Here is a 71,133-nt window from a genome sequence, read left to right as displayed (position 1 = left end):
TTGAACGCGACGTTAAACCCCATTTCACCTCCACTCACCTTCCTACAATGGCGTTATTTTTCGCTGAACAGATTGCGTACGCTATTTACATTCTAAATGAGACAGGACCATGAGTTATATCAGCCATGAGCCGACACCGGGACCCGCGGCACTGTTTGGTGCAACACGTGTAGATGTCATCTTCCCGAGGCAAGTGAGTTAACCCGACTATTAAAGTACAGTTTCCACCCTTGTCGAACTAGGCTGGTATTATGGAGTTACATTTTGGCTGGACTAACGAGTCTATGCATAGTCCAATCAAAATCGCGCACCGAAATCGAAATCCGGTTCGTAAAGTGTCATGCAGATTTCGGTCGACTGCAGGATTTGCAAAGCATGTGCACCGCTTACTCGTTGTCAACAGATATTTCTAAATCTTTTCATGTTTTTAATCAAGGTGCTCACGTGATTGGATGCACTTCGCGATGTAAGACTCGTATTATCACAATATAGATCTTGATTATCGATCAGATTGTATTGACTGAGCGCCACCGTTTTGTTGGAAGCAAATGCAAGTGATACGAGAGGTTAAATCTGATTGGTCAATAGGAGAGGCATAGAAAGGACGCAACTCGTAAAAGCCAGTGGAGGCGCTACGACCGAGCCCAGGAATTCCAGCCTAGTTCGGCAAGGGTGGAAACTGGACTTTTAAAGTCAGTTAACTCTCTTGCCTCGGGAAGATGGTAGATGTATACATGCCTACTTTTTAATCTTATTGTAATAATTCTACATTGTTGTAACATGTACTGATGATTTACGTTTGGTTCCTGCAATGATGACGTCAGGAAGACATACCTTTGATTACACTATACTTAATTTCTTCGAACCTTTTCCTTGAAAGAAACATTTTGTCAACATATCGTGATGTAGAATGTGAATAAAAGCGACAAAACCCTTTCCATGTTTATAGGATTGTACGATCGACTATATCACGAGTAGGTGTTTATGAATCACTATCAAATAGTGATGACACCAGGTGTTTGCGAAAAGGTGAGCTTATCCTGGTCGATCGATGCCACTCGTCACAAACACAAGCAAAGGCATGCCAAATGGTCACGTGAAAGAAAACATTTGAACATACGGAACGCCATGCAATAAAGCATCATACATTTACCACATAAACTGCTGGAGAGAAAAACGTATACATCCATGCTTGATGGTGGCTTCAATGAAGCAAACAAGATATGGTTATTCGATTGTGATGTATTTGAAAGGGTATCATATTATAGTTATGTTTTTGGACCTTAAGTTTGCAGTGTTTCGGCGACATGTTTTTGGACCTTAAGTTTGCAGTGTTTCGGCGACATATTTTTGGACCTTAAGTTTGCAGTGTTTCAGCGACATGTTTTTAGACCTTAAGTTTGCAGTGTTTCGGCGACATGTTTTTGGACCTTAAGTTTGGAGTGTTTCAGCGACATGTTTTTGGACCTTAAGTTTGCAGTGTTTCAGCGACATGTTTTTGGACCTTAAGTTTGCAGTGAGGTGAGGTGAAATTGGGTTTAACGTCGCGTCCAAGATTATTGCACTTATATAGCGACGTGCATGCACGTGTGTGTGTGTGGCTGCTTGTACTAGTCCGGACTGATGCCGATTTATAGTGCTAGCCCACTGAGATACCATGCCGCAGTTTAACATGAATATCCCACTCAGACACAGTATACTGACTCCGAGCCGACTAGTCCTTGCTTTAGCCCCGTAATGCCGAGTGCAAGACAGGGTAACAACAAATACCATCTTTAAACGTCTTTGGGTATGACGCGGCAGGGGATCGAACCCCGGACCTTCCGCTGTTTGGGCGGACTAGACCACGGAGGCGGTCTAAGTTTGCAGTGTTTCGGCGACATGTTTTTGGACCTTAAGTTTGCAGTGTTTCGGCGACTGTTCTCAGCCTAGTAACAATTTGATACCGTTTGTAATGTTTGGGTTTAATCCAATTTTCATGTGTATATTTTCTTTTGCCCGGAAGTTGAAACAGTCATGTATGCCATATACCACAACTATGTAATGAGACATTTTACAAACCATGTTTACTTCACTGAAAGAGGGTTCAATGGACATGATATTATATAGAAAGGCGATACTCGATCTTGTAAACATACAACATGCAAAAGGTGGGTGGGTGAGTATGGTTTTACGCCGCTTTTAGCAATATTCCAGCAATATCACGGCGGGGGACACCAGAATTGGGCTTCACACATTGTACCCATGTCGGGAATCGAACCTGGGCCTTCGGCGTGACGAGCGAACGCTTTAACCACTAGGCTACCCGACCGGCACTCATGCAAAAGGACACTGATCGGATACTGGTATTGACATACTCAGTTCACGAGACATCAACATTTTGTAATGCCATAAATAAACAACGAAAGGTGCAAAGTAGCTGTCTTCCAACCATCACATACAATGTTTATTGGTGACTTTGTTGATTAAAGGTATCGTAAACATATATATTATATAAACATCTACAGACATATTAATAGGGACTCGCCAGTTGAGCAGTCTTCAAGTACAATCTAACCTACTGGAAGCTACAGTTTCGCTACAGGTAAGTTACATTTCATTGAAATCACTTTTACCTCTGAGACTATTATAACTTTTGTTTTATAGTGACACTCTGTTCTATCATAGTCGACATACGTGGTTCTATTTGATTTTATGTTGAGGGGAATGTCCGCGTAACTCTCAATTCCTTAAAAGTAATGGAACTGTTTTCCGCACTAGCGAGGTCAGGCCCAACCAAGTTTCGCTGAAGTTCTACATGACAATACGAGAGCGGTAGGTCGGGCATTGAGGGGCTTAAACAAGGACTGGTGGGCTCGGAGTCAGTATATTGAGTCTGAGTGGGGTATTCATGTTAAACTGTGGTATGGTATCTCAGTGAACTAGCTCTATAAAATCGGCGTTACTCTGGACTAGTACAAGCAGACACACACACACACACACACACACACACACACACACACACTTGCATGTACGTCGCTATGTTAGTACAACAATGTTGCTTTACACTTGCTTGTGTGACCATTTCATCAAATAAAGTCCATTCTCTTTTATATCTTTGCACTGACAATAATAAACAGATACGTTCCTAAACTACAAACTTAAGAGCACATACTAACCCCGAAAGGAACTGTGGTTGCCAAATATGTTATAACTTACCTATTTTCTATCTATTTGAGTGATAATGTCGGCGGGGAATTTGAAATTTGTGACAGTACAGATTACCAGCCTCTGTTTGACTAAAATGTTTCCGAATTATTTTTGGACATGTGTGAACTGTAGGCAGCAATTTTCTGTGTGTCTGAAGTAAGTAACGTGGAAATGTTGCATGTGTGTTTGTTACCTGACTGTGGAGAAGTTAGGTGTCGATTATTTCTAGGTTCTCTGGTAACGTATCTGTAAACAATAATCAATTACACCTAAATACACAGCATGTGTAATAAGCATCATTTGCTGTCATTGCTAGAAATTCTTTGGAAGAAATTATTTTGGGTTTTAATCCTTTTCCTAATGGCAGTCGACAGCATATACGACAATAAACTAATTCCTGGTGATTAAATATAAGACTTTAGACAGTCCAAATTAACCAAGGGTACTCTGGCGACAGCATAAATTGTTACATTTGGCCTACTTTAGACAACCGTAAAAATATAAATTGTGAAAACATTTCAATATTTTATACATTCACAATTACATCTCACACTGCTCCATAACAACAAGTATTACTGGTAGTTTAAATGGCTATTATAGTATTGAAACGACAGGGCGACACAAGATTATGGTATTTGCGCGTGTGACAATACATAACCTGTGTGCATGGAAACTTCTGTCCTATAGACGTTGCACAATTCTAAATGCCTCGTGTCATGGTGATTTCATGTCATTATACATATACCTGTTATGCTAACAAAGGAAATGTTTCTGTGACATTGTGGTGCAAGACTCGGGGTGGGCGGTACCTATTTTTTTAACAGTGAATGACGTACAACATTTTTCAGACGTTTATAATTTTCTGGTAACATTTGTATGCTATGTGTATGTCAATGTATTATGTCTACCTTATCCAGTTTGTAGGTATGGAGAAAACACTGTCAAAGAAGTATCACACATTCTGTGACCATTAACAATAATACCAAAACGATTATATGAATTCGAGAATTATCGTATCCCAACTGCGTGGTCCGATGCTCATGATATCAATGACTGTATTGTCTGGTCGACATCGATTATTTAGAGTCCGCCGCCATTTTTCCTGGAATATTTCTGAGAGTGTCGTTAAACCAAAAAAAAAAAAAAAAAGCAATGATCAATCCCTGTCAGAAAACATGCAAGCTAAGTTGTACGTAGAAGAATAGGGAAACATTATCTATTGTTACACCACCACCCCCCACCCCCACCCCACCACGGCGATTTGCCAGTTCATTCAAGTCCGTTAAAACACGTTGTTTATCTTCATACTATCAATTTCATAGTTATGATAACTAAGAGAAACTGTCTCAGTTTCATATATAGTATTAATTTCGATGTATTCTACAAGTCATGCGACCACGGAGCATGGAGACCCTCTAAGGCTCTTCCGGGCAATCAGTCAATTCACTTTGACCTCACGGCGTCTTTTGTGGGTGAAGGTCCTCGGGATAACGACATCCCCTCAGTTTCAAGTGTGCACTGTGTCGGTGTGATATATAGTTCAGTGGATACATGTGTGTGTCTATAGCTGGATTGTTCGAATGGCATAGCTAGGATAGCTCCGTGTTTGAGGTGAGTTAATGTTTCTATACACCTAAACTCCCATATACCATGGCAGAATGAGTGGATGAGTTAACGAAATTGTCCTCGATATACGTAGTCATAGTTCGCTGTGCAGAGTTTCGTCCCTTATCCGTGTCTGGATCCGTTGATACTAGGTTTGCAAATCTGGAATAAAGTTTGTTATTGAATGGGGTAGAGACTTTGGTTTAACGTCACGGCGTGTCAGCTTCGTATGGGAGGGAAACCGGAAGTGATGCAGGTCTTAAAGGATTCACCTCTTTGGTGACGTACGGGTGGTGCTGACAAAACTAAAAAACATATTCAGGGGCAATTCTTGCGCGCAAGTATTGATATGGAAAGTTGACACTGTTTTACAATCTAGAGTACCTGATTGACCATAGTGTGAGTGAGTGGGTTGTGTTTAACAACGCTTTTAACAGTATTCCAGTTATACAACGGCGTGTCAGATTTATGTGGGAGGAAAGTCCAAAGTCAGATAGGTCTTAGACGTTGACCACTTCAGCGAAACCCACGAGCACAGGTATGGTGCTGAAAAACCTAGAAACCATAGGTTTCTGGCGTGCCAAAGGGAGGCAACTCTGCACAGCGAATTACGGCGCCATGGGCGACTTGGCCACCCGCGCCCCTGATTAAAAATATATATACGTAATGTGAATATGTTTTGATATGGAAAGTACCGGATTACCGAGATCAGTTATGTAAATTATTGTGTACACCAATCGAACCGGACCCTTATATGCAAATATGAATTTTACCATGTGACGCCGTGCTGTATCCGGAACAATTAACCCGAGTGAGGACAATGTGAATCAATATTCAGGTAGATTTTAATGATCGCATAAAAGTAATACACATTGCAATACACAATTTGCTGAACTTCTCTCGCACGATCACACGATGAACTGTTTCAGGTGAAGATGTGTATCTATACATTCAACCGGTGTTCCGAGTGGTTGTCCGTGGGACTATGTACATGCGATGTACAGCAGTCTGACTGCAATGAACTATATTCTGTCTGAGATCATATATCGGTATCGTTAGACTAACACATATTCTGTGAAATCATTTATATATTTCCCTGTTCCAATTTCGTTTTTAAGTTTTATGTAGAACACAGCAAGCTAAACCTGACTATTTTTATAACCTAGATTGGTCTTGATCAAATTGAATGCAGACATTCCGCAGTCGTGACCAGGACATTCATATGGCATCTGGTTCTGTTAAAGTGGACCGGGTTAGAACATGTTTTCAGTTGCCAATGCTTGTCCTAAGTGGCGACTGACGGGATCGGGTGGTCAGGCTCGCTGACTTGGTTGATGCATGTCATTGCGTAGGTAGATGCTCGTGATGCAAATCACTGGATTGTCTGATCCAGACTCGATTATTGACACACCGCCGTCATACAGCTGGAATATTGCTGAGTGTGACATTAAACAACAAACAAATAACATTGAGAGAAAAAATGATGCATGTCTCTAATGTCACTAACAAATGTCCCAGGCGTGTATCGAGAACTTGGTTGGCCGGCTGTCCATGCGTCATCACGATGTATAACGATGTACTGGGTGACATGCGCACTGTCTGTCACCACTACTCATTGCGAGGGGACTGAAACAAAGGCATTAATGGCGTTATATGTGTACATCATCCCCGTTATAAGAACACGGATCATGTACGGTTGTGAACTCCGATGCACGCAGACACGTGACTCTTTTATTGTAAATCAAACATACAAGTGAAGTATAGTCTTTCTCTGAAATTAAAGTCAGTACGTTGAAGTTAATCAACTATGTTACGACACGGAGCACGCTATAAAACACTCATAAATGAAAACTAGTGTAACGTTATTGAATAGTAATTACAACTTTGATGCCACCAGATGTGACCATGAATCATATACCTACTTTACATTATTCCATACTATAATGTAATGGAAATGCTAGAACAATGCATGTCTGGCTTCATTTACTACGAATCATAGGGCTATGAAAACAGCATATACCAACATAACTCAAATCTACTTAATCTGGCCTATCCTAACTGACATTGCGATAAGCCTTAAAAAGGTACTTTTACAGGTAAAATGATGATAGCCTTTACCTTAAGACTTAAAAATGATGAAACGGCCTGTAGCCTGAGGTTATTACCTAACATCTGTCCCGAGGTGATGACCTCACACCGTCCCGTGCATTCTTTCAGCTGCAAATGTCACCCGAGTTAGGTGTTGTCTCTGATCATTGCTGTTATTGTACTTAATTGGGATATTCGTAGAAGTGCTTGGGGCAGCAAGGACTGATATGGATATGGACTGCATCATATTTGCTTGGTAAAACGAAGAAATAATTAAAAGCTGAGAAACGGGATGAATATTGGATGGTTGGTATTTTTTTATCAAGAGTAATTGTTGTTCAACAGATGATTCTTATCTCACTCAGCTGAAGACGTATCTGAATCTGTCCTATCATCCAAAGGTACGGTAACTGGTCGACAAGACTGATATCTACGCCGTTACGTTGGCAGTACTGACGTTCTAAGCCCCAGATCACGGCTTCCGGTGTGCAAAAAAGTGACACGATTACCTTCACCTGAACCTGTTAAGATCCGGGTAAGAATAGGTCTTCAGTAACCAATGCAGCGACTAACGGGATCGGGTGGTCAGACTCGCTGACTTCGTTGATGCGTTATCGTATCCCAAGTGCTTGGATCGATGCTCAATCACTGGAATTTCTGGTCCCGACTCGATTATTTACAGACCGGCATAATATAGCTGGAATATTGCTGAGTGCGCCGTTAAACAACAAACAAGCTAACTATCACTTGAGACTGCCCTCCCATGTTAAACTGATACGCTGCATATAGCTGAAGTATTGTGATGTTGTGATTCAACGTCCTGTAATTAATCTAACTGCCTAAAGCCATTCCGGTTATATATGTCATGATAACCTTATCAGAAGTAATGTAAAGATATCGATATATATATTTTGCGGTAACTTGAGCGTGGTATGAAGCCGTACAGAGGCGCTGATGCTGGTTTCTGTAGGTGTTTCCGAACAGGGAGATAACATCAAGCATCCAGTCATACATGGCGAGTGTCCGGTGTCACCAAAGTCTTTAATTCCGCTATAGAACACACTCTTTCCGCTGCCTTGAGCACGGTGTGAGGTATTGTGCGTTATATCTGGAACCCTTTCACTATCATTGATATCATGTACTGTGTCCCTGCGCATGAAAAGATTCTCCACGTCGTTCATACAATTGCGATTCCGAATGTCAACAACGTATAAGCCATGTCATTCAGTGATTTCTATTGAGTACCATTATTTCTGCATCAATAACCGATGTTCTCATGCATATATCATGCATATATCTCAATATATTGGTAAGGATCAGTGAGCAACCACAGAATTCGGATTGGCACAAATCTTTTTAATATATTAGAATAAGTTCTTCTGTATCTCCTTAAGTCTGTAGTGATTTCATGGCCCTGTACCCTTCACTGGTGAGTCTAGGCTTCCAACTTCCGGGCCAATACACAAACATGGTATGGACGTTAATATTAGTAACTTGTGTCAAATGGTGAGTGAGTGAGTGAGTGAGTATGTTTTACGCCGTTTTAGCAATATTCCAGCAATATCACGGCGGGAGACACCAGAAATGGGCTTCACACATTGTACCCATGTCGGGAATCGAACCCGTGTCTTCGGCGTGATGAGCGAACGCTTTAACCACTAGGCTACCCGACCGCCCCTGTGTCAAATGGAAACATTGTCTGTGTGTCATTAGGGTAATCGTTAACTGATATAGATTGACCTACATCCTTTTATTTTTATTGGTAAGCAAGGTGGTGTTTGAATGCTATGAATGCTGTGACTTTAAGTTCACGATACCCATAGTATTCACAGCATTCAAACACTATCTTGATTACCTGTAAAATATATATAGTTATGTTTATATGTAGTCAGTGACTTTCGATAATTCACAATTTTTCATGTTAAATTGTAAAGGTGCCAAAGCAGAGATTGATATTATTTACTCTTTGTTCGATGTTTTCTTCTCATATTCTGATGATACCCTTGAAGAGCCGGGGTAGAATAGGTCTTCAGCAACCCATGCTAGCCGTAAAAGGCGAATATGCTTGTCGTAAAAGGCGACCAACAGAATCGAGTCAGGCTCGCTGACTTGGTTTAATGCATGTCATCGTATCCCAATTGCGTGGATCGATGCTCATGATGTCAATCACTTGATTATTTGGTCTAGACTTGGTTATTTACATACCGCCGTCACATAGCTGGAATATTGCTAAGTGCGGCGTTTAACAACAAATATCATATTCTGATGAAGAAAATTTTTGATCTACGCGTCCTTTGTCTCAGGCGCTGCAACGGAGATTTCCCAATAAAGAATGGGTAAGGGTTTTGATTCCGCTCCGACAATTTTTGTAGAGACGGGTTTTGCCGTGGTATTCGATGGTGATATATTTGATACAGGTATCAAAGGCGATATTACATGCAACATATCAATGAGTATCTCACAACAGGTGACGTGCACATGACGTCACAGGGACATGTGACGGTCGCAATTTCACACAACACAGTAATGAGCAGAGTGGAGTGTGAATTTCCAAATATATACTTTCTTTTGTCCAGCAGTTTATTACAACTCAAGTGTCAGAAAAGTTCAAGACTGAACAGCATGCTTGCGTCCAACTATTGTCCAATATCACTGATTTGTAGTATTGGTCTGATATTTGAAACAGTAGTTTCAGCGTATATGGCTAAAATTATTTCCTTGATAATACCCTGTTGATTCACTATCTGTCTTGGTTTCAACCTGGGAATTCTTTTATACATCAACTTATTGAACTCGACCATAAAGTTTGTTAAACTTCAGATAACCGAGATAATTATTGTATAAATGAAATGGTACATAAGGTAACTTGTTAAACTAGCTGGATAATCATTTGGCCTTTTTCATCCATTGTATATGTAAATGATATTACAGATCGCAATAGACAGTGCAGCAACATGGTTTGGCGAGGACCCGTGTCTGGATATGTGTTCCACTGTGTGTTGTGTTTTGTTTTAGCCAAGATGGCGGACGTTTCCGACCGAAATCGTATATACCGAACAACGTATATAACGAACTGATTTCTCCGGTCCCTTGTAGTTCGTTATATGCATGTACTACTGTGCAAGACTGCAAAATCGTTTAGGCTCTTGTTTCAGTGTAAGTGAATCTGTGTGTCCATAGATAGATAGATAGATAGATAGATAGATAGATAGATAGATAGATAGATAGATAGATAGATAGATAGATAGATAGATAGATAGACAGACAGACAGATAGATAGATAGATAGATACATACATACATACATAGATAGATACATAGATAGATAGATACATACATAGATAGATACATAGATAGATAGATATAAACGCCAAGAATGTATAGCACTATCTATCATCATTGATATGTGGCTGTTATGTATAGCTTCGTGTTCTGACTCAAAACATTTGCAGACGTTCATTAGTCTCTGTGACCTATGTCGTGACATTACCTGTGCATGTTGCCTATGTAGACTCCCAACCTGGCGTAGACAGCTTTCATTCGCCTGTTAACTAATTATTAATTAAGACCCCTCGTTTCAGTAGCAATTAAGATCCATGTATTTGTATGAAAACGTTAAGAGTATTTGCAGTACAAAATCTTAATCCTTCCACTTATTTGAGTTTTTTTCTCGACCTGTTAGTTAAGCTCCAGATTAAATCCCCGCTACGAATCATCTGTTCCCTATAATGAGCTCCGATTGAAAACATGCCCCTCCCAGCTGATATTTGAGTTGTCCTTTCACAGCAAACAAACCAGCTTCACAAACACAGCGACCGGCCAGGCTATAACGAAGTAGATCTGGACAGTGAATACCACTCCCTTCGTGGTCAGAATAATAAGGTCCAATGTGCGGCTAAATATAGCGCTTCCTATATATGGATAAAGTTAGCAGCAAAAGGTGGAATCCTTGCAGAGTGCAACCTCCCGAACCCCATCACAACAAGCGCTAATTAGGTCGACTTGACACCGTAACTATGCTTGGTAATGATCCCCTGTAGGGTCGACAATCACGCTGCACGGACTGGGCTGTGAAGGTAGGTACAATGTAGGTAGTTTTGTTCTGATAGAATACGTCTGGACTTTAGCTACATGGCATAGTTATAACTTAGACAGCTGCTGTAAAAATATACACGGTCCTTGTGTGTCATAACACATAGCGTTTGGTGAGCATAAGGGAAGTGTGTTGCATTCTGGGTGTACAAAGTATGTGTGCAGGGGTTGTTTCAGGAATTCCAGTTTCTCGAACGCGTCTGGATTAACAGTGAGTGAGTTGGGTTTTACGCCGCTTTTAACAGTATTCGAGTTATTTCGTGGCGTGTCAGCTTAATGTGGGAGGAAAGCCCGAAGTGATGCAGGTCTCAGACGTTTACCACTTCGGTGAAACCCATGAGCACGGGTATGGTGCTGACAAACCTAGAAACATAATCGGGGCGAACCGAGGTTCGAAACCTCAATCATAGGTTTCTGGCGTGCCCAAGGGACGCAACTCTGCACAGCGAATCGCGGCGCCTTAGACGACCCGTGCCCCCTCCGGATTAACAAGTGTCCGAATAAACGCAATATGGTTGGTGTGACTAAATATTTAACTCCAAGCTGACCTTTTTCACATACGAAGTTCAAATTTAACATGATATATAAGTTTATAACACATTTATCTGGGAATAAGTTGCACAACAATAGTGTTCATACAAATTTTGCTTTAATAGAGTTTGGGATTGCCCGCTTCAGAAAGGTTTCCTTACAACACAGAGTCAAACATGCTTTCTATAACATAGAACGTGATACAATATATATGTGAAACTAACTTGTTAAATTTAAGTTATACACTTCCGTTTCAGAGGAATCTGTTTGTATAAAAACTGCCGGGAAAAAGAAAGTACACATCCATATTTGATGGTGGCTAACAAACAAAGATATGGTTATTCGATACGGGTATCGTAGTTGTGTTTGGGACCTTAGATTTGCAGTGTTTCAGCGACTGTTAAGTAGTAGCGTATTTCTAGGGTCAAATTCAATTTTCAAATTGATACTTTCTTGGGGCCGGCAGTTTATCTAGCACGACACTATGAGAAATTGTTCTCATTTTAGCATATTAATGGATGTTATATTTTGCCTGTGTTCTGGTATTTTTCTTATTAGCACAATAACATATACGTGTTTCTTGATTAATGTTACCCATATACGCTATATGACGCAAATGAAACCTCGTGAATGCGCGATATATCACTCTGACATTAAGGTTAGAGTTGAGGTGTAGTACCATGTCAGCCAATGTGTGCATAAAGTTGAACGCGTGTTTAACCTGCACCCATGTTGTACATGTATATAACACCTGTCGTGCCTAACCCGGAAGTCAATCTACATACTTCATACCAAGATGTATGTGCAATCGCAGGTCAACTAGGGGCGAATCAAAACGCGAAGCCGAGCGTCAATGATATTTGAAATCTGAACATGCTGTATTGAAACAACGTGATATGTGATTCACATTTGATAGTCCATGGATTTACCTGCTATCATTGTTCATGCATTAATTTATTTACACATGTCATGGACATCCAGTGGTTATCCAGTGTATTAATCCATTCTATTTTCATAAATGTAATATGACATCTTATTAAGTGAGTGAGTATGGTTTTACGCCGCTTTTAGCAATATCCCAGCAATATCACGGTGGGGTACACATGGAATTGGCTTCACACATTGTACCCATGTGGGGAATGGAACACAGACCTTCGACGTGACACATTAAGCTGACACGCCTTGATATCACTGGAATACTGGTCAAAGCGACGTTAAACGACCTCAATCGCTGAGTGTTCGCGGACAATGCACAATGAGCTATGCTGTGCAAATTTACGGCTATACAATCATGAATGCTACTGATGCACTGATATGTATTATTAAGTGAACTGAAATGCCACAGCAGAACATGAATAATTGTTTTCACGGATGACATTATCATATAATAATATGCACACACCATTCAGTGCATTATATATGCGTGTGCAAGTCTCGACTACAAGGCCCTAGTGTATATATAACTACTGTAAATGCCATGGATTATTGCCCTTGATATCGACCACTGTTTTGCCCGTGGTCAAGTCTCTATTGTTTGCAGTCCACTGTGACATAATATGTTGCTCAGTGTGACGTAAAGCTAAATTCGATTTTCACATTTTTACAAAGACTAACGGTGGTTTAGGATTCACTGGTATAGTTCTTTATCTAACCACAATCATTCTTGTGACGTCATCCCAGTGTTCTAATTAAGTGTGTGTTTTTTCTTGTAATAATACACTCTGAACAACCAAGCACCCCCACATACAAAACTGTCAAAAGTATCCACGAGGCAACCTTACGGCATGTATACGCGGTTGACCTCATTGAAACAAAGGGGTCATAGATTACGTTCTTGCGCATGCTTCCCGTAACAGTTGGAGTATTTATGTCGGAGAAAGCCATCGAATGCATGTGTTTGTTAAAATAATATTTTCGCGAAGACACTCTTTCTCTTGCATACTGTCTGCCAAATAAAACATGCTATTAGATAAAACAAGTTATTACTGTACATACCCCGACCACGCACCGTTTGTTATTTTAATACACAATCGACCACTGGTTTTGTGTGACACACACACACACACACACACACACACACACACACACACATATATATATAAATATAATATATATATATATATATATATATATATATATATATATATATATATATGGTTTATATATATATATATATATATATATATGGTTTTATATATGGGCCTACAGCCTTGCTGGGTCAGACAACAGTCTGTAGTCGGTTTACGGATCCTGAAACAGAAACTAGCAAACAGCCTGTAATAGTTTGTCAAATGTCCAGGATTCCTTTCAGCTTCGGGAAATTATTATATTCACTGGGCTCCTTTCTGTGATTGGGGTTAGACACAGTAAGCTAAAACATTTTTCTTACAAATACTTTCTTTCCTTTCTGAGATTGATACTTACCTGAAAGCAATTGTAGTGATACGACTCTTTCAACTCCAATATTTCGCACAGACTTTCAATGACAGAAACACAACGACAGCTTTGTGCATACAGACTCAGATTAATAGCAGAAGTCCAACATCTGTTTGGTGGTCCCCCATCGGCTCAACATCCCCGCAGTACCCGGGTGAGACAGACTGCCCTGAGATATCCTATTTTGGGGTAAATGTTAGTCAACTAGAGATCATAGTTAGCTTCATAAACCAAATCTCAAAAGATAACTCGGTTATCGCTCTTCTGTAAGCCTGAATGAATGTAGTTTTTTTTCAAACGTGGGGATCTTTGAGACTCGCACAGGTCTCTGGACCACCCGACTCAAACATTGCTCGAACGTTCGTTCTCAATCTTTCCAAACTTCTGCATACAACTTCAGAGAGCAATGCTTCAGTTCAAATAGAAATCAACGGTCTATAACAACACCTGATTCAACAATCATGGGGACCAGCGCAATACTGATTACTACGTTTACCCTTGATTAGGCCTGTAGTGGGTTCGGCTTGATCAACCATGCATCCCATTTATATTACTGCTGTACGCGCCGAAGAGGGACATAACTCTAGCCTGCCCATAGGCGGCGTTGTTAGTTATGGCGACCAACAGACTACAACATTATTTCAACGGGCTTGATTTTTGCTGTTTTACCTGCTGGTAGGATATGTCCTCTACTTATGCACATGCACTCTAACTACATAATCAGCGTGCACTTCGTGAGAAGCGGTAGAACCCATATCGCTGAATGTTGCGTCAATGTTGTGTAATGTTACAGATGTGTTTTTCATTTTTGGTCTGCAGATGCATTGTTCGGTAGATGTGCGTGTACGTAGCATGTACAATAGCACACTGGAGTCTCAGACAACCGTTGACTGCGCTGAGATATTTTATTACATCTGTCAATAGATCGGATCTAGTTACACATCTGATGCAACGTTTGTGCAGGAAAGTGAAGCGTGTAGAATCTAGATCTTTTTATTCGAGAGCTTCAAAAAGTTTAAACTCATCAGGTGATGTAACAAGTTTACACTTTATTTATTTCGAGTTAAAACTATTTCTATTAGATGTAAATCATGTTCAGAATGCGTTTCCTTGACAAGCATCCATGATGGATGTGCGACTTCAGCATGTTCAGGCCAAGGGTCATTTGAAGGTCTATTTATAGGCTTACATACCTCATATTGAAGAAACAATGCACAGTGGGGCATTGATATTATGCATTCAAACCCCCAGAAATAGATACACAGTTTTATATTTACCAAAAATTATATGGACCATATAAACAGAGCAAATCTGGGTCAGTATTCCCCAAGCCAGTGGGTTACTGATCTAGAATATAGCCTACTAGCTAGGTCAATAATGGACTGCTTATCTTAACTCGAAGCAGATCAATGTTTGTTATATATTTCAGTCTAAATGATATGATTGACTGTTATTAACACCAGAAGTTAGGACCTAGTTAGAAATTCTCACCATCATAGAATGATATTCATTCTATAAGCAAGGGACATAGAGCCACATACCATGCATGTAATAAGTTTCATTAAACAAACTACATGTAGTAACATCTTTTATGCTCGTGATTTATGCAGACACTTGCAGTTTGGTTCTTGCCTCAGTGATTCTACTTGTTCTTGGAGGCTTTTTTCACAAGTGAATTTATCACTGATAAGAGAAAGATGTAAACAAAATATACATACAACCTGTCCAACTTAGTCTCAGAAGAGTCTTGTCTTAATTAGTTATTATTAGCGCTCCAACATATACACTATGAGGCGAATACGATATGTGTCACTAATATTGGGTAACAAATACAAATATTTATTCATGAATACAATAACAACATGTAAAAGACAGCAGTTGATGTATTATTTATTATGTTCAGTGAAACAATAACAAAATTAATTATTTGACATGGTTTGACCATGTTGACGACTTGACAGTGTTAATAATTATTATGTCATACATTTATCTATCACACTTGGCTGCTCAAATGTGACAATGACCAGTGACTACATTACTGTTAAAATTAAATATGTATATGATGTAAGAGTTTTGTCATTAAAAGATTCTAGGCATATAATAGGTTCTTATGAATGTTTTTATGAACAGTGTATGTAAATGCACATGACTGCATATTCATGTTTGCAAAAAAAAATACAGTGATCGCTCGCTACCTGCTACCTTTAGTGTCCAAATAATTGATGAGCGTTATTGACGATTAGCCGTATAACTGAGGTGGAGTTGTTTATGACCAACACAACAGTACATGCTCGGCCTACCTGATGTGACCTACGCCGCCTTCACCTTGCTTCGCCTCACAGAGTTTGAAAAATGATTAGAATATACTGGTTGTTAATGTTTCATAGTGTAAGAAATAAATTATCGAGTATTATACGCAGCATAAAACTTCATCGTAGTCCTCCAACAAATTCAGGTCAACAAACAGGTGATAACAAACTTGGTCAATAAAAAGGTGAAATTTGAGACAAAACATTACTAGACAGATGATTTACCATTTAAAATGTATTTTCTGTTAGGCATTGCTAGGCATCATTTTATATGCAGAGATTAAGATTATCTTGTGTATTTTCTCATAAACTAAGCCGGAAATAGTAATCAGCTGTATACACATTTTCACCCCAAATCTACCGGTGATTCAGTTAAAAAAATACCCAATAATATAAGTTCACAGAGTTTTGATGCAATGATCGGAAGAAGAATATCTGAAACTATTATTTTGTCAGGAATAATATAATCCAGTATCATGTTATTTTGGTTGCAGCATTTTTGGCTGGTGTTACCTACTCACAGTAATGTCAATCAGCTGGTAGTGTCTGCAGTTGGGGGGAAAACATTGTGTCAGTGTAAAACATGAGTTTATTTGAAATGTACATAAATGTACGTCATGTGATTGCTTAGGTTGAAACATTTTAGTGGTATTTTTTGTGAAGCAAATGAGCAGTACATCACGACAATGCGGCCTACAGCCTAATGCTTTGGTTGACAGTACTATAAGCAGGATCAGGAGCCTTGGTAAACTGACACAAGTTACGCTACTGCATGGCTTATATATATTCCATTTTGCATATCTCGCTCTGTTAAATAACAGACAAGGTCAAGTAATATGTACTCATTTTAATTTTTTTCATGTATATTCAATTCTAGTGATCGCGAATAACAAATTCAATTCATGAAGGGATACAGCTTGATTCACTGAATATGCGAGTGAATCGTAACAGCCCTAGTTAATATGTGACCTGAACTAAGAATTTCTTGACTTGGGAGTTTCAGACTCAGGTCTCGATTTAAGGAACTTGATTAACTTGCACCAATTGCATCTAGCATGTCTAGTTGCATCAGAAAAAAAACAGGTTGCACCCTGGTTCCATTAATTCCTCCAAGGGCGGTCGGGTAGCCTAGTGGTTAAAGCATTCGCTCGTTATGCCGAAAACCCGGGTTCGATTCCCGACATGGGTACAATGCGTGAAGCCCATTTCTGATGTCCCCGCCGTGATATTGCTGGAATATTGCTAAATTACCTATAATCATTGGTAGTTTATGTATTCATTGTCAACTATAAAAAATGGGGTGCCGGCAGTGTGCAGCTGAGCAGCTCAATTTGAATTTATCATCTGATGTGGATACAAATCTCATTTATCATGTTTGTTGATACAGACCTTTTCATCCACACTTCTATGATTTATAACTTGTGATCTTGGTGGAAATTGACCTTAATTCACTGATGAGAAGATAATAATGATTTCAACATTCTTCAATATTGATTGGAATTGGGCCCAAAATGATATTTGTGATGTCCTGGATGACATTGGTTTCTAACACTTCCAATTGAGTGTGGTTGAATGTTAAAAATATATATTTATTAATGGGACTGTTTGCTTGGATCGTGCATAGCAGTGTACATTATTGAGGGGGTTGTTGAGGTTTTCTCCTTTGATATTTAGATCTATCATGTCCATGGACCCCCTATATCTCAAACATTTAACAATTATGACCATGCTCATGATGACAAGTTTTGTTATGTTATTTCAATTCATGTATGACAAGTGATGACAGGTCAAAGTGACCTACTTTTAGTGAGTAACGTACCGGTATGCAATGTTTGTTGTGACATTGAATTCCACCGAGTGTCATCATGTTTAGTTAATATGCTGGATTCCCTTTTGAATGTTTTGGAAATACGTACAACTGATCATGCTGATTTTGAAAAAAAAATTCGCTCAAAAGGTCAAATGCTAAAAATACCAGTATATTATGTTCCCAATAACTGGTGACATTTGCATTGTATTAGGATGAAATTTGGCCTATATCATCTGATCATCCTTCGGATGAGGCATTGAAGTGGTCTGGTTTAAGTTAAAGGTCTCTGGAATGTTTTTTTAAAGGTAGTTTAACTTCTTTCTGAACTAGGGGTACGGATGGCCCAGTCGTCTAAGGCGCCGCAATTCGCTGTGCAGAGTTGCGTCCCTTGGGCACGCCAGAAACCTATGATTGTGGGTTCGAATCCCTGTTCGCCCCAATTATGTTTCTAGGTTTGTCAGCACCATACCCGTGCTCGTGTGTTTCACCGAAGTGGTAAATGTCTGAGACCTGCATCACTTCGGGCTTTCCTCCCACATTAAGCTGACACGCCGCGATATAACTGGAATACTGTTAAAAGCGGCATTAAACCCAACTCACTCACTCACTCACTCACTCACTCACTCTTTCTGAACTGAACCAACCCCTGTGTTTATGTGAAATGTTTATAAGAACTTACACATATTTTCAACTAGAAATAAAAAATCATGTGTTTGGCTAACGTTAAGGGTCAAGGTCATTAAACCAAATTTCTTATTAAGGTAGATCGAGGCATGGTACTTTCTATGTTAAATTTGTCTTGCATTTGAAGAAAGTTTTATCCAACCTTGAATTATATCATTACACTGGAATTGCATGTAACTTTCTTATCAATGTGACCACAGACATGGGTAATTTACATTGGACATGTTTTCCAAACTGGAAGTCATGGCATTAAACTGGAAGTGCAAATTGTATGTTAGCTAGAGGAACAAAGAGTACTATTTATTTGTTTATTTGTAGTTTAACACCGCACTCAGCAATATTCCAGCTATATGACGGCGGTCTGTAAATAAACGAGTCTGGACCACACAATGCAGTGATTGATATCATAAGCATCAATCCACGCAATTGAGATTGATGACACGCATCAACTAAGTCAGCTAGCCTCACCACCCATTCCCGTTAGTCGTCTTTTAAGACAGGCATAGTTGCCTTTTACGGCAAGCATGGATTGCTGAAGGATCTAAAGAGGACTAAGTTGTATTGCATTTGACAGGAGATCAATGATGAGAATAGATAACTATTGCTGAACTGAGCTGTCGCCTGATTTTGTAAAGTGAAAATGGTTCATGATACATGTTTCAGGTGGGGCATTGTTATGGGATATTCACTTAGGACAAGGTGGGTATGGTGATGCTTCTGTTTGTGCATGTCCTGGAAACACCTTCAAAGTTTACATTACCACATTCTTCTTTGTTACCATGGTTACAACTAACATGCCTAATTGTGAAAGTTAGTTTGGAACAAATGCTGCTGTGAGTTATGAGTCCCAAACTGGTTTCATGTTAATTCTGTTGCATAGCCATTATCATTTAGATAGCTCATAAAGTCATGAAATTTGTCAGCTGGTTCACAATGATCGTCAATAAAGCGGAAATAAAATGAAAATAGAAATTATAAAATCTGGCATGTTGATTGACAATGAATCTAATATTCTCATGTACAGTGTCTGCCATTTCAACATGGTCAAGTACTTGCTACAATATCCAGTGAGAATGTGGACAGATTACTCACATTTGATTAACTGTTGTGAAATCTTCAGCTTGTGTGCGGTTGAATACAATTGTTTTGTCACAACATTCCACTTGTAGACATTGTGAAATTATATATTCATACATCACCAAATGATACAAACAAACACTGGTGTCAGGGTTTCACTTCAACATGTTCTAGATGCCAGTACTTGCAGACTGAATTGATGTATCAGCTAGTTATGTTGGTTAATAAACATAATAAAGACAATGACTCACTCACCACTCAGGTTTTTGGATTAACTCTTGCTCAACTATGTCAATAAGCCTTATGATTTTTAATAGATATTGCAAAAAGACTTTTAACTTGGTAATTTTAATACTAATTTAACAATCAAGAATTTTGGTGTGTTTTTTTTATGTTGTAGTGTAGTGGCAGTTTCTGTAGCTGGATCATTCCTAATTCCTTGTACCTGTAAGTTATTGTCCAAATGTAGCAGTACACGTGGCATAAAGTAAGAGTACATGCTTGGTCAATCTCGATACTTTTATAATTCCCAGCTTTCAACAACACTTAAACACAAAAGTGATTTACAGAAGTTGGTGAAATTGCTTGTTTGAATTCCCACATTGAGTTGAAGGAAATCACATGTTGCTCATGTTTATTGCTTAACAATCCACTGCCAAATGCAAAATCAATATTCAGCACTTTGTGAGCAGATGGCATAGTAGGAAGAAATGTTTATAGATTAAAGCTGGTCAATCCAGATGTCACAATTTCTCACAAAGAACTGTAGCTTTTTTTGGAAGCGTGTTATGCTTTGAGCTTAAGTTTTAGAATCAAGGTAACCATTTTCAACCAGATTTAAATGATTCACTCTTTATTTCATGTTAGCATTATCACTGCCATGATTATATAATCATAATACCATATTTGCCATAATGGGTGCCCCAGGCATTTAATAATTGACAAAGGGGGTGCTTATCAAAACCATACACAAGAAGTTAAATCTGTTTTTCGAGATCAAGCAGTAGTGAAAAAACTTAGTTCAAATGTTAATAAAACTAAAACTGTTTAGATAATAGTTACAAGACAAGAACCGCTTCTAATTCTATGCTGCAACTTTCAGGGAAAATATCAATTATAAACACAAGAAAATTGTCCTGTCCTGTAAATTTTCAACCTATGGAATGGATGCTTATAAATATTAGTAATAGATTGGTCTAGGAATTGGCCAGGTGACACCTACTGGAGCAGGGTACTGGATACAGTGAATACAGTATGTGAGAGAGATTGCTGGCTCTCTTACACAACACTAACTATGCTAGTTTCACTGTCCAAAACTTGTCATTTGTATTATCTCTGTAGGTTTAAGTGTTAATACATGAACTTTTGTTTGTTGTTCTTACTAAACTCCTGTCTAAATTTGACTAGTCTTGGGCTTCAATTTGTCCTCAAGCCAAGCATGCTAGTGTGGTAATGTGACCTTGTGACTAAAGTCTCAGACGGATAATGCTGATGTTGTCAACATATACTTATTGATATGTATGCTCCAGCTGTCGCACCTCGGGCATTCTTAACTGAGGTTTCTGGAAAAGGAATGACATTATGCTTAGGTTTAGATAGTGTTGGCAGTTATAGTGTCCCAATAGAACATGCTCACAAATATTTGGCTCGACAACTTAATTGCAATGCAGAACTCACTTTTGCTATACCTTATCACCTTTCTTTTAAATGATCACCAAAAGTATACCGTTGCAGTGTGAAAATGCTGTGAAGTAGGGCTGTGTTATTAACACTCAACCTTGCCATTGTGAGAACATCAGTTAATTTATATACATGACATGAAATTTATTTCAGCTGACATGACTGTCAGCAAGAGAGTAAATAACCAAGTTCTTAAAAATGGTATGTTCACCAGTGCAAATATCACTTCATGCGCATCAGTGTATTGATTATAGAGGTGTAACCATGGTAACAATACGTCGGTGCACCGGTGCATCATGAGTTTTCATGCATCGATACGATACACAATGCATTTTTTTCCTTATCGATAATAGACATTACATTACTGCCCCAGCGTTTTTGTCAGTCAAAAATTGCAAACTGTGATGGAATTAAGTTCACTACTATAAAGAACCGCAATAAACAAGTATCTGCAGCTAGCTTTTCCTTTTGAACCTGCTCTGAAATATTTATGGTTATGATGTTTTCACACAATTTGACATAAATATGCATATCCCGACAGGTATCATATAACGACCTTTGTCAACTGATTTAATTATCAACTTATTTCTTACAATAGTGGCAATGTTAGGTGAAGATTCTACACTGAAAAAAATATCCTTGTTCCTCACACCAACTTCTAATTGCCAAGTGATAATTACTAGATTCAGGCATCATTGTAGTAGTTTCTGTTGCAGATTGCAGGCACTTGATTACAGCTAATAGTTATACTGGATAATTATATGCTTGTTTCACTGTTAATAATTGTTAATTGTGACAGCAGTCACACCACAAACACTGTGTAATGGATATTACTGCACAACTGTATGGTACAAGTGTTGTATGTACTTGGTATAAACAATCATTCCACGAAGCTGTTACTATTTATGCATGCATTTCTTACCTGATGATGAGAACCGTTGCTGATTACAATTATTACCAGCTGTTTCTCCCACGAGAAGGTCAAGATTGTTATTGCATTAGATTTCTACTCCTTTTTTTTTCATGAAAATGTGCCGGCATGACCATTAAGGCTGTGCCGTATTACCGGTACACCGGTATATTCTTCAGCAATACGTATTGTGATATGTTTGTAAATGTAGCAATATATTGGGGCTAATATGAATAAGTATGTTTATGTGTTTCTTATCAATATGGAGATGGGGAAATAGTATCTTTCTGATACAACTTGCCTCTGATCTTTTTAGCATGTACACATCACAACAATAGCCCATCCGGGGAGCTCTCTATACCGAGAGTGTCACACGTTTGGAAGGAGCTTGTGCTTCCATGTGACCATTTATCTCCCTTGATTGTTGCCCAGGGATACAAAATGTAAATTGGCAATATATTGCAAAAAAAAGTAAGGTTTATGATTGGACTAGTGGTGTAAGCGATACATTGTTGTTTCCAGATGTGAGGCCACATCGATTTACAACCCAAGTCTCAAAATTCATTACATTACAAGTTTTTTTGATGTAAGACACATCAATAATAACAGAAACAGTTCAATGATCAGACTACACAGATTCTCTAGTATGTCCAGGTTGGCTGTAATTAGCATAACATTCACAGTGCCCTATAGCCTGTATGTTTCTGCCCTACAATATCCCATCTTCGATCTCTGAAATTTAAAAACAAATGATTCAGGGTTGTTTTACCTGCAAAAGAAAGAATATCAAATTATGAAATAAGATTACCATACTGGGATATAAATTGTATCACAGCCATAGTTACCATATCGCAACCCCACTGTTATGTTACACCTCCCAACAGGCCCCCTTGACATACTGAATAATAATGGGTTTAACTAGGCCTGTTCAGAAGCTGATATTCGGCACCAAGTCTGCAGCAAATGTCATAAATCATTCCAGGATTAGAATTTTAAATTTCACTGTTATATAGATTAAGATTATTTTGAATATATATAACTTACAACTAATTTTATGGCTTTGTTGTGGAGGTATACCATATTTCACTGATAAAAGGACAAAGCGAGAGAAACAGGTTTTAATGCTTAGTTTTATGTCATTGAATTGAATTCAATCTTAAATTACAATGTTCAAAAATCCCACTTTTGAAAAAAAATTTAAAGTAAATCACTGTCCTTGCTAGCAGACATGCTAGTTTTAATACAAAATTTATGGAAAAAAATGTGTTAAGCATGCTAGATTCCTGCGTCAATCATCATTGATCATGTCAAGAGCCTTACAATTTTAATTGTTGCATATCAATCATATGACAATTGTATCATGTCTAACCATTGAGAATAGCGTACACAAGGTAAGGGTATTATTGATTGATAAAAACAGCTTTTACTTGTTAAGATGATTATTCAGTGACATGTCACTTTCCCTTCAGTTTGTGCATGTTTTAAGTGCTTTGTCACAACTGTCAATTCAGGGTGAACTTGGTTTGGAATTTTGAAATGACCTGAAAACCTGACTGTATTGTATTTTCAGATGTATGCTGTGATGGAACTGTAGTGGAAGCTGATCTTTGTTCAGGATATAATTATCATTAGCCATGACGTCACGCAACAGAGCACAAGGGGAATCACTCCCCCTCTCCACTTTCGGAAAAAGGGGTGGGGACGAAGAGGGCACTCATGTTGTCACCAACAGTCTGTATGCAAATCCATGGAAAAATTCACCCAACCGAAATGGCACACCAGGTGAGATTGAATAACTGATTTTGCATTACCAATAATGCAGTCTGTGGCAAAAGCTTTTGAGTCTACTTTCCCAGTTTGTATTTTCCCAGTCAGTAGATTTTAGTCTGAGTCAGAGATCCAGAAATATTTTTTTGCCAATTTTTTTGGACATTTGCATTTTGGTCACGCCCACCTCATATCTGAGGTGCTGGATGTATGAACTAAAACAATAAACTCAAGTGTCACTTTCATAGCATATATATTGTTCTGTCGCTATTCCGCCCTTCAATACCTCAGGTTATAGCACACGGTAACAATTGGCGCCCAAAATTGACTTACATTTTTAATAAACTCAATTTTATCTCAAAAAACATTATCAGCTGATCACCGCAAGCATGTAACACCGGAAATACCAGTAAAAAAATCTGAACTGAAATACGCAATCCCATTATTATGCTATCTAGTTATAAAATCGTGTTTATTGTATATCTGGACTTATGTTTGTAATGTATTTTTCTCAGTTTTATTCTAAATTTCATTCCATATTGATCGCACAACTCACCCTTATTGACAGCAACCACGGTCAGATTACCGCATTTGACGCCTTGGACTAGAATATGCAGATCTGTCTTGACCGGAAGATATTTTACTAGCCTCTGGCTTTTGGCTAAAATCACAGACTAATGATGTTGAAGACTATAGTTGCAGTCATGACATTAACCATGTTAACAGTTGGAAAATATTTAAATTAAATTTTCTTGTCTTGATCATATTGAACCTGTTGACAAGTTTTTGACTTGAATGTTTTGAAAATACCTTGATGGCATTATTGTTTTGTTTTGACTTGGCTTTGAATATTGCATTTATCATTAATTGAAAACATCATTTATCATTTTCATACAAAATATGTTCATTGCAAATGCACATATTTCCTTACTTTTACAAGTATCTAAAAACAAATTTGAATTTCAATCATCAATTATTTACTGAATTTGTAAGCATGTTTAGGGCATTTTTAGCTGTTAATTTCTGCCTTTACAAAAGACCTTTGACCTGGTGGTGTAACATTGTTAGGTGAACATTGCATATTTCTTTGTTGAGCAATAAATGCTTGCATTGGAGGCAGGTACTTGAAGCATCGGCTATATAAACTGTACATTCTTGACAGGTAGATTGTAAGTTAATGTTAACATGGTTCAGTGAACATTTAATACTGGAGGCATTTCTTGATATTTCTGGATGTCAAATATCCCGACAACTGACAAGTCCCATTTCCAGATGTCGAAGTGGGAGAGATATGACAATCAGTACTCGGAGAAGGTAGAGATAATTGAAGTGAGGATTGTGAGAATATGCAGGAAATACTAAACTTAAGCCCTCTGTTCATAAAATGGATTTGTCTGACATTTCCAAGGTCGGATTCTATGCAGGGCGTCATCTTCATTAAAATTTAGGTGAATATTTTTAAAGCTTGTACATTTTATCAACATCCTTAAAGAGGCTGTACATAATGTTGATATCTCATATAAGAAATAAACGACCCTGTAATTACAGACAGGGAGAAAATGACCATGTGTAAACAAAATATATATATGAAGCCTACCTTCTGAAGCCAAAGAACGCCTGTTGTGCCTTGTGGCATACTTACAGAAACCCCAACATTTAAACAAAATATATATCTGAAGCCTACCTTTTTAAGCCAAAGAATGCCTGTTGTACCTTGTGGCATACTTACAGAAACCCCAACATTTCTACCCCTGTAATTACAGACAGGGAGGAAATGACCATGTGTAAAGAAAATATATATATGAAGCCTACCCTTTGAAGCCAAAGAATGCCTGTTGTGCCTTGTGGCACATTCAGCCTTGACAGGGACGTACTGGCACTTGGATTACAAGGAGTAATCCTCTTTTAAAATAATCTTACGCTCCAGTTACTTTGAATGAGTTATGATGCGTAGAGATGTGGAAATCTAAAGAAAGCTTGTTTTAGCTGGAGCACGTAAAACTGTCAAAATCTAATACTTGTCCATTTACCATGTTTACCACCTGTGTTTTGCAGTCATGTCTGTTCAGTCACTGGGTGTAGATGCAATTGACAATGTCCCCTTGTCATACGTCTTTGGTATTAATGAAAAGAAGCAAATTAAGACTGCATGCTACATGTACTACCACACATTAATAATTAATTAAGAGCTTACTAGACAGGAACCCTGTGGGACATATTGCTTGTCTTCATTATAGCCCTGTAGGTTAGAGTAGGTCCCCAGTTTCCCAGTATCCCATGCCTGCTCTACAGTTCACTTAGAAGGGGCATGTAGTCATTGTAATAGCAAGACCCTGTAGAGAATCTGGGTGAGAATAGGTTCTCAGCAACCTATGCTTGTCATAAGCGAAAAAATGGGTCGGGTTGTCAGGATCAGTGACTTGGTTGATTGTGTGTCATGATAGCCTGACGTGGTTACCACAGCATTTTAGTATTAATCCTGCTTCAAAATTTTATAGACCATGTAGACAACTAAATGAGTGAGTGAGTTTCACGCCACAACGTCACATCGTCATTATTTCTGACATATAGTGACGAGAGTTGCATGAATAACATGCAAAGTTGCTTGCCATGATCAGCTGATGATCATCATGATGTTGTCAACTTGAAAGAAGACTCAATAGAAATGTGAAATGTTTTCAGATGGTGGCACCTCAGAGGAGCGACTTCGTTTCCTACCCCCTCCAGTAAAACTGGACCCTGGTTGGGAGGCAACGGATCGCAACCCAGATGAACTCAACTTTCGTCTTCAGACTAAAGTGGAAGAACTAGAAAAACAGCAGCCATCAGACAGGTAGGCTGAAACTGACAGGTTATTCAATTGATTTGTTTGTGGAAAACAATGTTATTGATATCTGCCATTGAAACACCAGCCAAACAAGCTGTTTATTTTTAAACTTATCCTATCTCCCACTATGCATTTCTTCTTTCTGCTTTGATCTTAAATGGAAACAGCTTGAACAAAGTTTCCAGCTTCTGAAAAACAATTCACACCAGATTACTTGATAGAAAGTAAAAATTAGTTCAGAAGTAGTATTTATCAGAAGATATTCATTTATTCTTTAGTCTTGTTAAACCCAACTCACTCACTCACTCACTCACTCACTCACTCACTCACTCACTCAGAGTGAACTGGCAAGTGGTTTATGGTGTGTCCTCAAGTAAAAATATTTCATATTGTCGAAGTCTGGCGCTCGGCATTAAGGGGCTAAGGACTGGTTGGCTCGGAGTCTGTATACTGTGTCTGAGTGGGGTATTCATTTCAAACTGCGGCATGGTATCTCAGTGAGCTAGCACTAAATCGGCATCAGTCCGGACTAGTACAAGCCACCACCACACACACACACACATGCATGCACATCGCTATATAAGTGCAATAATCTTGGACGCGATGTTAAACCCAATTTCACCTCAAATCACCTGATATTGTCGAAGCCAAATATATCATCAACATGATCAAGTGACGTTTTCATAACTACAGTGATCCCTCGCTAAAACGCTACCTTCCGGGTCCAAATAATTGATGAGCGTTATAGATGATCAGTGGTTCAAGGTCGAGTCGTAGGTGGTAGATGACCAACAAAACCGTATACATGCTCTGCCTACCTAACACGATCTACGTTGCTCATTTCAGAGTTTCAAAAAAGATTAGAATAGAAGTTATTTATGATTCATAGAGTAAAAAAAGGTTTATCGAGTATAATATACGCTTTCAAAAAAAACAACACATCGTATCCCTTCAGGTGAATAAGCAGGGAGATCTATAACAAACTTGGCCTATAAAAGTATGAAATTTGATATAAAACATCACTAGACATGATGATTTACCATTTAAAATGTATTTCCTGCTCTCAAAGGCAGATTGTATGCAGGATATTTTTTTACGTATGGAACGATTTTGACCATTCACCGTAGGGACTTCCTGCGCAACATGTATTTCGATTGCGAAAACTTTATGGTGACATTTAATTGTCAAACTGCCTCAAATATGACTTTTAGCGAGTCATGGTACGGCATTTATGGTATGTGTATCCATTCTCTTGCAACTAGTTCGTTTCAAGGCGTCAATAGCCAGATAGCGGTAATCTGACCGTGGTTGCTGTTAATATCGGTGAGTTGTGCGATCTACCGATCACTTCGGATACGATTTCGCTGAAATTATTGTAAACATTATTATGATTATTGAATGAAATTTTGAATATAATTAAAAAAAATATATTGCAAACATTAGTCCAGATAAACAATGAATATTTTTTATTATTACCAGATATTATAATAATAGGATTCAATTGCGTATTTCAGTTTGGATTTGTTGACTGGTATTTCCGGTGTTACCTGATTGCGGTGATCAGCTGATAATGTTTTCTGAGATGGAGGAAAACATTGTGTCATTGGAAAACTTGAGTTTCTTGAAAATGTTTGTCAATTTTGGGAGCCATGATTTACCATGCACTATAACCGAGTTATAACCGCTATATTGAAGGGCGCAATAATGAGTGAACACTGTATTATATATGATCTTTGTTTTGTTACAGGTTTTTCCTGGTATACATTATAATGGTTATTCATGGAATAGGAATCCTGATGCCTTGGAATATGTTCATAAATGCCAAAGATGTAAGTGCTACAAGTTGTTACATTTTTTTGTATGCTGAGATATTCAGTGTGTTTTGGGTGTTTGGAAAGAGCTGCGTCCAAGTTTCTTTGGAATTACCGTAGAGCATGAACCATCACATTTTCAATAGTAGGAAACAAAATCTAGAGTACTGTCAACTGGTGACCATGCTGACCCCCAAAATGTATTCTTATTCATGATATTAATATATTATTTTTGTTCATGTGTTTTGCGTTTAAGCTTATTTCACAATAGTTTTCATGAAAACCTTGATTTTTTGTTGCTGTATGTTCTCTCTCAGGTTGAATTTCTCAGTGTAATTGACCACATATAAGCCCAAACCGCACAGACAGCACGTGATATTTCTTTATCAGAGATTAGTGGCCCTGTAATCATCGTAAGGGTCATAATGAAAAACATCAGCTATTAGCATGATTAGTTATGTATGAAGTACTGAAGTACTGTTGCAGCGTTACTAACAAACAAACATGATTATAACCTGCCACTTAATCATTTTATTCGCAGAAGCAAATTTATTATCATTTAAATGGCTACACTTCCAGTTCATTTGGAAAGTATAAAAATGATACATTATTTTGTTTTTTTCAGTATTTTGAGAATTTCAAGTTGAATTCAACCGAGATCTCAAATGACAGAGTAGTTGAGTACAGCAAGAACTTCATGAGCTATGTGGGAATCTTCTCACAGGTGCCCAATGTGTTGATGAGTGCGTTCAACCTCTTCTGTCAGTGTGGAAGGTAACACTTGTGCTTCTTGTACTACTACCAGTATGCAACAAGTAGATCAATGCAGACCTGATGTGTACCTCAGTCTTTGATCTCAGCCACTATTCTGAAGCCCCGAGTCTTGTAAAACTTCTCTTGTAAGCAATACAAATATAAGTCCATACATTAAAGGGGCACTGATCTAACGCAATTCCCCGGGACTGGTTGTTGCCTTTGTTATTGTTTTTTCCCAGTGAATACCCGGATGTATAGCTGAAATCTAGACTAGTTCGCGACCTCTGCTGCGCCATTCGTAAGCGCATTAGTCACTTTTATGGGTAGTAATAAGGGCGTATGGTCCCATTGATCAACAAAATGAAATACAGTTTTCGAGATAATAAGGAAATGTTGGTATCTTTGTGGGTAGCATCGGTAATCGTGACGAAGTTTTGATAATTCGCTGGCTTGGTAATTTTGCGATTTTCGTTTACACTATTTTGACTTGCAACATGAGCATTGCTTTTTTTATAGTGTGTATATTTTTTTACTGTCAATTGTGTAACAAATTTATTAAACGTCTAAATATTCAGTTATTTTACAAAGTGACTGAAAAACATTTCCATCTGTATTATTATGATAACGAATTCCAAACATTTTGATGTTTAATGTCATCACCAAGAGACTGAAAATGTTATGTTGAAAAGTACATTTCTATGTTGTTTGGCTTCTAATCCTACATAATAATCTGTTGTGATGTTTGTAGGCCCTTTTGATCGTCTTAATCAATCTGGACAGATTTTTTAGTCAAAATGATTGAAATATTTACACATTTTATAAATTGCCTGAGGGAATCACATTTTACAAATTGACGGTAGTATATACACGCTTACAAAGGAAAAGACCTGTGAAAACAACGATTATCGCGCATTGAAGAATTTCCCAACCAAGACAAATCGGTTCAAATGAAGGAAAACAAAATGCAAATATCATAATTACAACCTACTAAATTTATGTGTATAAATTTTAGGCAGCTTCCTTGTTCGAGGAATGTATCCGTGAATATCCACACAAAGGAACAATATCCCACTTGTCTGCAGCTGTACAAAGAAACTTATTCGATGTCACGTGTCTCAGTAACAATCAAATATTTTAAAATATATATACTTGGATTGTTTCAGGTGTTTTACATAGGTGTCAAGTCTCAATGGTCGGCTGAGAAAGCCCACGTGACAACTATTTTCATAACGTCCACGGTTCCTAGTGATAGATAACAATGATCAATCAATCAACGTATTATCAGTTAACCCTTTGAACAAAGTATGTTGTTTTTACATCGGCACTTCACGCCAGGATATGAGCGTATTCCCTTTGTTTTAGTAAACCTAGACATGTAAACACTCACTCTTGACATATCCACTGTGCAAGATAACAGGGATTAATCAATCAACGTATTTTCTGTTAATCCTTTGATGACTAGGATCGATCCGTTGATTTACAAAAAAAAGTAAATGAACTGATCATTCATCTCTTGCTGGGCTGCCACGTGCATATTACATAACACACATTTCACCTCACTTCAAACCTGGATTTAGATTGAATAATTACCCCAGACACAATAAATGCCAAATGGGCACCTACTTTAGACAATCTAAGTGGTGCTACCACTAATTGTACCTGTAATAAATTCATTAACTGAGCATCAAGTGAATGACGACAAATACACAAGTGTAGGGTTATACGAGAAAACGTGGATGACAACAAGGGAGTAGTAATCGTATTATCGACGCAAGCCGAAATTCAAAAATGCTTTCACTGCATTGATACTTTTTTTAGTATTCAACTATAACCATCTGGGGTATTTCCAAATGACGACATCCTATGAGCTCCGCTGTTCTTTTTTTGTCTGTTTGTTTAGGCTGTAGAAATTAATTAACATGCGCCCTTTGTCGAAATCTTTATAGATCACAGTTAACCAATCAGTGTTTATGCAAAAATGCGTAAAACAAATATTGCCTCCAGCCTCCAAGTTTATTTAGCTGTCCTTGCAGACGGTAGCCCAGTCTCTGGTCACGCTCAGTTGCGTTGCGTATCATCCGGGTACTCACGGGGGAAAAAACAATAACAAAGCAACAACCAGTCCGGGGAATTGCGTTAGATCAGTGCCCCTTTAACACTAAGATTTAGTGATGTTAAGTGACAGTTTAGTGCTTGCAGACTCAAAAGTTTTTGGCACAGACTGGTACCTTTACTAAACACCATGATGATATTATTGACTGCCTTGTATAATTTGGCATGATGCTAGAGCCCCAAAAGTGCCATCTCCTTTCCTTGACAGAAGTTGTTAGGGAATTAGTTCAGTCAGTAATTTTGGCCTCAGGAAGATGTCTCTATCTCAGGATCCACTACGAAGGAGTATTGTGCCAGATTTGTTTGTGCTGTAAACCGGTACAGCAAGACAATTTTAACATTCAGGATTAGATGCAGCCCCATGTATGCTAGACTATTGCTTAGTCCCTGAAAATATATAAGTTTGATAGATACAAGCAACTACATGTAAATTGCAAAGAAGCCCCAATGAGATGGGAGATTCAGAACCTGTGGAAAATCTAGACTTGCTACATTTAGGGCTATAGAAATACAGTAAGGGATTGGCAAAAGAGAAAATAATATGGTAAAGGGACTCTGGTGCCGACTAGAACAAGACATTTTAAAATTAACATTGTCATGACCAGCAGTTCCCTAGTTAAGAAACATTGTATACCTAGACAACATCTGGTGTGTATTAGACATGTGTTTGATGATATTGTGGCCCAGAATTGTTATTGTTGGATCTCAAGGAAAAAGCTTTCACAGTTACCATGGCTATCTCACTATAACAATTAGCATGATTAGAAGCCTAATCATTACCTAATACACGGCAGATGATACCAGAATATAATTTATTTCATTTCTATTATTGCCTGTATTGTATAATAATGGATTTTATAGGTCTTGAAATGTTCCTTTTATGTTATAATTTGTTTACAATCTTTGCCTCACTTCCAACCATGATGGGAGATATTTGGCATGTTTAGGGATTTATCTAGGATTCCAAACTAAGTGCCCCTGGCAGACAAATTGGAAATATTGTTATTTTGTTCAAATTGGGGTTTTCTTAATGTTTTTATGTTCCTAAATTCAGAGGTATTTTAACATTGAATTTAAACATAGCATTTAATACAATAATGTTAAACTAAGCATTAAAGCCTCTTCTATATTGGTGCTGTTAGTCAGTGCTGTCAGTGAAATAGTTATAACTAAAACAGCATGAATTGGGAACTGTTTAATCCCAATTTGGGAATTATGGCTGATATTTGCTTTCAGACTTGGCTACATATTGACCTCTTATCAGGTCTAGATAAATCCCTGGTATGTAACTAGAGCATAGTCGTTTATTGTAAAGTGTAAACACATAGAATTGAATCTTATTGAGATATATTTATTTTCCCCAGCGGCAGTCCAAGTCTGCGTATAGTTCTCAGCCTTCTAATCATGGTGTGTGTCTTCATTGTTACTGTGGTGCTGGCTATGATAGATACCTTTGCTTGTAAGTAACAATATATTTTCCTTTATCTACTTATCCTTACAGGGAATAAGTAGAGTTCTCCATTTTGCTTGTTCAGCAAGTTTATTATTTTTAGTTATGGGTGAGTGGCAAGTGGGGTAGCCCAGTGGTTAAGGTGTTTGCTCGTCACACCGAAGACCGGAGTTCCATTCCCCACATGGGTAGAATGTGTGAATCCCATTTCTGATGTCCTCCGCCGTGATATTGCTGGAATATTGCTAAAAGGGGCCTGAAACCATACTTGCTTACTTACTCGCTCACTCACTAGCCCTGGGTAACAAGCTCTTCTGTACTATTTATCATGGCATGTTGTCTGTCAGAAGTCCTGTTTTGGAACTATTTACGTTATTTAATATCCTTTCCATAATCACTGCACCAATAAAACAGATAAACTGTACATTATTCCAATACAAATCTTTTGGGACCATTTTGAGGCCATATTTGCATATTCCATCTGTGATGTATATGTTTTATCGTAGGACATTCAATATAAAATATATTATGTTATAAATATATTCATATTAATAAATGTGTGTTTGTGACAGGGCCTGAGCTTTTCTTCTGGGTGACTATGGCATCTGTAGCAGTTTTAAACAGTAAGTTGATCTTTAGTGTTCTTTAACACAAACATTTGTACCATGTTAACTGTAGTGACAGCATCATATCATGCACGCTAATTTGTAATGAGACAAGTAGTCTCAACATGCTCAATATCATTACCCTCTCTTCATTAGACAGGGGGCACGGGTAGCCCAGTCGTCTAAGGCGCCACGATTAGCTGTGCAGAGTTGCGTCCCTAGGGCACGCCAGAAACAACCTATGATTGTGGGTTCGAATCCCGGTCGCCCCGATTATGTTTCTAGGTTTGTCAGCATCATACCCGGACTCGTGGGTTTCACCGAAGTGGTTAAACGTCTGAGACCTGCATCTCTTCGGGCTTTCCTCCCACATTAAGCTGACACTCCGCGTTATAACTGGAATATTGTTAAAAGCAGCGTTAAACCCAACTCACTCACTCAGTCACTCACTAACTCACTCACTTCATTAGACATGTCAGACGAAAGAGACTAAAATGTCATGGACAGGAACCATTGCATATCTGTCAGTATGACACGACTTGGCCACCTGTCCTTAAAATTACTTATTAAGATTGTCTGTATTAATTATGGTGATTCATTTGGCAAACATATTCTTGGTTGGTTTCTGTTTCAATATAATCCCACTTTTTGTATGCTTACGGGATTGGGAGACAAATTGCATGGTTTCACTGATGAAATAATTTTGATGACATTTTGCTAAATGTTTAATGCTTCTTTAACTGACAATGTGGCGATATATTTACATACTAGACAGGCAGCTTGTACAGTCATCTGAAGCAGGGTCTCCCCCACAATAATTATCTCAATGTAATTCTTAAGATGGATATATATTCATAGTAGGATTTCAATTTTTCACCTGAAAGTGAACTGAAACAATCTCTGCCCATATTGCAGCAACAAGGTTGTAAGAGTTACTCCCCTTTACAAACATAGCCAACTGTATTATTGATTTGGATACTATATTTAAGTGTGATGTTTTTATTTTATCTTTCAGTGGCATGTGGCATATACCAGAACAGTATGTATGGTGTAGCAGCTAATCTGCCCATGAGATTCACAAACGCCATCGTCCTTGGAAATGTAAGTACTGAAGAATTAACTTTTAGGCCCTTTAGTTAAATACTATGTTGTCTGAAAAGTATTTTGTGAGAGTTGGTGGTACAAATGTGAGGGTGGACAGACTACTATCAGTTAATCGTGCCTCAAACTGTCTAGGCGTACCTTTTGGAATAATTGTTAACACTTTGCATGATAATAAAGAAATGATTTATTAGGGCTGAAACAGGGCCTACACCTTTGGTTGCCTTGCATACCTAATTAGAATTTGTTTTGTCTTCTTTTCAGAATTTATCTGGAACTTTAGTTGCTGTGTTCAATATTATATCCATTGTCAGTAAGTACATATAAGAGATGCATCTAATTGACTGATACGTAATATCAAGTCTGAATACAATAGTTTCATCGGTGATGTGAAGTGAAATGGGATTTGACATTGTCTTCAAGGTTATTTCACTTCTAATTCTATAGTTATGCCTGCATGTGTATGTGTTGCTGCTTGTACTAGTCAGGACTAGGCCAACACGCTGAGATCCCATGCCAGAGTTTAACATGGATATCCAACTCAGACGCATAAAACTGACTCTGATTGGACAAGTCCTTGCTTTATTCTGTTATTACTGAGCAGCATGTAGGGTAACAACACATACTATCTTTTGGCATCTTTTGGGATGTCACGGCCATGGGATCAAAGCATGTACAATCTGCTCCCTTAATTTAATAGGTATTCAACATTCTTATGGCAAAAGACTGGAATTTGAGTTGTCTTTCTTGTTGACTGATATTCAGGACCAAGTCACGGCAAAAAAACACCCTATAAATACTTGATTGACATCTTTATAATCTTAATCTCTAAAGAATATATGTGTTATCATCGAGTCTCTGATGAAGTGTTAATGTAGGGCACAAATAATGTTTACTTGACAATGTTCTTTTTGTTGATAGTTTCGCCAAACACCAGGACTGCAGCCATCTACTACTTCGTGACGGCCATAGTGTGTCTCCTCATTGCATTTGATGCATACTACATCTTGCCATTAACTGTAAGTTGGGATACCTGTATACCATAAGTCTATGAGAAGCCAGGTTAGGACAGGTCCACAGCACTCCATAGCTTGTTGCTTGGCAATGATTATACTGGAGTGGGTGGTCAAGCTGTTGGATGAGGTGGATTGCTTGCTCATGTATTCATTTAGCGTTTTGCTTGGTCCAGAGCAGGGGTCCGGAAAATGTAAAATCCCAATCGGACATTTGCATGTAGGCCACGCCCCCTGCAAATAGCGTATTTTAGTACGACTTTTTACACACACATTACAAGTTGTTACGTATTCATAATATGATGAATTATGAATTGTTTCAATTTAAATTGTTTAATTCACCGGACAATTAATAACAAATAATATCATTTTAGATATATGTGGAAAATATACGTTTGTTTCTGTTATAATAACGATCTGTTAACGTAGTGAACGGTCTAATTAATATTCATCAGTCTGCTCAAGTGTATGCATTGTAACATTTGGATTGAGACTATTATGCCATATTTGGTTATCACGTGACCTGACGGGAAAAGTTTTTTTTTTAACTAAAGATTATTTATAAACAAGACGGATAATATAATCATAAATACTAAAATATCGTTGATAGCAATAGTTATTTGAATACTTTTTTCATCTGTTCTTAATTATTGACCATAAAAAAATTTGATATAGATCGTCACAGAAAGCAAAATGGCGGTCAATCAAGATTCAATATACAACTAGCTACTGAAAACAATAAAATCTGCAAATCCTCATTGTATGTCAACCAAGTGAAAGTCATTAGCCACGACGTCTGATCATTCAGACTTTGATGGTTTGGCAGATCCGCTCGACTGATTTGCATTAATCAGTGTCAACTCAGTTTATTGCCTATTACAGTGATTGACCGATTGGACTATCATGTAGGTACGATGTATTTACAGCAATCAAAACAAACAAAGCTTGTCAGTGTAGATGATCTTCATTGTGTAACAACTGCAGACAGAAACTGCTCGGTCCTAACTGTTGATCACGTCCGGTCAAAATTTAAGAATGTCCGGACAGAAAAATTTAAATGTCCGGTAAGCAATATTTTAAACCGGACATTTGAGATTCCCAATCGGACATGTCCGGCGCATATGACGGTTTCCGGATCCCTGGTCCAGAGTAAACTACTTACAGGTTGCATTGGTATACAGCTGGAATATTTCTGACAGTAATGTTATTTGTCTCTCCCCATGACTCCAGTATTATATTACAAATTCTGGTCTAAAACCAAAGGCATTCTTTTTATTTTTCATTTATATTTAATGATTTTTTTTCTTCTTTAATGAATCATTATATTGGTGTCATGTAAGAGTGTTAAATAAATTGTGATCTGACTTTAAACAAGCAGCCATAGCAACAATTAGTCACTTCAGTTAATGGCACAGCTATCAACCTTGTTATCAGTATCTGCATATATTTATGTGCAAGTTGGCATGTAGCAGATATGTGAACATGGTAAGGCAGGATTGTCAGTAGAATTAGAAACATGGTTTCTGTCACAAGCACCTGTTCACGAAGCCTATGGCAGCTGTATTGTCTCTGCAAACTTTAGGCTGATATTTTCAGATGTAATTTTAAACTGTCCTATCCTGCTAGAGACTACATTAGGAATTACTGGACGATAAGGCTCGATTATCAGTGTACATGCAACTATGTTGTATATAGAAGATTTGATGGTTATCAAGGGTCACCTTGCTTACTGTGTTCATTGTATCCTGGGGGGACTGGTGGCCAAGTCGTCTAAGGTAGATTTTGTCTCAATGATTTGAGATGTAATACGCTTATTAATTTCGAACATGTAATATTTTGGATCCAAGTTGGGTCATGTGAAATTCCTTAGAGGTTAGTCAATTATAATGTTGTAACACCTCTTGACACTGTATTTTTCCTGTAATTCTATGTGAATTTTATATGTAGCTTAACTATTCCATGAGCTACACCACATTGGAGTGTGTCTTGACTAAGTAACCCTGTCAACAGGTGTCATAATCTTGACAGGAGTCTTGACAGGAGTCTTGACACCATGAATTCAATGATTGTTTGTGAAGACACAGTTGAACAAAATCAATTTATTTTCCTCAATTATCTGATTATTTTAGGCACAATTATTGTACATGTTGTAGGTAAGATCTATTTGAACTTCATCGATATAAAGAAAGCATGTATGCTCTGCTTTAGACAAGTTAGATGCAACTAACAAAATACCAACTGTCAATTGTCTGTTGCTTTATGCTGATATCTAGTCCTATTTTACAATGTTAATCATGGTAAGAGCAAATCGTGAATTGTCATGTGAATACTTGGTAACAATTCCGGACATTTGTATTTGTCTGTCAGTTGCTATCCAAGGGTGGGCGGGCAGCCTAGTGGTTAAAGCGTTCGCTCGTCACGCCGAAGACCCGGGTTCGATTCCCGACATGGGTACAATGTGTGAAGCCCATTTCTGGTTTCCCCCCGCCATGATATTGCTTGAATATTTCTAAAAGCGGCGTAAAACTATACTCACTCACTATTTGCTGGTCCTGTCTTGTGCCTCTCCTATGATGGCTGATCAAAAGTAGCAAGGGATATTGAAACAGTTGCAATTGTCTGCTTATTTCAATCATAAGTATGTACCTTTATGTCCTTGACACTTTGAAATTGAATCGCAAAATATCGTGATGATTGATTAACGAAGATAGCTGCATGTGTGCTAATACTTATAAGGTGAAAATACGACTGTGAGCGACTATATTTAGCAGTGTGTGCAGAGTACCTACATAAACAGCACAAACTGAGAGAAAAACATGTGCAGATGTTGTATTTAATGTGTTATTGTCCAAGGTCACTGCGAAGTATAACCGCTCACAGTCACCTGACTGTAAATTCTTACCCGGATTGTTACCACGTGATCAAAACTCAATGACGATGTTTAGTGCTAAAAAGAATTGACATTTCTTGAAAAGCTCACTTTGCAATTTTTGACATTACTTTAAGAAGTATTCTTTGTTGACGGAATGGCTTGTTTTCCCTATATATGTATCAGCAAACATGCAGCTGTCTTCATTAATTAATCATCCCAATATTTTGTGATTCTATTTCAATTGGAAGGACTATGTAATTGTTTCTGTCCTAATGTAATGTAATTGCATATTGACTGAAAACCCATGTGAGTTGTAGTCACATAGCTCATTATTCATTATCATTCAGCATGTATGGAAATTGCTTTGCTGAATGCATTAAATGTTTTTCCTAATGCTGAAATTTTACGCCAAAATTGTCATTAATATGATGTGCACATGTGTTTACAGGAATACACATGAAAGCCCAGTCATTAAAATTATGAAAATGAATTATTGCCTGTAATATTAGATGGCAACAGAACTGCAACTGTTGCAGGTGTCAGTGTACATTTAAGCATCATCCAACATGCTATACAGGTTATTACATTGCGCTACTGAAAGTAAGGACCCTCTAATTTGCTTTAGGTATTCTCTGCAGACTGTTTATCTTCAGTCAGAAGGCAAGCCAACAAATGGGCAGAATAAGCTGACACAGTATAATTAACATGTTCAGCTATTGGCGTTGTTATCCCTGATACTTTGTGTAACTTCTGGGTATATTTTGTTTTCTTTTTCCAATTTTTATTTAAAATAAGTGCAATTAAATAATATAATGCAACTTAATGAACAAATTATGATGATGAAATAAAGTACAAAGGTGGTCATGACAATCTATCATTTTGGTCTATTAATGAGTATAATGGTTCTGCTTTTACCCTTGTTCACCTCTCTGAGTGCCCATTATTGTTTCTTATTAAAGTGTATTATGTGAAATACCTTTTGGAAGATACCCAACATGCTTGATGACCATGCACCTGTGCTCCAGAATTTGTTGATCCATTGAGTACTGTTCTCATTCACATTGGGTATTGATACTTTCTTTGGGTATTTAATATATTTTTAGTCCCTTGGGCTCAATATTAGGTATTGAAAAACCAAAAAAATAAGCCTTTAAGAACATGTAAAAGTACATTTGCTGTTTTGTTCCCCGAAGTGTGTAAAATGTCTTCCTGAGGCAAGGGAGTTAACTTACTATATAAGCATGATAAGTCCTGTTTCCACCCTTGCCAAACTAGGCTGGAATTCTGGAGTTACATTTTGGCTTTGTCTATGCATAGTCTAATTAAAGTCGCGTAACGAACTAGACACCCAGTTCGTAAACAACTTGGTTATCAACATGCAGATTTTGGTCGACTGCAGGCTTTGCAAAGCATGTGTACTATACACTGGGTGTCGACAGATATTTTGGAAATCATTTCATGTTTTTAATCAAGGTGCTCAAGTGATTTGATGTACTTCGAGGAAGAAGACCCATTTATCACATATAGTTCTTGATTAGCGATCAGATCGTCTTGAATGGACTCCGTCATTTTGTTTGAAGCAACAGCAAGTGATATGAGAGACTGAATCTGATTTTTCAATAGGAAGGACATTAAAGTGACATAAATCGTAATAGCCACTAGTTGCTCTCTGATCGAGCCCAGAAATTCCAGCCTAGATCGGCAAGGGTTGAAACTTGACTTTTACTGTCAAATAATGCCTTTGCCTTGGGAAGATGTGTGAAGCACTTCATTTAGCTTACATCAGCCATATACATGTCAAAGTTACAAAATGATCAGAGTGATAAATACTGATAATGCTTTTGTTGCTTATTTGATGCCTGTGAGCTTCTTTATTTGTGATGCCTGCATTCAATCAGTACCGTCAGTAAAAACAGTGAAGAAATACTGGCTGAATAGGCTATACTGGCTAATAACAAACGTTTTAACAAAACTGTTCAGGTTTTGAAACATTTTTCATGAGTAACTGTATGCAAGCAACTTTACATTAATTAGGTAATGGTGGTTTCTTTTGCATATTTTCCACAAATACACAGCTAATATGGAGATGATGGGATTATAATTTGTGTTGTCTATGATGATGAAGAATTACTCTTGTTTTCTCTTTGTAGTATTTCTGAAAGCCAGAACATGTTGTGTTAAGTGACATAACCATGACAACAGGCCAGGAATTTCTACTATTCCAATCTTTAGGAGTGCCCTTGGCAGGCACACTGGGAACAACATGTTATGTTAACGTTGTATTTTAACATTGCATTTACTTCAGTAAGGGGTCAGTCTAAAAGTGTTGGTCTTTCGGTTAATCCCACAAAAATAACATTGCATATATTGCTGAATGGGTCAAAAACGACCTTTGATCTTGTTTGGGTGCCATAAACAGTGACTTCATACTTGTCAGGCCACTGTCCAAGGGATAATTCCCATGGCGTTTGTTTAAGAAAAATACATCCATACATTCGTACATCCATCATTCGTTACAATACAATTGATAAAGAGAGTGAGCACTGTACAAAATATTGTCTTAATTGTCCCATTTCAAATTTCCATTTACATAATTCACAGTCCAACTTGATGTGAAACACATTGTGATAAGCAGGAGTAGAATAAGTCTTCAGCAACTCATGCTTGCTGTAAAAGGCGAGTATGCTTTTTGTAAGAGGCAACTAACAGATCGGGTGGTCAGGCTTACTGACTTGGTTGAAGCATGTCATCATATCCCAATTGTGTAGATTGATGCTCATACTGTGTGGCATTGAACAAACAAACAAACAAACAAGTCACTGGTGTCTGTTTGGCAAGAAGTTTTCTCTTTTCTTTCTCAAGGACATGGGTGACAACAATCTAGCTAATCAAAGCTGAATGATTGTGGTCCCATAATTTTCCTTGCTCAACCTGCAGTATCTCAATGGATTTAGATGGCTTCGTCCAAGTTTCTATAGGTTTCAGTGCCACCCCTTGAGATAATTTGTTAGTTCATGATTTCCAAGAAATTTACCAACAGTGATTCGTGATTCATCAGCCCAATGATTATGGATATGATTTTGCTTCACGGCAAAGTCACATTTGGTGTTGATGGTGGCTGGACATCCTCTTTGAGAACATTTGGAAACCAATGAATGGAAGTTTGATTTCTAGTCTTGATCATGAACTTGTATCAAGCAAATAACAAGTGGCAATCCCCCTTAATACAGGGACATCAACTTGTGCATTTGCCTGAGTGTAACACTGTTTCCTGCCGGTAATTTGTTATATAATCCAAATTATAGTAAATAATTAATATATTCATGCACTCATTGCTATATATATTTTTTAAGTTTCACTCGTTAGAGAGTAACTGAATACATGAAGATAACTACGCAATAAATTGAAATGAACAATGAAGTGTGGTTTATTTCACAATGAGACATTGTTCTCTCATGACGTCATTTCTGGAGATTCAAACATGCACTCGCAACTTGATCACATCGTAAATTAAACAATGTTATTTTTTAAGATGGAAGTGTCTAAAGAGTTGTTCCCCATAGATATAGGGCAATGTAGATAAGCCCAGTGGTAGAACCATCACACCCAAAGGTAGGAGAGATCTGACAATCAGTATTGGTAGAATAGGTACAAATAATCTATGTGAAAATTGTGAGAATATTTGGGAAATACCAACCAACATGGTAATGTTTTTAAAGCTTGTACATTTTGTTAACATAACATAACATTAAAAGGCATGTATGATGTTGACATGTCATATACGAAATAAACGACAAGTGGGAGTTGTTTATCGTACAATAATATACTTCAGGGAGAACAAAGCACTTGGAGCAGAACCCCAAGCATTTGTGATTAAGTATGCCCTAAAGTATTAAAAGCTGCAAACTTGAGTTTTATTGCATGAATTGGGAAAAATTTTCTTTTGGGAAGTTATGGGGCCGAATATCAGCTTCTGAGCAGGTCTAGACAAATCCTGATTGAATAATAGTTTCTGATTGAACATGTTTACTGTCTTCTGAGGTTCCTATTAATATCAGTAATCAAAATCAAGCAGAGTCCTTGGGCACCCAGGGTCCCTGCGGTTTGTTTCTTTAGTATTTAAATCTACAAATGTTAAACATTTAACATTAGGGTAAGGACCCCTTCACTTTCATTTTGCTTCTTTTTGGACACTGTTTAACCATGACAATTTGTATGTGAAGCGGGTACTTAGGTGGATGTGTATCCTGCAAGTTGAGTTCAGTGAAATTGTTTTGTAGAGATTTTACCGCCACTTCAAAATGCTGGTAAAGTTGAAGAAAGAAGCATCTCCTTCTCAAAACCAGAGTGAGTCTTGCGGTCAGACAATCCGCAGGTACTGGAGTGTGTTCAAAGAGGTATGTACCATTGTTGAGTCTTTATATACAGATACCATATTCGATGTAATAAGCACCCCGCTCTAATATGCGCCCACGGCGATATTTGCTAATATATTGACAAGTGAACAATCCCAATTAGCACCCCTTCCGATTGATCAATGTACACAAGACTTATTTATTCGAATATAATAAGCACTCATGTGTAATATGCACCCTTAATAATGGGCAATTAAATTCTGGAATAATATATCTGTCGTATATAAACATTTCAGGCTGTCTGCATAAACCATAAATTTATCTTTTAACTCTTTTTTTTTTTCACCAAAATAATATTCTAATGAGCGCCCCCTATTTCTAATTTTGAGAGTGCCCTGGGTGCTTATTACGTCGATTACGGTATTGCCATTGCTGATTTGATTGCGATAGGTGTATAGGCAATAAACTATGTAAACATTATTTTTTTGTGTTGATGAGGCATTTCCATTTTCATATATTGATGATTTGCTATAATCACACATGAATGACATTGTTCCATCTGGTTTTGTTATTGCTGTCTGCAGAGTGTCAGTGTATTGTATTGATAATACATTGAGAGCACACTCAGAGCAGCACTAGCATACATTCTCTCACCCAAACATGTTAGTAGAATCAAGCAGAAAGGGAATCAGTTGTTTGTACTGCGTGCAGCATGCACACTTTGTCATACCACTACCAGTACCGATGGACATTGGTTGTGGTGTTGAATCTCAGTTTCACCCGGTTATCATGGACATCTCAAATGTTCAACCATCAATCACCATCACTGAATGTGTAAGAATATAGACCCTGTCAACCTATGCTGGTTGTATGAGACCACTACATGGTTGGGTGGTCAGTCTCAGTTGTGTTGATTGATGCTCATGATATCAGTCACTGGATTGTTTGGTCTAGACTTGATTTAGTGCGCCCTCATAATGCTGGACTAAAACAACAAACATAATTACTTGATGGCATAGTTCAGTGCTCACACAATAAGCTGGATGAGTAGACTATTCAATGACAACACTTTGTAAGGTGACATAATACTCCTTTTTATTACCTATGAGGGTTAGTATATTGGGGTTGAGAAAAGTGGTATGTGCCCTAGGGTCATATCACATCATGAGACAACAGTGTATTGTTTCCGTCATAAGGAATACAATGTTGACATCATTCAAATCTTATTGTGACATGAGGTCAGAATGACGTCACACTAGAAACAATGTCACACATGAAATGATGTCATACCTGAAGATTGTTGATGTCATTTGACAAATTGTGGTTCAGCTGCAGTTGCGATTGCGATTGCTGACACTTAAATTCATCTCTGTAGGTAGACATCTTCTTCAGTAATAAATAGAACAGTATATTCGTTCATGTCATGCTATGTTAATGACTATCGTGTCATCAACATTGTATGACAAGAACACTCATATAATATCCTCTGAATAACATTTTATATGCTGTATGTGTTATATCGACATTTACACATTCTATTCAGTTAAATAGAAATTTGCTCCTGTGATATTTACAAGTGAATGTGATTGTGTCATTACAGATCTGGGTGTTGATATTCTGTGTGTGGTTTGTGTTCTTCGTGTCACTGATACTCTTCCCTGCCATCCAGAGCGACATTGAGAGAATCCACTTCCCAATTTCAGGTAAGTGCTCTGGACCAAAACAAACCATTGAAACCATTTCCTCCTAGGAGTGCCAGACATTTGTGAACATTTAGTCATGTTGAAAGACTAATATCTTCATAAGTTGGGTATGTAAATATGGCAGAATTGTGTAAGGCCAGGGAAAGCCCTATCTTTTAAAGTGTGTGGGCCGAAATGTATCATGCAGGATGATTATGATGGCATGATAGGGAAAATGTGAACCGGCAAAAACATAGTGAAAAGTTGTTGTTTTTAATCTGGGGATTGGTTGCTCTCTCGTTGAAACACATATTTTCATTATGTCTAAATACTATCTTATCCCCCAAGAAAACCTGCCGGCGGTGCTAAGGAGATGAAGCCAATATTACTCTAGTCTACCAACCTTTGACAGGAAGTAACCATAGTAGGGATCAGTCACATATAGCAAGGGTGTGCAGTCTTATGGAAATGAGTTCTCAGGGAGTGTATTTCTGTGCCCTGGGTTGCAGGGGGCGGAGGGGTAGCCTTGTGGTTAAAGTGTTAGCACATCATGACGAAGACCCGAATTCGATTCCCCACATGGGTACAATGTGTGAAGCCCATTTTTGGTGTTCCGCTAGGTGATATTGCTGGAATATAGCTAAAAGTGGCCCTCACTCTTGGGTGGCAGTCCAATTTGTTTGAACAATCTTGTATAAAACAAGTTCATGATTTATGGTGTAGATTTAAATGATTTGGGTTTTGAGGGGTAAATGGTTGAATGAAACATGTTCATGATGGCAGTTGTGTAGTAGACATATTTTCATCTGAATGTCTTGTGAAATCAGCCATTGTTTTAACATGTATTGCTACATTTCAGATGCCTATTTCAAGCCGATCTTCTGTTTCCTTAACTTCAACTTCTTTGCTTTGCTTGGCAACATAACAACTGAATTGGTGAAAGTGGTAAGCATCGTTGGTCATGTAAGCCGTGTTGGGTTTGCGTTTACCATGTTTACATTGTAAGCAGAGGTAGTAAAAGTGGTTCTGAGACCTATCATGTCTTTCCACAGACAACTTAATTGTCATGGATATTATGTTGCATGAGGCAACTGATGCTGTACCAACTGTGTGTTTTCTGTTGCCTCGTATATTTGGACCACCTCTGTGGCCTAGTGGGTAGAGTGTTTACCGGAGTGTGGAAGGTCTGTGGCTCAATCACCAGCTTGTTACAAGATGGGGCTTGTTGTTACAACAGCAGGCCCTTCGCATTAAGCAGACAAAAACAAGAACTGGTCGGCTTGGAGTCAGTATACTGTGTCTGAGTATGGTATCCATGTTAAACTGTGTCATGGTATCTCAGTGGGCTGGTAACTGCCTCCGTGGTCTTGTGGTAGATCATCCGCCCCGAGAGCGGAAGGTCCGGGGTTCGATCCCCGGCTGCGTCAGACCAAAAGACGTTAAAAGACGGTACTGTTGTTACCATGGTTACCCTGTCTGGTGCTCGGTATTAAGGGGCTAAAACAAGGACTGGTCGGCTCGGAGTCAGTATACTGTGTCTGAGTAGGGTATTCGTGTTAAACTGTGGCATGGTATCTCAGTTAGCTAGCACTATAAATCGGCATCAGTCCGGACTAGTACAAGCAGCAAACAAACACACACACATGCATGCACATCGCTATATAAGTGCAATAATCTTGGATGCGACATTAAACCCAATTTCACCTCACCTCACCTCATCAAGTGGGCTGGCTGTACAAAACCAGCATTAGACCTTACTAGTTCAAGCAGCCACACATACATGCAGGCATGTCGCTATATAAGTGCAATAATCTTGAACATGATGTTAAACCCTATTTCACCACACCTGACCATATATTTCCTCATGCTTGTTGTAAAAGGCAACTAAATGCTTATCAGGCATTTCCAATGGCATCCATATTTCAGTTTGTGGCAGAGCTCACAGCTGCATGGACCTATCTGGTTTAGAATGTGAGTGTATCCCTAGTCTAAGATTGATGGTCACATGCTGCCCAGACCAATCACACAGACTTTTGTCACATTGGTGCGATATGGTTAGATTAGATACAGCTCACTAAAGAATAAAGACCCTTTGCTCATGTCATACTTTAATTAATAATTGGCATCACCAGAATAATATTCCATGTTCCAAATGTTCCTGCAAATACTTGGTTTGGTATTTTATGCATATTATTTCTATTTCAGCCTGGGCCTCGGTTTGTGTGGATTCCAATCGTTATCCGTGGACTGTTCTTCATCCCATTTTATGTCCTGTGTAACTTCCGCCCAGAAGTACGCACAATCCCAGTCCTCATCAACAATGACTATGTTTACATCATTGGTGCAGCATTGATGGCATTCACCAGTGGCTACTTCAGCAGTTTGTGTATGATGTATGCACCAAAGTAAGTACTGGATCAATTGACATGCTGTGGATAAACAGTGTTTCCAGGGGTGCATTGAGGGGTGGGGTTGGGTGGTGAAGAAGAGAGCAGGGGTCCGGAAACGGTCATATGCGCCGGACATATCCGATAGGGAATCTCAAATGTCTGGTTTCAAATATTGCTTACCGGATATTTAAATTTTTCTGTCTGGACATTATAAAAAACAAACAGGGTCCAAATAATTGATGAGTGTTATCGTATCCCTTCAGCGAATTCAGGTGAAGAAACAGGTATAACAATCTTAGTCAATAAAAGTATGAAATTTGATATAAAACATCACTAGACATGATGATTTACCATATAAAAATCAAATGTACCGAGGGCATTGTTTTATATGCAGAGATTAAGATTACTGTGTGTATTTTCTTGTAAACTAAGCCGGAAATAGCAATCAGCTGTGCACATGTTTCCTCCCAATCTACCGGTGATTCAGTTAAAATGTACACAATGATACAACTTCCAAGAATTTTGATGCAATGGTCGGAAGAAATTGTATCTGAAATTATTATTTTATCAGGAATAATATAATCCAATATCGTTTTATATTAGTTGCAGCTTCCACTATATATACTTAATTTTTAAGAACCATAAGCGTAGCATTTGGTACAGATGGTATGCAGGAACGATTTTGACCAGTCACCGTAGGGACTTCCCGTGCTGTATGTATTTCAATTGAGAAAATGTTATGTTGACATTTAATAGTCAAACTGCCTCAAATATGACTTTTAGCGGGTCATGGTACGGCATTTATGATATGTATCCATTCTCTTGCAACTAAAGTTTGTTTCAAGGCGTCAATAGTGGTAATCTGACCGTGGTTGCTGTAAACAACGGTGAGTTGTGTGATCTACCGACCACTTCACATACGATTTTGCCGAAATTATTGTAAACATTATTATAATTATTGAATAAAATTTTGAATATAATGAATAAATTATATTGCAAACATTAGTCCATATAAACAAAAAGGAGGGAACACTGAACGTAACAACTTGAAATGTGTGTGAAAAGTCGTACTAAAATACGCTATATGAAGGGGGCGTGGCCTAAATGCAAATGTCCGATTGGGATTTTAAATTTTTCGGACCCCTTGAAGAGAGAGACTAGTAAATGGTAAATGGTTGACATCAAGCACCATCCACCACATAGTGACACACAAATGTCAGAATTTTAATAATATTAAAATTGTTTTTGCTTTTCAAGGCAATAAGTTGGACTTGTAGTTGAAATGAGAATAGAGATCTTTCCGGAACTCATTACCTTTTTTTTGTTTCTTTGTGAAACTTTGTATACAGATCAGGCAAGTGCTCATCTGATGCCTTTTACTATTCAAGCTTTGTTTTGTTTTTTTAGCATTTGCTTTCCTGTGAAATAACAAGTTGGACTAAGGTTCAAAATTTGCAAAGTATACCTGATAAACTACTAAATATTTACTGATGAAGGTTTGTCAGCACATCATACAACAATGTTGCAAGTCAAGGTTAAAATAGGTCCCCAGCAAACTTGTATTTAAAGGGGACTATATGGATCAGGTGGTCATGTTTAGTGACTTGGTTGAGTGTGTGACGTCGTACCCTGATAGAGTGGGATGTTGCACATATTGCAGCTTTTTGTATGAACAATCACACAATCGTACATCAATTCACAAGTTGTATAGTTTGTGTGTGCTATTTTGTTGGGGAAATATGATTTTGAGTTTTGAAAATAATACATGTAACACTGCTACTAAATGAAAAGCTCTGTGTATTAAAAGTACCATTACTAATCCACATCCTTGGAAGGTGTTGAAAGCATTTAAAGAATGGTGGGAATCGTTGGGTTAAGTTATCATTCATAATGTCAGTTGTACTCACACGCTTTGGTTTAAGCTTTTTTGATATAATGAGGTATATGACATAGTTCTTGTGATTTTAGGCACATAGTTTAAGGGTGGGGGATATCGATAACTTTGTCTTCTTGTTGGTATGTGATTTAAGTGGTACCTTGTTAATCATCATTCATACAGACTGGTTATATAAATAGAATTTCCATTTTTATTTTTCAGACAAGTAGCACCAGAAAATGCAGGCACTGCTGGCATGATGATGGCTTTCTTCTTAGTTCTTGGTATTTCCTGTGGTATCAATTCCTCCCTTGGACTTGTCAAGCTCGTTGAGATTTTCTAAATTCAGTTCCGTTGGTAATCTGCTGGGTTATGCTGTGACTCTGGGAGTCCAAGTATCCAAGTGTTTGAATACATTGAAACCGTGTTAATATGGACACTACTATTCCCAGTGAAATCATCTGGATTAACTGTTCATGGGTATGTGGTAGTGTCCCTTCAGTTGTATGTCCAACAGTCATCATTGGGAATGAGGGTTCCAAGTGGGGTGGACTAACATGGCTTCACTGTGTAAGAAACAGTTTCTTTCAGGTTTGTCTTGGCCCATTTGCACAAAGCGGTCTTGGCGCTAAGATGACCGTAACTCCCATACTTTAACATAGGCTTACGATAGTCTCAGCGCTAAGATCACTTTGTGCAAGTGGGCCCTGGAGGTTTTTTTTAACATTTGTGAGTAGACCATAAAAGCAATCTATACAGCATGCTAAGTGGCTTAGAGGAAGGCATGTCCTATAAAGTGTTCATCTCCTTGGGAAGGGAGTGAAACAAGGAGCACAGGTGATTGTTTTGCATTGGACTGAGTGGTTAGTCCTGTTTGGTATGTGAATTCAACTCGTATCATCCCAATGTATAACATTCCTCAATGTTATCATTTATGTCATATTGGATGCTACACAATTTACCAATGAAGTAAGACCTTTGTTTTCATCTTTGTCTTTTGTTTTGAGAGTTGATAGCAATTAATGACATATTTTCTTACATTTGAAGTTAATAAGAAACAGAAGTGTACTGGAATAGAATGATTTGAAAACTCAATACCCATTACTTCAAATTTCTCAATATTGTTAAGGCATTTAGCACATTCATGAAGAGAAGACAGCAGGCTAACCAGAAGAAGCTATAATCTTTTGTTGCCATTCACAATCACTGTAACAACAGAGGTTATGTCCTTGAAGGAAAGAAGAAAGTGAAGTGTACATGTATGTGAATAACTGATCCAGGTTATGGTGACATGCCTCGATAGTTAGTTCTGTCGTTCATGTATCCAATAAATAGAATTTATAAGGTCCACCTTTGTCAGTGCCAGTACCAGTACCAGTTCTATATAAACTCTTGTAAAAAAAACATGCATGTCACATGGGTGTGTTTATATGTATTTGTATAATTGTTAAAATATGATTGAATCCCAGAAATATGTTGAATACTTTTTGCATGTTATTTTTTTTTTAATAAATTATTCATTCTCTGTTCTTGTTAACATGGTTAAGGTAATCTTCCTGACATGCCACTTGTTTCTATCTGGTGACAAGTATGAATATAACGACGCCTTGCAGTACAGTAGACTGTAACATGAATAACTTTTTGTGTTTGGGTTGTTGGAGGCAGTGGCAGCATTTGTCATTCACAGCAGGGCCATTTGGACACTAAGTAGACATATTTCTTCAATTCCAACAGGATGTGTCAGATTCTCAAATTTATGGTGATTGGAAATAAGAAGATGTATCAATAATATGTTAGTACTGCCACCTGCATTAGTTAAATGAGATGTGTGAATGTTATATAAGTCTATACACTCATGTTTGAAAACTTTTTAAACTGTTTTTATAAATACAATTCTAATTAGATTTCATTTGGCATTAGTGAACATATATTTTGAATGTCTTATGTTAGAGTGTTATGAAGACTGACATAGGTCTTGGAATTTTTCACATGGATTGTTAATAATTGAAGTTGTTTATGCTGTTGTGTGTCATAAGTGTTTGTTGACCTTTTTAATGGAGAAATGGTTAAGTTATTTTTAACAAATTCTTTTTGTTTTTGTGTGGATAGAACACACACAATTGAATATTTTCAAAATCTTATTACTAGTCCAAAATCGGAACAGCTTTAATGCACTTCTGAAGTAAATAGCAAACTCTGTATTTTCACAAAAATATGCTCTCTTACATATATATATATTCATATATCTCAAATATATTATATACATGTAGCACATTCTTGACAGATTTCACATGGTGATACCAGAATAGATTTCACTGGATTGAAAACATGTGAGAATGTTTTTACAACTGTAACACATCACATTATTATTTAGTGATAGAACCACTCTTTATGACATCAAATGTGGCTAAATTAATATAAAAGTGACCTTTATGTTTCATCAACATTTAGTTTCAATATTAGTTATTTTAATGCCATGACACAAACTAAGATTTGAATGAAATTAGTCTGTGCCCAAAACATGTTACCATTCGACTGTTAATGGGTTTCACCTCATATTTTGTCTGTTATTTTCTTGTTCCTTGTGTATATCTTTTCTTGATCATGTTGATATAGGACATTACATTCCCAAGTGAATGGAGTGGTCTCACATTAGTGTTATAGTATGATTGTAGACATTTTGTTTAGGATCTGTCTCTCAGGGCACAGGTGGCCCAGTCGTCTTAGGTGTCGCCATTTGCTTTGGAGAGTTGTGTCCCTTAGGCATGCTAGAAACCTGTTGGTTGGTTCAATCCTGGTTTGCCGTGATTATGTATATAAGCTTGTGGGTTTCAGCAACATGGTAAACGTCTAAGACTGGCATCATGGGTTTTCCAGCCACATCAAGTTGACATGCCATGATATAACTAAAATACTATTAATGCAGCATTTAACTCTAACTCCCTGAAACAACACCAACTTCAAAACTTAGGTTACATTTATCCATGTGTGTATTGAATCTTGTGCATATTGAATCTTGTGTAAGCATGTCCTTACCCTATTGAGGCAATCACTGGATTGTCTGGTCCAAATTTGATTATTTACAGACCGCCATGATATAGCTGGAATATTGTTGAGTGCAGCGTTAAGCAACAACCAAACAAACAAAACATTAGCTTGGTGAAAGATCACCAGGGAATCAAACAGCCATTAGTGTCCAGAGTTACGAATTTCCATGGACAGTGAAAACTGCTGTGTCAAACTACATTTTTTTTAAACTTTTATTTTAGGCCATTCTAAATCATCGAATGTTGACGTTATTGATAGATACTACTGTTTTAAAAAGCCTAACAAGTGTTAATGTCTGTAATTTTGACAGCTGCAGACCAATATTTATCTCATTTGTTACTGGTTTCAATGCCAGACAAAACCTTGTTTTAGTGCTGTTATTTGTTGTCATTTTCGTTTTCTTTCAGAGAATTTCCTGGAATGTGTTTGATATCTGGAATGTTAAACATATGTGAATGGTCCCTTCCATTGTTGTTTTCAGTGTATATGATAATAGGTTATTAGTACCCATGGTCCACTTGACTTTCAGGGAAATGGGCGTGAAAATAATGTTAAAACCTAGTACACTGACCTACATTGTCATTTCTTTTTAACATACATATATTACATGTCATGTATCATGTATGACTGTATGGATATTTTCAAGGAGTGGTTATTTGAGATTCAACTTGGACGAACTATGTGACATTAGACCATCAGTGTTTATGATGTGGGTCATTTAAGAACAAGAGGAATTGCTCATTGGCATGTCCTAGGATAAGCTGTGCTTCAGCTTATTAAAGTATCTGGTTCAGATATCTTTTATGTTTGTTTGTTTTCAAACTTTAACATGATATTGTTCTTTTTTTTCCCCAAAACACTGTGTATTTTTGTATGAATTTCTCCTCCAAACATTCATGCATATCCTTTTTACTTGTGACAGTCTATTTTGGAAAATAAGATGTAGTTTGTCCTTAACCAAGGTTTGTCAGCATGTTCAGATGAAGTCATTTATTTTATCTTTTCATATAAGCTGTTTGTAACCATGGTGAAACATGGTTAAGTAGGCATATCCATTATAACTTTTATAGTTTCAGAAAACTGTTTTATTTTCAAATTTAATATTAAAGACAGGGAACCAGCTCACTCAGTTTAGATAGTTTGTTAGTTGTACATTTTATACTTTTAGTACCAGCAAATAAATATTCCTTCTAAAAACAGTTTCATCTGCCAAAGTGTCTATTTTCCTATGCTACCAAACTATGCACTCTGCAATGCTTTATACTATTACCATTCCTTTGTACCTGGAAGGGTGCCATCTATTGTGTCTTCATTTCTCTATTTTGTGAGTTCATTTGTTCCAACTAATCATTATCTTGTGTCATGTGTCATGACTTGGTTCTAACACAAATTACCACTAGCTTTGTATATGTACTGCTCAAAACAGGAAAAGAACACCCACAATTTGAAGACTCTGTGTTGCAATACCAACCAGACAGAATAACTATGGCCATATGAAAACATCAGGTGTTTTTTGACTTCTTTTCACTAGTATATATTGAGGCAGCCAAGTGATGACCAATCTGTATGAGTATGAAGTTTGTAAGTAACTGGATAACATATTGTTATTTCTTTCTTTGTAATGTCGAACTAACCGTCCGGCCCATGTTTAATGTTGTCTAACACACTTTCCCATGTTCATATCTGAATCCATCCTGCATTATGTTCCCTGTTGGCATTTCCAAGTTAGTGGTTGTGCCTTCGATTGATCTAGTACAAGGATGCCCACTCTTTTCCATACCAACAAGTTACATTCTAATTATGTACTAACATATTGTTTTTGTTCATGATTATAATTCACATGTGAGGGGTCTTTGTGTCCAATACTGTTCAGATAATGTTGTTCTGAACAAGTCTGAATTATTTGTACAAGAAGGTTTTTTTGTTCTGTGGATTTAGACAACAACAAACTGTTATGTTCAGCTTCAATGTTTTGGACTTCAGTATCATGCTCTGTTCATGTGTCTATTATTTGTCCAGAGTGATTGGTTTGAAAGCATATGGTCCTGTCCATGTTTGATCCTATCATCTGTTAACTGTGGGATTATTCAGTACATGTATAATGTGTATTTGGGCTGTTTTTGTTCATGTACAAATATATGTTTTACTCCTTTTCATGACAGTCACTACCTTGACATATTCACTTTCAAGATTATACTGAAAAGATTTCTTGCAATACTTTGATATTTATTAATAGTATCCTTATTTCAAACTTTAAAATTTATAAGCCTTGAGGAAAGTTGTTTCTGTAAATAAGAATTTTTATTGATCACAAACTATAATTGTATTCTTGAGAATCAAGTTTAGAATATTTCAGTGAAGACCTGACCATACATTATGAAAGGTTTACTATTAAACATCCTAACAGCATTCCGCCCATCTCTTGTGCAAAGTGTAAATCACTTTGCCTCTTCATGTTCTATGAGGTGACGTTTTGTTTGTGAATATTGCCTTATCATTGATGTGATAGACTAGGAGTTCCTTTATTTGGAACAGTGGAGTATTCCCATACTAAGATAACCAGTCCCACACATTTTGAGAGGCAACAAGCTGCCCAACCATGGGATGCTGTTGATGAGTAACTTGGGGGGAAAATGCTTTCTCATTATTGATATCTTTTTGGATATATGTTTTCTATCATCAGCTTTTGAGTAATTTTGAGAAAAGATAATGGAATGTTAAAGTTGGAAATCTGATAACAATATGTAAGAAATATTTTTAAAGATTCCATGTAGCAATTAACCAGTTGGTATTTGAATATTTTGTTTTTCCTTAATCTAAATTTGTCATTGATGTAGATTGAAGACAGTCTCTTTTGTATAGGCAAACGCCTTTTAACTATTTATGTGTAGGTTAGTTTGATTGTATGTCAATGTTGGATATTATTTTGTTAAACTAATCATAAGCAATATGATCCTTAAACTTTATGTACATAATTTGTCATTTGCCATATTTTTAAATAATACAAATTGAAAGGTATAATCTTTCGCCATTAGATATTATCAGTTAGATTGGCATGTTCAATTATAATTTCTCGTAGGACATTGTAACGACCATTAGAGCTGTTAGGTTTTTAGTAATGTTTGCTTTTCCAAGACTAAGTATGTATTCAGTACAGCATTTTCAATTCAATGATACTCAGGGTTATTTATGATTCTGCTTTGTAATGAAGTAATTTACTGATCAGCATATTTTTATATTTATTGCTATTTTTGGAATTTGATAACTGTTATGTGGTGATAAATTGAGTTAAAATAGTGATAGGTAACTAAGTAATCGAGCAAAATAGCTTGGCACTGATGCAAAGGATGTTTATTGCAACAGCCTTATCCAACAACTCATCAAACATTTAGTAGTCTATCCCAGTGGTTAGTGTGTTTGCCTTGAATGTAGATGGACTGGTTCAGTTCACTCCTTTGGATGTTTTATTTATGGGAAACATGTACAAGGTGTACTGTGGCTAATCCTAAATAATGATATAAAAAGGGTTGTTTTACATGTGAAAAAACATCATAGAACATTGTCTAACCTAGAGGTACCACTTCATCCCTTTGATTAACATGAATATCAAAAATGCTTAGTGCATCACAAACCAAAGAACAATGGATTGCTTACATGTGTACTATATGTTGATAAAACCATGCAACTAAAAATAGTTTCATTTTTGTTAATGTGAACATCAAGGCCAGATTAATGTTTTCCCCTTTCTCAAATACATTTTGTCAGTCTACAATTATGTAGGATGTGAAAGAAAGAAAGGGCTTACTTCAAACTCACGAATCTTTTTATCATTTTGATCCAAGACATCTTGGCTTAACCAAATGCTGCCTTGTTTGGATCTTGACTGTAGAAGTTCAGCCTAATTTCAATTAATGATGGCCCTAATGTAGTGGCAATCAAATTGTAAGTATGCATTGAAAGCAAAAACATCAAACTTAGCATTTATGAATTAATTCTGAATACATAATTATATAAAGAGCATCCTCACAAAGTCATGTAGTTATTCTAATACATGCAGTCTGGTGGGCTACTGATGTTTGTCAAGGTGCATGTAATCCTTAAGTTATGTAGATTGAACATCTTTTGAATGACCTCCAGAAATATTTATTTTGTGAGATAAAGGTTTGGGTTGATCCTTGACAAGATCTTTGATTTGGTGCAGTAGTGAATGTAAAGTTGTAGCTCCTTTCAAGTGTTTACCCATAGATTTAATTATCCATTAATTTGTGTGTAGCCAAGGCCCATTCCATTGTCCTGTAGACCTACTGATTCAATATTGTCACTTCAAAGCAACTGTTATATGGTTATCATACTGTTTGAATAAATCATCACCATATTCTGGGTGTCTGTGTTATTGTAGAGACAGTGGATTATATATTTTTTTAAACAAACGTATCAGCATCATAACTGCCTGCTTCTCAAGTTCAACAGCTAACAGGCCGCAACAAGGAGAAAGCCTTACAAGAATTGTCAACTGAAAACATCAATATGACCACAATGAGAACATGCTTAAGTGATACAACGGAAATACTGTTGAAAACTGCCTTAACACATTCGCTTACTTACTTTCATGAAATCCACTGAGATGGTCCTTTGCATGGATCTCGTCCACGTGATCTTTCTGAGTTGTAAGCCTTGTCAAATACGAGGGCTGGTCAAAAAGTTCTAAGCCTAACAAATAAAACCAACAATTGTGACCGTTCACGGCATAGCGCTTTCCACGAAGCGCAAACCCACATTGTCGCACAGCTACCTTTGCAAGTCTAGAGGTGTGAGAAGAGGCAGTGTCATGAAGTGGTAGAACTTCAGCAGTCACCATTCCTCGCCGTTTTTCTATGATAGAATCTCTCAGGCGATGAAGCAAATCAGCATACTAGGCACCTGTAATTGACTTTTGACTTTCAAAGTAATCAACGCAGATCACACTGTTTGCATCCCAGAATACAGTGGCCATAATGTCCAGACCTAGGGTCATCATCAAGGCTTCTTCTCCCAACCTTAAACAGCTGCCCAACGTTTAACAATGGAATAGCTAGGGCACTTATCTCAATACACTTGTTACATGCGGGCATGAATATTTTGGGACTTGCAATGAACTACATTGACTAGCTCACTTTGTTATGGCCCAAAGTTGCAAGTTAGTCTGGCTTAGAACGTTTTTACCCGACCCCGTATTAAGGTCGTAACTCTGACTTACAAAGCCGTTCGTCCGTTTGTGTACCATTGGAAACTCATTTCTTTGGTGCGCAAAGTAAATCGCAGAGGTGCATTGTGACCAGTTATCTAGTTAAGTCAAAGGGTAACTTTCTATATGATTCTTCATTGGACAAATTACATAACAGTTTACGGAACATTATGTTATCGACTCGACAAAATTCACTACAAATTGTCAAAACCCGAAGGGATTCTGAGTTTCAACTTATCCCCAGCTGGGGTAGATTGTTGCCCTCAAGATAAATCACTGGATTGTCTGGTCCGGACTCGAGTATTTAGGGACCGATCATTTGATATTCTTTTCTAAAATTCTTGATAAAAGATAATTCCGACTTCCGACTGTTGAAACAATGTATATTGCCTGCAACAAAAATGACATTGTTGCAGTGTTTTTTTCTGTAAGAAAATCAGGTTCGTAGTTTTAAATGAAAACAGATCTGGTTTTGTAGCTGTAGCTGAACAAATATCAAATCCGAAACAAAATCCCAGCCCCCACCCCCCCAAGAATATCAAATGGTCGGTCCTTGACGGCCACCGTCATGTAGCTGGGACATTGCTGAGTGTTGCGTTGAACAACAAAGAAACCAGTACAATGGCCAAACAAGAAGTATGGTCAAAACCAACGAAGAAAAAAAGCAAAGACGGTTGACGAAAAGGCCAAAATGGCCAATAGATAAAAAGACAAAAGGACTCATAACAGCGTGTCATCGATCCCAAATGCGTGGATAGATGTTCATGATATTAATCACTGGATTGTCTGGTCTAGACTCGATTATTTACAGACCGCCTTCATATAGCAGGCCTATTGCTGAGTGCGGCGTTAAACAACCAACCAACCAACCAACCAACCAACCAACGAAACATAATGGTCTTGAAAGATGCGCCAATAGCAGTCTCGCTGTTGCAAGTTTAGTCTTTTACACTTTAGCTTACTGTTAGTCCAAAGTTCTTAGGTGAGGTGAAATGGGGTTAAACATTGCGTCCAAGATTATTGCACTTGTATAGCGACGTGCTTGCACGTGTGTGTGTATTTGTGGCTGCTTGAACTAATCCGGACTGATGCCGATTTATAGTGCTAGCCCACAGTGATACCATGCCGCAGTTTAACATGAATACCCCACTAACACACAGTATACTGACTCCGAGCCGACCCGTCCTTGTTTGGGCCCCTCAATGCCGATGCGAGCGCCAGACAGGGTAACAACAAGTACCATCTTTTAACGTCTTTCGGTATGACGCGGCCCGGGACCGAAGTTCTGAGCTGCCCCGTTTAGTCTACCTTGATGCAGCTATAGTTCATATAGACGGAAATAATAGTCTCTATACCTTGTAGCCTAGCCGCCTCAAACTCTGGAGAGAGAAACACGAACGTCAGAAGTCAATGACTTGCTAAAGAAGTAAATGATAGTCATTTGCCTTTCAGAATAATATACGGAATATTGCACTAAACACATAAGAAATGTTGTTAGGTTCACAAACGTGATGAACATACACAGAACCCAGGGCCGCAGTAATTGTATTTCTTGATCGTTTTCGAACGTTTTCGTGTCAAAACCTGGCCAGTGGTGGAAAAATAAAAATAACGACATTTCAGGTTCTTCAAAAAGTTGTCTTCATGGGTTGCGGTTTTAGCAGTGGAATAGGCTTGTCGCGCGCGATGACATAGTGTATGCAATTTTTGTATTGTGAACACGTAAGTTTAAATTCAGCGGAATAAAAAGAAAATGGTTTTTTTTAACATTTTGTCCACTTTTCGTTATTTATGGATCGCCGGAAACCGTATACCGATTGTAAAGTCTTGTTACTGGTTCTATGTATGCATCTACTGACTCGCGTATGCAAATTGCAGATCAAGCAGATGGAAAACAAATATTGCTATCAGGTGAAAATGCATCCCCAATATCTTGTAAACACATCTTCTAACAAATTAAAGATACTTTCGATGCTATGTTTGCCTTTTGGTAATCGATACAGAATTAGAAACAGTGAAGACAAAAAGTCTCAGTGCTAAGGTGTGCGTGAGTGAGTATGGTTTTATTATAGCAATATTCCAGCAATATCACGGCGGGGGACACCAGAAATAGACTTCAAGCATTGTACCCATGTCGGGAATCGAACACGGGTCTTCGGCGTGGCGAGCGAACGCTTTAACCACTAGGCTACCCGACCGCCCCACAGTGCTAAGGGAATCGATAGCGAGTGACTAACATGTCGGAAATTCCCTATTAGTCAACTTTATGTGAGTATCAAACCTTGTGTTGTGTTAATTATTGAATGAATTGAATGTCTGTCAAGGGTGGATCCAGCATTTTTAAAAGGGAGTCCAAAAATATGAAAATCTTGTCTCAGTTAATTTATACTGCCAACATAACAGTTCTCCTAAATGCCTATCAAAGACAACAATATACATTTGGTTTTCAAAAGGGTGGCGGTGGGGGCGTGGTCTGAACGCCCCTCTGGATCCGCCTATGTCTGTGTAGGTAGTTAGGAGCTACGGTTCTTAGCCACCCCGCTCTTGGACTTGAAGGCCATATCAGCGACTCGTACTGCAGATTGATGTCAGACTTACCATGGCGTCACGGAACGGCAACACCCTCAGGTAGCTGCAGAAGAGTATCTTGGGAACCCCAAAGCTTGTTACAACAATATGATGGAAATATTGTTCGAGGCAACGCATCAATAAATGTTGTCAGTCATGGGATTCACAGAGCAAAAAAATGTAGCAACCCCAGGCAATACAATATTGAGGAAATGTTTCTTCCCGAATTGCTGATAATAGTTGGTTTGTTGTTTAACGCCGCACTCAGCAATATTCCAGCTCTATGACGGCGTTCTGTAAATAATCGAGTCTGGACCAGACAATCCAGTGATTACTGTCATGAGCATCGATCCACGCAATTGGGATCGATGACATGCATCAACCAAGTCAGAGAGCCTGACCACCCGATCCCGTTAGTCGTCTCTTACGACAAGCATAGTCACCCTCTACGGCAAGCATGGGTTGCTGAAGACCTATTCTATCCCGGAATCTTCACGGGTCTGCTGATAAGAGAAATATAGTATTGTCCATATTTAAATGTGGACATTATTCATGCAAATTATGCAGGTCACTGGCAACGTTTGGAAATGAGAATAACACAAGACAAAACGGTGCAGGCAATTTGGTCAAAACCCAATATTCCAGTCAAAATGTACTTAAAACAAATCAAATCAAATTCAGCCCGTTAGAATAGTCTTCAGCAACCAATGATTGTAAGAGGCTACAAACGGGATCGGATGGACAGGCTCGCTGACCTGGTTGATGCATGTCATCGTATCCCAAATGCGTAGATCGATGCTCATGATGCCAATCACAGGATTGTCTGTTCCGGACACGATTATTTACAGACCGTCATATAGCTAAAATATTTCTAATGCGGTTTTAAACGAAAAATGCAAAATAAACCTTCATGTTTGCTTCTGGAAACTTTCACTCCATTTAGTCAACGAAACAAACAGACAAACAAACAGAATTAAAAGCAATTATTCACTTGTCATGGGTATACTTGTAGAAGTTTCAATGTATTTATTGCTTGTGTTTTTGTAGTGTCTAAACATGGATTACAACATTGAAAGTAATGCAAATGAACGCGTCAAGTTAAGCCACCACTGAATACACAGTCCGGAAGAAGTATGGTCTGTCTTTCCAACGACGAGTTCTCTCCAACCACGTGCTGCGCGTGCAGGTAGTTGCATGTTGGCGGGACCTGAGCACAGGTAGGTTCGGGTACTTTATTTCTTGACACACAGATGTATTTCTCTCCCAAATCTTACCATCATTTAAAAAAATGCAAGGAATTGTCACAAAAACAAGATAAGATGTGCTTTTTTCATGGACACGGATCCCAATTTGGCCTGTCAAAGGGAATGTGGTTCATTTTTTTCAGTAGATACTGCTAAAAAACGACCATCACTTGGGCATCTGAAGCAAATCGGTTGCAACAGCTAAAAATCACGCGTTATTTCCAGTTCGGTTGGCTAACATCTCCAGACGCTCGACTGGCTTTGCAGTTCATGCTCTGAGATATAAAATTTCAAATGCGACATGTCTATTAACGCCAAACTGGCAACATCTCTATGACGTGGTTATCTAGCTTTCTTAACGCATTTCCTTTCATCGTGTTAATATTTGTAATGACCGTAAACTTTTCAAGGGGACTATCCAGCTGTAATAATAATTATCTTTACGTGTGTTTGAACATTTGGCAGGAGTTAGTTAAGTTGCAGAAGCGCGAGTAAAATCACCATCAATAAGCAATTCAATCACATGAAGCTCACACGCCGCGTCCGTGATGACATCACGCCATAGAAGTTTCTGTTAATTCAGACCCAGTGCCCCGTTCCACAAAGAGATCTTAGCGCTAAGTGAATCGTAACTCCCATACTTTAACATAGACTTACAGCAGTCGTAGCGCTAAGATCGCTTTGTGCAACGGGACCCAGGAATTTACTGGCCATTCTGTACTTGCATTTTAAACAATGCAACTATAGGTCATTATGAAAAATTAAAGAGAAATTATCTTTCAATCACATGGTTTAGGTCAGGTAAATTCTACTTTCGGAATCAAGGTTCCAGCTTCTCTACTGTCTCACTCATTTTGTCAGTTTCCGTATTGTTTTATTTTAAAACATGGTGGTATTACAGACACGACATGAATAACGGTCGCCAATACATCTTAATTTTACACTTTCATTTAATGACTGTGCATGAATGACCCAGTAAGGAGAGATACAACCATCTGAACCACAGGCTCATCTATCCTGTTTCATTGAGTCATCCACATTTCAGACATAATAGCCAACAACTTAGGGAGGTGAAATACCTTGTCAGCTTTTTGAACTGAAGAGAACATTCTTTTTCATACTGTTTTCAATTTGTCCCTTGTCAGCCAACTGTAAGCTTTAACAAATTGTAGATCTCTGAAACATGCATTGATGTTGCTATTGATGGAGTATGTAAACCTTCAGAGCTTCAGATAAGCTGCATATTTGCCTAAAATAAGCAAACGAAATCACCATTAACCAATTCATTTTAAATTGCTTGCGCACAAATAACAGGAAAAAACTTGATTACCCAGTAGTGTACCATCACTGCGTGATTACCCAAAGTAAATGTTTTAGCTTGTGTACACATCTTAACCGATCTTTTCTTTCTGACTGAATGCAGGAATTGCGTTTGTACATGAACTCTACTGCAGTATATCTTGCTTATGTAGATAAGCATCACAGTTTATGCATCACTGTTTAGAGGTTATGAGACATGTGAGGGGCGTCTTGAAGGGAGTGAGGATAAAAATCTTATAATTAATTTATTATGCCTTTGACATTTCTGTGTGTATTGTTGGGGAAGTAATACATGTTCACATGTTTAATATTCTGCATAACTTTGACCTTTGTCCTTCATGAGCCTGTGTGGCTGCCATTGTTACCCAGTTATTGTTAATAAATTGTTTAACCTTCTGTAAGACATCCATAATCTTCGATGAATCATTCACTCATTTTGACATTCAATCTATTCGATTTATTATTTTGCTAATGTTTCAATCAAAAATATGTGAGCTACTGAGCCTCATTCTTCTAATATTTTTCTTGAATATTTATAAAACAATTATTTAAATTGATTCTCTTACTTCAGTAAGCCAACACAGCAGAGCCATAACCAAACATGCTTGTGTTTTTACAATTTACATTCTTGACACAAAATGATTAATTAAAATGGACAGGCATTTCCATATTGTATAATGAACAAAATAATTTAAATGTCATGAATATTTGTGGTGGATATTTTTATGAAATTGTGTCCTCAGTCTCACGATAAAAATATCCCCCAAAATATAAATGATCCCTAACCTGCTTTCCATTTTTGTTCAGTATATAATCTTTTTCCATTGTAAGTGGAGCTATTTTTATTGTAAGAACTGCCCTTTTACCTACTTTGGACATAATCTCTTCACAGCATATATGGCATCTTCCCGAGGCAAGAGTGTCCGCTTGCCTTTTTATCAGTCTTGTTTCCACCCTTGCCAGATCAAGCCCACTTTCCTTCGCTAAATATGATTGGACTATCGCACATATCTATAGTCCCAATCAGAACGTTTCACAAAATGAACATGCAGGACTGGTACACCTTCGTATGAAAGTGATTTACTGCTGCCTGTCTTTGTTGACCAGAATGTATTTTCATATTTTTAAAAGTGTCCTTGAAATGGCTAGGGTAGAAACTAGGCTTTGATATAGGCTAGTGGACACACTCGCTTCAGGAACATGCATATATGGGGGCATGGGTGTCCCAGTCATCCCAGGCACCGTAATTCGCTGTGCAGAGTTAAGCCCCATGGGTTCAAGCCCTGTCTGCCCCAGTTATGTTTCTAGGTTTGTCAGCCCCATACCACTGGGTTTCACCTAAGTTGTAAATGTCGGAGACCTGCATCACTTGGGTTTTTTCTACACTAGACTGACAATCTGTGATGTAACAGGAATACTGTTCAAAGAGGCATTTAACCCAACTCACTCACTCACTCACTCGTAGCATGTATAGTCAATAGCTGTTGCAGGATTGGAATTGAAGAATACAGCTCCATTTATTTCCCTATCATAATCTGAACCTTTTGTTTTGTTGCTTCAGTGATAGGCCTGACAATGGTTGGAGACAGTTGGAAGGCTGGCTATTTGTTTCAACTAGACAACTGAGCTTCACACATGACAAGCCATACACTTGATAACCCATCTCGCTGAGTAATATCCGTTTCTGTAATCATTCACACGTCTAGGAAAGACGCATGTTTTGGATGGCAAACTCGGATTTAATTTGTACCTTCTCTTCGATAGCAGTTAATCTATAATCGACATTGAAGGGATGTAAAACCGTCATTTGTGTAAGATGCTTCTTATTCCAAGAGTACTCAGTGCAGAATATGATGCAGGTTTTTTAAATGATTTTTTCAGTTCAAAGGGAACATGGTATTGTGTTCATAGTCATGTTGCTGTTTTTCTTGAAACATTTGTGGCACGTTCTACCTGGGACATCTATTACATTTAAGTCATGATTCATTGAAAAGAAAGTCTTTAACCTTAGTAATGGCTGTGATGAACTGTCATGCATCTCTGTATGTCATGATGCTCTTCAGGTCATGAAGGAAGAAAGATAAATAAATTTGTGGTGTTGGTGAAGTCAGTTTATGTTAAAGTTATTAGAAGGTGTAACATTGAAATAAGATTGTTTTCTGTTTGATAGTCATTACTACATTAATATTTCACAAACATAATCAATTTAGGTATTGAAAATGATTTTTCATTTTGAATGATTTTAGAATTCATTCAGTTGACTATGTTTTCAGTACCATGATAGATGTAATTAACGCTCCTCCTATGGTGACAGGGGCGGTCGGGTTGCCTAGTGGTTAAAGCGTTCGCTCATCACGCCGAAGACCTGGGTTCGATTCCCGACATGGGTACAATGTGTGAAGCCCATTTCTGGTGTCCCCTGCTGTGATATTGCTGGAATATTGCTAAAAGCGGCGTAAAGCCACACTCGCTCACTCCTATGATGACGGACCCTCAAATACCCCAAACTGCCAATGTCAGAAGTTACAAGGATCGACTCAAGTCCTCCTGGGAGGGTCCTTAGAATGATGTTTACATGGTACCTGCACCAGATTAGTTTGTCTCTTATTAATATGATTATTAAGTGTCATGGTATAAATGTAGTACCGTATTCGACATAATAAGCGCCCCGCTCTAATAAGCGCCCACGGCGATATTTGCTGATATATTGGCTAGTGAACAAGCCCAATTTGCATCCCTTCCGATTGATCAATGTACACAAGACTTATTTATTTGGTATAATACGCACACGTGTGTTATATGCACCCTTATTTATGGGCATTAAAATCTGGAAAAATATATCTGTCGTACATAAACATTTCAGACTGTCAGCATAAACAACAAAATTTATCTTTCAGCTATGCTTTTTTTAACCAAAATAATATTCTAATAAGAGCCCCCTAGCCTATGTCTAATTTTGAGAACGCCCCGGGCGCTTATTACGTAGAATACGGTATGGGTGTATGAAAGTGAACATATACAGATTAAAACTGTCACTGATCCCTTTTTTCAAACATTCAACCCTACTGAAAATGTTAAGCGCTGTCACATCACTTATCACTTGAGATTTCACATTTGTTTAATGAATTATTCATGGTAGAATAGAGGTAATAAGTAACTTTTCAGAAATCAAAAGTTCATTGACACATTCAGTTTTAAATATGATGTATTGGCATCGAAGCTGTGTTTGAATCCTCTACATTGAAAACTGTCAGTAACATAAACCATTTGCATAATCATAAGATGTCTTATTGTATGATGCTCACCATCAGACACGTGTTTTTTATTAACTAGCAAATAGTGATGACTCTAGGTTTTCACCAAAAGGCAGGGCGGTCAGGTAGCCCAGTGGTTAAAGCGTTCGCTCATCACGCTGAAGACTCGAGTTCGATTCCCGACATGGGTACAATGTGTGAAGCCCGTTTCTGGTGTCCCTCGTTGTGATATTGCTGGAATTTTCCTGAAAGCGGAGTAAAACCATACTCACTCACTCACTCACTCACTCACTCACTCACTCACTCACAAAAAGTCCACAAACACATGCAAATGAAGAGCTAGATTAGCAAGTATTTGCGTAAAATACTCCCCCCCCCAAAAAAAAAAATAATAATAATAAAAAATTTTAAATTGAAAACCCAATTACTTTCAATTAACTTGCATACAGAAACGCATGCATTAAATGAAAAACTCAAATGCATAAAAACAGCATGCGTAAATATCCAATGAAGCTTTTCCAGCATGCGTACAAAGGAGCTTATTTATTTTCTGAGTCAAGCCTATATATTTAGAACAGTTACAAGATTTGTTTCGGACGATAGTCAGGACTGATTGTCCTCTGGCATTAACATTTTGTTGTTTAAAGCAGCGTTCAACAACATTCACTCACTAGCGCACACCAGTGCAATGTTTGACATTACTGCAAGGCTCAGCTTGTTCTTGCAAAGCTATGGAAATCAATTCAAGGTAAAATAGGGAATTAATTGGAATGAGTCTGCTAAAGTGAACACTATGGTAATAGCGGTTTTGAAAGGAATATTAAATTAAGTAGTTTTACCAAAATTGCATCCTTAAATTCATAGAAAACCCTGATTAATGCATTTTAATTTTTAGGGATATTCTGATGATTGATTATTAACAATGATTGATCAGTTACCCTGTAATGTTATGATCGACTGCAAATGGACGTAATCAAATGTTGAGAACAATTTCAGTTTAAATACAATATTTATTTTAGTTCATCCATTCACAAATGAATGCATATACATAAAGATGCTATCGGAAGGGAACCAATTGGGTAATGAACATTGTTATCTTGCAATACCATTGGTTAATCCGTATCATGTGACGAAACAATACATTTTGATGTAGAATCCCAAATCATGTGACTGACACTGATCTTGAATATTAACTCATCACATGATCAGTATTGAACTGTCACATGATGAATAGTAACTCGTCAGCTAGAAAACAAGATGGAGTCTGGTATACTAACATTTTACAGTTGGAATCTAAGTTACTGCAATAAAACAGGACGGTTCAAAGGCTTAATAAACTTTAAAGTGAATTTTGGTGTAACAAAACGAATAATTACTCTTGAAGAGGTCAAAATACAAAAAGGACCCTTGGACCTGACCCCTTTGTTTGTTCAAACCACCTCGGGTCTGGTCCTCTTGTCCTTCTTTTCGCAACCCATGAAGATCTGGGTTAGAATAGGTCTTCAGCAAACCATGCTTGCTGTAAAAGGGGACTATGCTTGTCGTAAGGAGCATTGGTCGGTCAGACTCGCTGACTTGGTTGATGATGCATGTCATCATATCCTAATTGCATGGATTGATGCTCATGATGTCAATCACTGGAAAGCCTTTCAAGTCAATCTTCAGAAGTTATAGATTATTCACATTCACAAATTGATTTGAAGAAAGTATCTGGGTGATAACTTTGACAAATGTTGTACCATATTAGATTAAAATTCAACATACAAAATAAGGTCCGATATGAACCTAATTCGATCCCCGACCACATCATACCAAAAGACGTTAAATGATGGTTCTTGTTGTTACCCTGTCTGGCGCTTGGCATTAAGGGGCTAAAACAAGGACTGGTCGGCTTGGAGTCAGTATGCTGTGTTTGAGTGGGATATTCCTGTTAAACTGCTGCATGGTATCTCAGTGAGCTAGCCCTATAAATCGGCATCAGTCCGGACTAGTACAAGCAGCCATACACGTGCATGCACGTCGCTATATAAGTGCAATAATCTTGGACAAGACATTAAACCCCATTTTGCCTCACCTCACCTTTTACAGAGATAAATAACATCACACATCGCGATCTTTATTGAAGTAAGGTGACTTCAAATGTCTTTATGACGTGATGGCACAATTGTATCCTGGCACTCTTAAGGTCTCTTCTCCTGGAGGGTCACATTTGTCAAGCAGATGTCAATCTCAGCAATGTATGATTATATTTCATATTTGACCTAATTTGTACATACAAGCGAGATAAGTAAATCAAGTTGAACCTGAAAAAAAAATCAAATTTGTTTCACTACCATGATGCAGGGGACTTATAATTCCAGAATCAAGAAGTGGCATGCTTTGCCAATGGTTCTAACCACTCTGTGCAAAACTGGTACTAGTGATTTCCATTTTGGATTTATTTTGGTCTGTGTCTAGCCTAGTCTATAATTGTATTGATCACAAAGTACAAGAGTTTGGATTACTCAGATCAGAAATATTGAGAAATGGGCCAAAAGATGTTCAAAGAAACTAGATCCATATTGCATGCCATCAGCAATAGCTTTAATGAAAAACCTTCTTTTGCTTCCTCTTGGCACCTTTTGTGCCTGCAAACTATCTCATTATGAGAAATGGAATAAATCTTCTTGATACAGCACCGATGGCAATGTTTTATCCGGGACTACTGTTATGCAGTGGGGATGATTCTCTCGACTACTGTCTTTAGCACGACCATGAAGAAGTCATCACAAACCACATTTTCTGCATCATTTCAATAAATTGAAGGGAGACAACTTCTAGTGACCTGTTGAATTTGAAAGCTGTCTGGAAAGTATCAAGGTTGGGTCAGAATATGTTGTCATATGCAGTTCATGAGAAAAAAGTGGTGGTAGCTATCTTTATCTTGCATGCAGTTAATGCATGATTACATAACATGTTGCCAAATTGTAAAATGGAACATATTTGTTTGAAGGGTTATTATCACCTTGCCCTGGTTGGTTGGTCTGGTGGTTTATTTGTTGTTTAAAGCTGCACTCAGCAATATTCCAGCTATATGACAGTGGTCTGTAAATAATCGAGTCTGGACCAGACGATCTAGTGATTGATATCATTAGCATCAATCCACACAATTGTCATCGATGACATGCATCAATTAAGTCCTGACCACCCGATCCCGTTAGTCGCCTTTTAAGACAAGCAAAGTCACCTTTTTCGGCAAGCATGGGTTGCTGAAGACCTATTCTACCCTGGATCTTCACGGGTCACCTTGCCCTGAGATTCTGAGGTCTGTAAACATCTTCTCTGCAACTGCTGGTACTGAAACTGGGCATGCATGTTTCTTGCAATGATGAGACTTTAGTTTGTTCAGATCATTGTGGTCATTTGTATAGGTTTTTGAAAGCATACTCTTATGGATCATCTATTTCATTAAAGGGTTAAAGTATCTTCTAAAAAAACCACAAGGCTTAGAGGAAGTGTATCAAGTGAGCTACAGTGCCCTGGCCATTTGTCATACATATTGAAGTTTAGTTGTCATAAATGCAATAATAATATTGTGACTATTTGATTGATTGTCCTTGTACCCCAACTAGTTGTAAGGAAAGACAAAGGTGGCAACAATGTGTAACCTTGCTGAGTGCATGGCATGATCACATGTATCAGAGCTCATGCAATCAAGGCACGTTTGAGTAGCCTAGTTTTTCAAGTGTTCGCTTGTCCCACCGAAAGCCCGGGTTTGATTTCCAACATGGGTACAATGTGTGAATCCTATATCTGATATTGCTGGAATATTACGAAAACCTGGTAAAAACATTCTCAATCAATCAGTCATGCAATCATGTCATATAGCTAATATATTATAACACTCACTCACTCTAGTCATTATTTATCTGTATATGTATTTGTGTAAGGAGTAATCCGGTGCAGGTGAGCTGCATGTCTGTCCAGTGTATCAGGGCTATGTATTAAGGAGTCAAATTCTGGAAGTGATGACCTTTAATAATAAGTGAGTGATGACTTTTTGTTCTTGCTCTTCATATTAGAGCATTTAAAATTATATTTCTGATGACAATCTCTCTGCTCAAGAGCACTGGTGAAATTCTGGGTCAGAATACGATTCCAGCATGCTTGTCACATGAGGCGAGCTGATCGAAAGGGTGGGCGGGTTAGGTGACTTGGTTTTACCCAGACAGCATGGATCATTGCTCGTGATATGTCACGGATTTGTCTGGTCCATGCAGACTTGGTTATTTAAAGGCTGCACCCCATCTGATGAAGATATTGCTGAGTGTGGTTTTCAACAACAAGCAAACAAACATTCATTAGCATTGCAATAACAGGACTTATTATATTGGCCCATAAGGATCCTGGTTAGAATTGGTCTTCAACAACCCATGCTTGTCGTAAGAGGTTGGTTGGTTGGTTGGTTGGTTTGTTGTTTAACAGGTTTATGACGGACTAGACAATCCAGTGATTAATATCATGAGCATTGATCCACGCAATTGGGATTGATGACATGCATCAACCAAGTCGGCGAGCCTGACCACCCGATCCTGTTAGTCACCTTTTACGACAAGCATATGGACCCCATATTGTTATTTTGATGCAATGATTCTATAAATTGTTTTTAACACTCCAAATTGCCATAAAAGGTGACTTTGCTTGTTGTAAGAGGTGACTGACGGGATCAGGTGGTCAGGCTTGCTGACTTGAATGATGCACACGATGTCAATCACTGAATTGTGTGGTCCAGACTTGATTATTTACAGACCGCCGTCATATAGCTGGAATATTGCTGAGTGCAGCGGTACAACAAACCAAAGCAAACCAAATGAGTTTGATCTATTGTCATGATATGTATTCATGTTTGACAGAAACTAGTATGGCCCTTTTCAGCTCATAATTGACAAATGTATGTTGACAAACATGGATCGAAGATTTGTGTGAGCTCATAACATGAACTGCTTATATTATGCTGAAACCTAGCACGGATCATCTGAGTATAACTGGGATATGATAAAGCTGGAATATGTTTGACTGGCATAAAACAAGCATGCTTGGAGAGATTTGGGGGATACAGGAACGTTTAGTGATGGGAAGATGCATTTAGTAAGTGATTTCACTGGAGGGTTGACAAACTATTTTGATATGACTGCGTTAAACGCAAACAGAATTCCCTGTAGGAATATTAAACAAATGACACATTAAATGTCTGATTTACTGTCTTGGAACAAGACAAAGTTGAAGAAAAAGTATGAAATTGTGTTTAGTGCTCTTTGGAATATTGAAGTTAATTCATGGCATCTTGATCAATTGATGAGATTTTCATGTACTGAAGTCTTAAGCATGGATTCAATTATCTCCAGGAACTCATGAGTATTGAAATGCTAAAAGACTTGAATGCAGTAATTATTGAAAATATTGGAATGT

At 37.8% G+C, this 71,133-nt stretch overlaps 1 protein-coding gene across 3 annotated transcripts; it reads left to right on the top strand.

The window, feature by feature from the left end:
- Positions 1–10,803: 10,803 nt before the first annotated feature.
- On the top strand, positions 10,804–50,824 carry LOC139452102 (equilibrative nucleoside transporter 1-like). 3 transcript variants are annotated; one of them, XM_071233421.1, is made up of 15 exons: positions 10,804–10,957; positions 23,981–24,192; positions 26,860–27,010; positions 28,752–28,833; positions 29,441–29,589; positions 33,048–33,142; positions 33,706–33,756; positions 34,754–34,839; positions 35,104–35,152; positions 35,761–35,858; positions 43,005–43,121; positions 44,680–44,782; positions 45,621–45,706; positions 46,967–47,166; positions 49,250–50,824. In XM_071233421.1, the coding sequence occupies exons 2-15, from the start codon at positions 24,045–24,047 to the stop codon at positions 49,368–49,370; spliced, it is 1,536 nt and encodes a 511-aa protein (XP_071089522.1). In that variant the 5' UTR covers positions 10,804–10,957; positions 23,981–24,044; the 3' UTR covers positions 49,371–50,824. The 3 variants fall into 3 exon arrangements, with proteins under 3 accessions (XP_071089522.1, XP_071089521.1, XP_071089523.1); XM_071233420.1 differs by lacking the exon at positions 10,804–10,957 and adding an exon at positions 14,547–14,615; XM_071233422.1 differs by lacking the exon at positions 10,804–10,957 and adding an exon at positions 19,412–19,442.
- The last annotated feature ends 20,309 nt before the right edge of the window (positions 50,825–71,133 follow it).

Source organism: Haliotis cracherodii, unplaced genomic scaffold (assembly GCF_022045235.1).
Source record: "Haliotis cracherodii isolate W230 unplaced genomic scaffold, xgHalCrac1.p SCAF_9, whole genome shotgun sequence".
Classification (NCBI taxonomy): Eukaryota; Metazoa; Mollusca; class Gastropoda; order Lepetellida; family Haliotidae; genus Haliotis; species Haliotis cracherodii.
The sequence above is the reverse complement of the archived record's forward strand: the minus strand, read 5'-3'. Positions and strand labels throughout refer to the sequence as shown.

Coding starts and splice junctions, on each gene's coding strand:
- LOC139452102 (XM_071233421.1), top strand. CDS start 24,045: ATGACGTCACGCAACAGAGCACAAGGGGAATCACTCCCCCTCTCCACT. Junction 29,590..33,047: donor CTCTTCTGTCAGTGTGGAAG/GTAACACTTGTG, acceptor TATTTTCCCCAG/CGGCAGTCCAAGTCTGCGTA. Junction 35,153..35,760: donor CAATATTATATCCATTGTCA/GTAAGTACATAT, acceptor TTTTGTTGATAG/TTTCGCCAAACACCAGGACT.